The sequence below is a fragment of the Moschus berezovskii genome, chromosome 11 (assembly GCF_049115385.1).
Source record: "Moschus berezovskii isolate FMDL1 chromosome 11, NW_MosBer_1.0, whole genome shotgun sequence".
NCBI classification, from domain to species: domain Eukaryota; kingdom Metazoa; phylum Chordata; class Mammalia; order Artiodactyla; family Moschidae; genus Moschus; species Moschus berezovskii.
Window position 1 is genome coordinate 13,649,787 of NC_142470.1, and position 60,948 is coordinate 13,710,734.

The 60,948-nt window shown below is 49.9% G+C and overlaps 1 protein-coding gene and 1 pseudogene across 2 annotated transcripts; both read right to left on the bottom strand.

The window, feature by feature from the left end:
- The window catches only part of LOC129539884 (RNA-binding protein with multiple splicing 2-like), a 1,309-nt pseudogene extending 205 nt beyond the window's left edge, over window positions 1-1,104 (bottom strand).
- Window positions 1,105-14,390: 13,286 nt separating this feature from the next.
- PTGS1 (prostaglandin-endoperoxide synthase 1) lies at window positions 14,391-39,769 on the bottom strand. 2 transcript variants are annotated; one of them, XM_055400335.2, is made up of 11 exons: window positions 39,681-39,769; window positions 39,498-39,587; window positions 32,712-32,828; window positions 32,148-32,288; window positions 31,649-31,792; window positions 28,885-29,066; window positions 28,690-28,773; window positions 26,527-26,773; window positions 23,724-24,010; window positions 17,516-17,663; window positions 14,391-15,512 (listed from the first exon to the last, which is right to left on the bottom strand). In XM_055400335.2, exons 1-11 carry the CDS (start codon window positions 39,685-39,687, stop codon window positions 15,157-15,159), a joined length of 1,803 nt encoding a protein of 600 aa, XP_055256310.1. In that variant the 5' UTR covers window positions 39,688-39,769; the 3' UTR covers window positions 14,391-15,156. The 2 variants fall into 2 exon arrangements, with proteins under 2 accessions (XP_055256310.1, XP_088697289.1); XM_088841163.1 differs by lacking the exon at window positions 39,681-39,769 and having other exon boundaries at window positions 39,498-39,624.
- Between the last annotated feature and the right edge of the window lie 21,179 nt (window positions 39,770-60,948).

A 60,948-nucleotide genomic window follows, 5' to 3' on the forward strand; every position in this document is an offset into this window, starting at 1 on the left:
TGGCCACCTGATGCGAAGAACTGACTCACTGGGAAAAGACGCTGATGCTGGGAAAGATTGAAGGTGAGAGAAGGGGACGACAGAGGATGAGAGGGTTGGATGGCATCACCGACTCAATGGATGTGAGTTTGAGGAAGCTCTGGGAGTTGGGATGGACAGGGAGGCCTGGCGGTGCTGCAGTCCATGGGGTCGCAAAGAGTCGGAAGTGACTGAGCAACTGAACTGAGCTGAACTGAACCAGCGCATGCCGGGAGGCAGCAGCAGCAGTGGCGGCTAGGTAAGTGAACGGCAGTGTGTGAGATGGCTGGGGTCAGCTCCATAGTGTACAGAGGGTAGGGGACCCAGGCCTCTGGGGATGCGGGGATCAGAGCGGCCCCCATCGGGTTATAGGTGTCCCCTGGGATGAAGTGTGCTCCAAGGGTGGGGTGGGCATTGGTAGGATTTGGTGTAGCCATTCACTTGTTCTTCCCTTTAACTCATCGGCTTCCCCTGTGGTTCCGCTGATAAAGAATCCGCCTGCAATGCGGGAGACCTAGGTCCGATCCCTAGGTTGGGAAGATCCCCCGGTAAAGGGGACAGCTACCCACTCCAGTATTCTGGCCTGGGGAATTCCATGGACTGTATAGTCCATGGGGTCGCAAAGAGTCGGACACGACTGATCGACTTTCACTTTGCCTGTTCTTGGCCATCTTAGTGTTGGCTTTGGCAAACTCTAGCCTCAAAGACTGTGGGTTTTCAGCATCAAAGCAAATACCGTTCAATGCACTCTTGGTGGCTCCTGCTCCTGCCCGATAGTCAAAGACCACAAAACCAACAGGCTGTCTTGATGTGAGCATGATCAGGGACTCTTCATACCCCTTGAAAGGCCTGAAGAGCAGGTAGAGTTGTCTGGGTTTGATATCCACAGGGAACCCACTGACCCACAGCCATCCTAACCTCCTCCTCCTCCAGAGTGCCTCCGGAGCCCGTGCTGCACCAGTGCTGTGCTCGCCGTAGGGCTTCAGGTTTCTCATGGTGCTGCCTGAGGGCTAGCTTAGCGCGGCCAGGAGAGAAAATTTTAAAGACTGACAATCCAAGTCCTGAGAATCTGGAAATCTCATTCATTGCAAAATGCAACAGTTGCTTAAAATGATTTGACAGTTTCTTAAAAAGTTTAACGTACCTCTACCATGTAACCCAGAAATCCCACTCCTAGATACTTCAAAAGAAATGAAAATTGTGCTTACACAAAGAAATGTATGCCAGTGTTTTGTAGCATCTTTATTCATACTAGCCAAAATCTAAGACAGTCTAGGAACTGATGGATAGATCAACAAATAATGGTATATTTGCACAGGAAATGATACTGAACTAAAAAGGAAAGAACTATGATGATACAACAACTTGGATGAAACTCAAAAGCAATATACAAAGTGAAATAAGCTAAATAAACAAACTGAAAAAGCTACATACTGTGTGATCCTATTTATATGACATTTTTTCTGGAGGTGGGGGAGACAGGAAATCAGATCAGTGTTTGCCTGGAGCTGGGAGTGGGAGAAGAAAAATTACTAGCGGGGCAAGAGAAATGTCCAGGGTGCCGAAAATGTTCTCTGTCTTGATTGTAATTGCTACAAAACAGAAGACAATTGTCAAAACTCATCAACAAAATACTTAACATGGATAAATTTTATTGTATATAAATTGTACTGTATGTGTAATAAGACTTCATCTTAAAAATAAAACATTGTAGAAAATGAAGATAGTCGTATTTTAGGCCTTCAGTTCAGTTCAGTTCAGTCGCTCAGTTGTGACCAACCCTTTGCGACCCCATGACACAGCACGCCAGGCCTCCCTGTCCATCACCAACTCCCGGAGTTCACCCAAACTCATGTCCATCGAGTCGGTGATGCCATCCAGCCATCTCATTCTCTGTCGTCCCCTTCTCTTCCTGCCCCCAGTCCCTCCCAGCATCAGAGTCTTTTCCAGTGAGTCAACTCTTCGCATGAGGTGGCCAAAGTATTGGAGTTTCAGCTTTAGCATCAGACCATTTTAGGCCTTGGGCTAGAGAAATGTTTCTTACCTAAGATGAAAATGCATTGACAACAAAATACTGACAAGGTTGACGTAGCACTAAAGCCCGGATCTTACAATGGTCTATAAGGTCCTACATGAACGGGTTCTCTGATCAGGTTGGACTCATCTCCTGCCTCTTTCTGCTCATTCAGTCCAGTCCATTTGCCCTTTTATTATTCTCACACACCAGACACACTTCTGCCTCAGGGCTTTCACCAATCCTCTTATAATTGTAGTTCTCCTTTAACACAAAGTAAACTACAAGGGATGTCTATAGCCATGCCAGACCCATCCTCCAACCTGGGGCCTCAGTTCCAAGTGTAATTCCAGAGCAGACCCAGATAGGCCCAACTTATCTGATTCGGAAGTGAGACAGATAGATGAGCCTGAGAAAGGAACTCTGTCCCTGCGGTACTTTGTGTTGGTGGTGGCCAAAGACTATGTTTCCATGGAGAAACCCTGCTTAATTCCTAATCACCGCTCAGTTAGGAGAAGCCAAACTTTTAACTGTGGATGTTTCTTAATTAAACCACAAACTTCCCTGAGTGGCTAATTAGGACCAAAGCAGGGTAGCTAGGGAATTCTCAAACAGAATTTCTCCCGGGCCTTGTTAACAAGGTCCTAGACTAGACCGGCTGCACAGAGGCAGTTCCCAGAGCACTGAAACTTTTCTGATATTTCACATTCGAAACACAGAAATTTTTCTCTTTCCCCAAGAGATTATAATCACCAACTCCATTATCAAAAGAAATTTCTCAGCCTGGCTCCTGGCTAACTAACTCCCCAGCCTCAATTACTCTTTATGCCATCTCATTCTCTCATCCCCAGAACAACAAATATGTTTCGCCTCTTATGCCACTACCACTTAATTAGGAGTAGCTGCCTAGTAAGTTAATTTGAGAATGGTTCAAGGCCTCTGCTCAATCCCAGTGAGGAAAATGCTCTGTGAGATATCAGCTATGTCTGCCATGGATATGGAATGGGAGGAGATTGCAGCAAACTGGCTATGTATTCACCATCCATGTGTGTGTGTGCCAAGTTGCTTCAGTCATGTCTGACTCTTTGTGACCTCATGGACTGTACCCCTCCAGTCTCCTCTGTCCATGGGATTCTCCAGACAAGAATACTGAAGTGGGTTGCTATGCCCTCCTCCCGACCCAGGGATTGAATTCCTATCTCTTGCATCTCCTGCACTGGTGGGTGGGTTCTTTACCACTAGTACCACCTGGGAAGCCCAATTCACCATCAAAACCCTATATCAAATTCTGAACTATGCTGCATTCCCCTAACACTTCTCTTTACACACCTCCGTGTTTTCATATGGGATAATATCTTTGCCTCTTTTCCACTTAGTTTTGTGTGCTTAGTCACTCAGTCATGTCCGACTCTTTTTGACCTCATGGACTACAGCTTGCCAGGTACCTCTGTCGGTGGGGATTCTCCAGGGAAGAATACTGAAATAGGTTGCCATGCCCTCCTCCAGGAGATCTTCCCAACCCAGGGATCAAACCCAGGTCTCCCGCATTGCAGGTGGATTCTTTATCTTCTGAGCCACCAGGGAGGCCCTTTCTACTTAGTTAATGCCTAGTTACCATCCCGTGAGGGCTGACATCACCTCTATAGCTTTCTCTGCACATTCTTCTCATCCTTGGATCCAAATGGGATTAATAACTCTCTCCATTGTGCTTTTAGTACTGAATTATCGTTGCAAGTACCACACTGATCTGGGTAATTGGGATGCTGTGCAAGAATAAACTAGAGAGAAGTTCTCAGTGGATGGACTAAAAAGACAGACCAGAACAGAGACTGGTAGTGACACTCATGGGAAAAGGAAAACAAAAAAGAGTAGAGATGTTTGCGGTGGGGGGATAGGAGACAAAAAATAGAACCTATAGGAATTTGTTGTTGATGTCATTTAGTCGCTAAGTCACGTCTGATTCTTTGCCACCCCATGGGCTGTAGCCCACCAGGCTCCTCTGTCCTTAGAATTTTCCAGCAAGAATACTGGAGTGGGTTGCCATTTCTTTCTTCATGAGATCTTCCTGACCCAGGGATCAAATCCGAGTCTTCTGCGTCTCCTGCATTGGCAGGCAGATTCTTTACCACTGAGCCATCAAGGAAGCCCATATTATAATGCTACTTAAACATAAATAATAGTAGAGCTATGTATAAATAAATGTCTTAGGCTAACAGTACTTATACAATTATAAAATCAAAATAATAGACAGCAAAACTAATAAGCTAACAGCATTCATTTAATGTTATGCGTTATATCATTTTGCTGGAACTAAATTACATTTCATAACATGAAGTGACTCTTCAATGGCGTATTGAGCATAACATCTTATTGTATGCTGTGGGATGACTCATTTCTCCCACCACTTTATTCCAACTGCCAAGAAACTGTATTATGTCTAGCACACCTGGTACAGGACCAAATCACACAGTTTACAAAGTCTGACTTCATGTCATATCAACCTGAAACAACTCAAGCAGTACTATGTGATGTTGATGTGGTTGTAAACACACATACAAATGTGAACAGTCAAAACTTCAAGAGACTCTCCCATTTAAAGCCACTGACAGTGTAGCTACTGAGTATTCAGAAGACAGTGAGTAATTGGTGAAAAAGAAAAAGCATAATCTTATAGTACTAGAAGTCTCACAAAGGACACACTAAAGGGTGAAGGAAAATGACCCCAGAGGGGAGCACAAAATGCAGAAAGGAAAGAAGCACCGCATAGAAAATGCATGTAAATGAATATTAACGAATTAATAGTCATTAAAAGTGAATATTGCCTGCTTCACCAAAAGTAAGCGTGCCTTAATGAAGTTCGAAATACATTTTGAATTAAAATATATTACCACTATAGCACAAAAGGCAAGAAGAAGGGAAATGGAGTTCAAATATCCTAGAGTTCTTGAATTTACCAGGACATGGTAAAAAAATTATATATATGGGACTTTAATAAGTAAATGATATATACATTATAATGTCTAAGGTAAGCACTAAGAGAATAGTTTAAAATATATAACTAATAAGCTAATCTTAAAAAGGAAAACCAAGTTGGAGAATTGCAGTGAACAATTTCAAGACTTATACTGATGTGTGCACCCTGCCATGTGTAAATAGCTAGCTAGTGGAATCCTGCTGTATAGCACAGGGAGTTCAGTTCAGTGCTCTGTGGTGACCTAGATGGGTAGGATGGGAGGATAGAAGGGAGGTCAAAGAATAAGGGGATGTGTATACATATATATAGCTGATCCACTTCATTATTCGGTGGAAACTAATGCAACATCATAAAGTAATTATGCTTTGGTTCAGTCACTCAGTCACATCCCACTTTTTGCGATGCCATGGACTATAGTCTGCCAGTTTCCTCTGTCCATGGAATTTTTCAGGCAAGCATACTGGAGTGGGTTGCCACTTCCTCCTCCAGGGGATCTTCCCAACCCAGGGATGGAAACTGTCTCTTTTATCTCCTGCATTGGCAGGTGGATTCTTTACCACTGCACCACCTGGGAAGCCCATAAAGCAATTATATCAGACTGAAAAAAAAAACAAAACAACTTACTATAAAGCTAAAAGTCAGTGTGGTCTTGTCATAAGGATAAACAAATCAGTGAAATATAGCAGAGTCCAGAAATAGACCCACACACGTGGAGTGGCTTAATTATTTACAAACGTGCTGTGCACCATTGGGGTGGCAAAGAGTTGGACACAGCTTATCGACTCATTGTGAACAACAAGTGAACTAAAATCCACCTGAAAATACATATAGACTATACATATGGAAATTATGTTAGCTGTGGCATATGGATGCATTTTTAATCTGTTTGGTAGGATGTAGGCTGAAGTGTTCAGAAAGGATAAGCCTTAATAGCAAGGAGGTTTTCTATTAGCCTTAATAGCAACATTTTCCAAGAAAATGTTGACGACATATCGATTGTAACTTTTCTATTAAATCTCTGTGCAAAAGGAGATTGCAATTGCTTCTTCCATTTCTGGAACCACAAGGGAAGTCAGTCTACATGGTCTGGGAACCAGGAGCTCAATCTCTTAAAGAGAGATTCCAGATGACCAACACACAAGACCTAGGCATCTGGTACTTGTTAGAGTCTTCCCCTTCATGGGACCCCCCCTCAGCCTGGGGCAAATTTGTAGTCATTCTGCTGCCTTGCGTACAGTCCCAAGATTTGAAAAGGCGACCAACAGTGTCTTGGGTCACATTATCTGGGATCTTGCCATCAAGCTACTTCCCTCAAGCCAGCACCCCAGATCCTGGAAAATTCCAAAAGCCTAAATCATTTGAACATGTGCTAACTGCATTTTTTGTGTGACCACTGACCTTCAGAATGGAAAGAATATGGAGCTTAGGCGCCACTCAGACGTATGCCATGTTCATCACAAGAAAGGCCCCTTAGATCTGGATCATTAGTGAGCACAGTTTGCACACAGCACTTGGCAATGACTTCTTTTCCTGGTTCTGCCATTTACAGGCTTTATGACCTCATAGAAATATCTCTTTTCTGAGCCTCAGTCATCTAATCTGGAAATACAAGGAAGAACCCCAATTTCACAGAGCTGCTTTCGTGATAATTAGTAAGATATTGTGTATGATGAGATTAGCACAATGCAACACTGTCAAATGGAGCAGATGAACAGCTGGCGGGTAGAGGGAAGAGTAGGAAATGGAGAGGGACTATCCAGTGGGTGCAGGGTTTCCTTTTGGAATAATGAAAATGTTCCAGAACTAAATACTGCACCATAGTGAATGCACTAAATGCCACTCAATAGTATACTTTAAAATGGTTAACGTGGTCAACTTTATGTTAAAAAACAAGAAAAGCCCGGCTATACCTCCCACCTCTCTACCTCATAGGGTGAGTGGGGAGGAGATAGAAACCAGGATCTGTCCTGAGTCTCTCCTATAGAGACAAGAACTGAGAACTAAGACAAGAACAGGTGCTTGAGTATCCCTGTGGTGAGGGAGGGGGGACTCCGTATCAGAGTGTCACCCAAAGTGGCCAGAAGGGAGGCGGGGAAGGGAAGTTAGCAGCGGATGGGAGGTTTGTGGGGACAGTTTTTCAGTGAACATTATCACGGTGTGCAGAGTGCAAGTCACAGATCAGAAGGAAGATAGCAAGCCTGGAAAAAGTGAGTCACAAGGAGAGGAAAGAAAAAAACGTCAGTCATCTAAAGAGGAAATGAATGCCCGAGAGGCAGCCCAGGAGGGTGCACGGTCTCCCTCTGCAGCTCATTAACAGAATCATCTGGAAGTATATCACCATCACCAGTGCCCACCACATCACCGCACCCTCCACCCTTCATCGTCACCCCACGCCCATCCCTACTGAGTCTCTGATTCAGGAGGTCTTGAGCATTAGGGCATGTGGTGGAAACTGACCACACGTTGGAATTGCACTGCTGTCTCCCACGACTTTGTAGCTGTACCACTCTGGACGAGTAACCTGATTTTTCTGCATCTTAGTTTCACCTTTATGAAACAGGAAAATCTATTCATAGGCTATTGGTAAGAGTTAATGAAATTGACAGGTAAAATACGTGCCACAAAGTAGGCGCTTAATAAATATTTAATTTCCTTTCCCCTTCTCCAACGGTGCATGTCACACTTTGAATCCACTTGGTTTTTCCATCAGGTCACAAAGCAAAAGAAGGAATAGCAGGGGATTTTAAATAGAGAACAGGAACTTTTTCCCATAATAAATGTGTTTGAAAGGTGACTTTTTTATTTATTTTTGTGGAGTGTAATTGCTTTACAATATTGTGTTAGTTTCTGTTGTACAACAACATGAATCCGCTGTGTGTATACATACGTCCCCTCCCTCTTGAGCCTCCCTCCCACCCCCCTCCCACCCCTCTAGTTCATCACAGAGCACCAGGCTGAGCTCCCTGTGCTATGCAGCAGCTTCCCACTAGCTATTTATTTTACACCACGTTGTGTCTGTCTATCAGCCCAATTTGTCCCACCCTCCCCTTCACTCCTGTGGCCACATGTCCATTCTCTATGTCTGTGAAGAGATGACATTTTTATTTTAGCTTATTTTTCTTTGTTTTAAAAATGTCTTTCTTGTTTTTATTCTTTTAGTTTAAAAGATAACTTTTTAAAAGAGAGTCCTTGTTTAAGGGTTAAAATCTGCCCTAGAGGCAGCATTATTCACAACAGTTATAAAAAAAAAGAAACAACCAAAATGTCTATGGACAATTGACCAGAAAAGATTAAGTCAATTGTGGTATACGTTAAATATTTACATAGCAGTAAACAATATCAGACGGCTGGTCCACACAGCAACATGGATGTCAGCTGATATGCTAAGCAAAAAGGTCAGACACTAAAGGGCACATTCTTTATCACAGTAGTGTTCTGTATACTCTGTGCTAGATCTCTGATCTTCTGCACTTCCGTGATTTCACTTGATAAGTTCTTGGCTGGCAATAATGTTGAGCTGTTTTCAGGTCAACAGTTGTGATGTTCTTTGCAGTGTTCTCAGGGAAAACAGAACTTAAAAACTCAGATCCACCAAGGTGGACTATCTCTGCTTGCCAGCCCCTTTGAACACCCTCCCATGGATGGAGACTATCCCACTTTATGGGTCCCTCCTTCCCAATGTTCAAGCCAGAAAGCTCACTTTCCCACCTCCTCCTGGAGCCAGAGTGCAGGCTTGTGAGCTAGGCTCTACCAATCAGATGTGAAGTAAAAGTGACTTGAAGTAGAGAAAAGTGGGCAAGCAGGCACCATGCAGAATGAACGCATTTTCTGGCAAGGGTGTGTAGCAGCAGCCAGCTTTCAGGGGCAGCAGTGGCGGGGTTTGGCCAGCAGAGGTGCAGTCGGAGATGTCTGTGTCCTGTGGCTGCAGCAGAGGCGTCGTCACTGGGGCAGCAGCTGCTATTCCTGGGTGTGAAGCCTCTGAGCCTCATTCTCTGGTCCCACAGCTGTTTCCATGAGCTACACAATATCCTTTAATAAACTCCTTCCTGCTGAAATGGGCTAGAGGAACCCATTTGTTCTACTCTGGAGAATCCTGAATGCTACAGTGGGCGATCCACTCAGGGCTCTTAGCACAACAGGACATACATTTACATATGTATGTATGTATATATGTACATATGTGTGTATGTATATATGTAGGTATGTACATGGGGGAGACAGATATATAGAGATGATACAGATATAAATGTATATATGTTTGTGTGTGTGTATATGTGAGAGTTAGATATACAGAGATGATATAGACATAAATAGAGAGATACAAGTAGATACTAATGGCTTTATTTTGGGGTACTGGCTCCCACCATTGTCAGGGTTGGAAAGTCTAACATCCACAGCGCGCTCAATCACTCAGGCATGTCTGACTCTTTGGGACCTCATGGACTGTAGCCCATCAGGATCCTCTGTCCATGGAATTCTCCAGGCAAGAATACTGGAGTGTGTTGCCATTTCCTCCTCTAGGGTATCTTCCCCACCCAGGGATCAAACTCCTGTCGCCTGTGACCCCTGCATTGGCAGGCAGATTCTTTACCACTAAGTCACTTGGGAAGCCCAAAATCCAGAAGGGCAGAATAAAATCCATAGGGCAGGCCAGCAGGCAGGAAACTCAGATAGAAGTTGGTATTGTCTTGAAGCAAAATTTAGGAGTTTGGGATTAACCAATACACACTACTATACATAAAATAGGTAAACAACTTAGGACCTAATGTATAGCACAGGGAAATATATTCAATGTCTTGTATTAACCTATAATGGAAATGAATCTGGAAAAGAATATATACATACATACAAAGTGATTTAGTTACATATATATTACATATATGTTTTATAGAAAACATATATGTAATATATATGTAACTAAATCACTTTGTTGTATACCAGAAACTAATATAATATTTTAAATCCACTCTACTACTATTTTTATTTTTAGTAGAGTGGATTTAAAATGTTATATTAGTTTCAGGTATACAGCAAAATGATTCTGTTACATATATATTACATATATGCATTATACATACAATTCAGTTACATACATATATGTTCTCTTGGAAGCATCAGCTTTTGTTCTTAAGGCTTTTCAAACTAGATGAGGCCCAGCTACATTATCAAGAGTCATCTCCTTTCTTAAAATCAACTGATTGCAGTATTAAGTAGCCGGCAGTATTAAGTAGCCTGCAAAATACTTTGGCAGACACACCCAGATTAGTGTTTGATTAAATAATTGTAGCCCAGCCAAGTTGACACAGAAAATGAATCACCACACCCATCAAATCAAAATTCCAGGAATGAGCACTCAAATTATGAAAGATCCTTCATTCTTAGGAGGGCTTCCCTGGTGGCTCAACAGTAAGGAATCTGCCTGCAATGCAGGAGACGTGGGTTCAATTCCTGGATCAAGAGGATCCCCTGGAGGAGGAAAAGGCAACCCACTTCAGTATTCTTGCCTTGGAAATCCCATGGACAGAGAAGCCTGGAGCGCTACAGTCCATAGGATCGCAAAAGTTAGAAACAATTTAGCAACTAAACAACAACAACTCCTAGGAGAAATATCATATGACATCCCATATATATGGAATCTAAAATGAAATGATACAAATGAACTTATTTACAAAACAGAAGATTCACTTTTAGAGAGTGAACTTATGGTTGCCAGTGGGAAAGGAAAGGGGGAAAAGATAGTTAGAGAGATTCGGATGAACGTGTACACACTGTATTTAAAATGGATAACCAACAAGGACCTTTGGTATAGCACAAGGAACCCTGCTCAATGTTATGTGGCAGCCTGGATGGGAGCAGAGTTTGGGGGAGAATGGATACATGAATTTGCATGGCTGAGTCCCTTTAATGTCTACCTGAAACTATCACAAAATTATTAATTGGTTATACTCCAATATAAAAAAAAGTTTTTAAAATTTATTTATTTTAACTGGAGGCTAATTTCTTTACAATATTGTCATTGTTTTTGTCATACATTGACATGAATCAGCCATGGGTATACATTTAAAGATCCTTCATTTTTTTAAATTAATTTATTTATTTTAATTGTGGAAGCTAATTACTTTACAATACTGTGGCGGTTTTTGCCATACATCGACTTGAATCAGCCACAGGAACACATGTGTCCCCCAATCCTGAAACCCCCTCCCACCTCCCTCCCCACCCCATCCCTCTGGGTTATCTCAGAACATTAGCTTTGAGTGCCCTGCTTCATGCATCAAATTTGCACTGGTCATCTATTTTACATATGGTAATATATATGTTTCAGTGCTATTCTCTCAAATCATCCCACCCTCGCCTTCTCCCACAGAGTCCCAACAGTCTGTTCTTTACATCTGTGTCTCTTTTGCTTCCTTGTATATAGGGTCGTCGTTACCATCTTTCTAAATTCCATATATATGCATTAATATACTGCATTGGTGTTTCTCTTTCTGACTTACTTCACTCTATATAATAGGCTCCAGTTTCATCCACCTCATTAGAACTGACTCGAATGTGCTCTTTTTCATAGCTGAGTAATATTCCACTGTGTACATGTGCCACCGCTTCCTTACCCGTTCATCTGCTGGTGGACATCTAGGTTGCTTCCATGTCATAGTTATTGTAAACAGTGTTGCAAAGATCCTTCATTCTTAAGAAGTCTTCTTGGTACATTTGACAGAGTTTCTATTTACAAAAGTTCCACACACAGTTGTCCATACAAAACAAAGTCCCCCTAACCTAGGAACCCTTATTCAAAAAAAGACTATTTCTAGGATCTATCCCATCCTCCCATCCCCACAGCCCTTCACCTGGCACCCAGCTGCCATCCTGTCTCAGCTGGACCACAGTCACCACCTCATCACGTTCTGCCTCCCTGCGGTCCTTCCTGCTCTACTCTTCCATCCACCCTACCCGAGGCTGCTTTTCCTAAATCTCTAGACTGATTGTGTCTCTGCTGATTCAATTCCTTCCAGAGCCATCCTACTGCATCTGTCAGCAGCTATTAATGGTTGGTTACAAGCAACAGACTCCCAACTCTGACCAATTTAAGTGACAGAGGATTTCATGGACCAGCCCCCCCAGATGGAAGGAATAGCTAACGTTTTGAGAAGGTCAGAAATCCAGGCTTCCCTGGAGATGTTGAAAGCAAGAACAAATGTTTTCAGAGCCCAGATGTGAGGACTTCTGGGGGCAGTCCAGTGATTAAAACTCCATGCTCAATCCCTGGTCAGGGAACTAAGATCCCACATGATGCTCGGCACAGCCAAAAACAGAGAGATAGAGGAGAGAGAACCCAGCTGTGGGGGAAACAGTCTTCTCAGTCTCCATCCAACTCTACACAGGGGCCGATGTATAAAAAGAGAGTGTTTCATTGACCAGGATGGATTCACAGGCCCACCTCTTGGCCAGGAAAGGACCCTGGACGGAACCAGCAAGACTGAAATTAACACAGAGGGAAGGATTCTCAGCAAAGTCAAAGTATTAGCAGAAGAGAGGGAATAGGTTCAGGTCCAGCTAGGACAAGACACAGCTATGCCATGCCCACTTACAGCACCTAAGGGTCCTTCCACATCAGAGCAGCTGGGGGAGCAGGCAAGGATTGCATTCTCTTAATTCAACAGGACCAGGGAGAAACAATGGAAGCAGTCCCCAACTAAGGAGAGACAAAGTCTTTTTGGACCACAGGACAATAGACCCAGCCAGGGACCCTCAGCCTGGACCCCCATTCCCTGCATTGCTCTGTCACCATTCCTCATAAGGAACTCTCAACCCAAAATGGGAGCATGAAGAAGCTTTTCCAACCTCCACCTCACCCTCTGACCTCTCCTCCCTCGTTGCTTGCTATGGGGGTCTGTGTGGCTGGGCAGAGCCTGAGGGCTCCAAAGTTCAAGCAGGGTAAGAGAGTGTGAGTTAGAAGGGAGATCACGCTCACCTGAATTCTCTCCTTTCTTTGCTTTCCTCTTTATTGTCTGCTCTGCCCTCGCTGGAATGTGAGCTCCATGCAGGCTGAAGCCTGTCATTTCCTAAGACTTTGAACTTTATAGGAGATATTTTTTAATTATTATTTTATTATTGAGGTAGAGTTGATTTACTATATTATATTTCAGGTGTACAACATAGTGATTCAATATTTTCATAGATTATACTCCATTTAAAGTGAAAGGGAAGTCGCTCAGTCGTGTCCAACTTTTTGTGACCCCATGGACTGTAGCGTACCAGGATCCTCCATCCATGGGATTTTTCCAGGCAAGAGTACTGGAGTGGGTTGCCATTTCCCTCTCCAGGGGATCTTCCCAACCCAGGGATCGAACCCAGGTCTCCTGCATTTTAGGCAGACGCTTTACCGTCTGAGCCACCATACTCCATTTAAAGCCATTATAAAATAGTGGCTACATTCCATGTGCTGTGCAATGTATGCAATAAACTACAAGGACGTATTGCACAGCCTTATCTATTGATCACTCACTGCTGCAACCCCAAGTCTGAGACAGCAACTAGCATGCAATTAGGAATATAAGAATTTGTGACTGAACAAATACCCTGCAAGTAAGGTGGAGGATACACCCCACCTCTGCCCTTGACCCTGAGCCAGACAAGCAAGATCAGGCCTGGAAGTGAGTCAAACCAGGAAGCAAGAGGAAGCCGGATGGGGGAACAAGCACAGCTTCAGATTCAACCAGACCTGGGTTCCAATCTGACTCTGGCATGTTGGGGGCATGTCACTTAACCACCCTAAGTCTCCATCTCCTTTTTTGTTTTTTGCTTTTTTAAATGTTTTTGTTTTGTTTTCTGGCCACGTGGTATGTGAGATTTTAATTCTCCAACCAGGAATGGAACTCCTAGCTTTGCAGTGCAGAGTCTCAACCACTGTGTCACCAGGGAAGTCCCAGTTTCCTTGGTTTGGAAACAGGGATCATACCATCAACTTCACACTGTTAGGCTGAAAATAACCAAGAAATGAAATATGTGAAACTGGCACAGAGTAAATGCTCTCCTCCCCAAATGCCTTTCAGCTCTGTTGCATGCTCAGTAAGAGAGGAAGTTGCTCTAATCAGATGGTGGGAACTGAATGCCACATTTCCTGGGGCTGGGAAGTTGTGTATTTTGGGAGAGCAGCCTGGAAAAGGCAATGCCTAACCCATGTCAGGAGGGTGGGGGTGGGGTTGGGAGGGGCAGGATGAAACATCAGTGATGAAAGATCTAGACAGTGACAGGCCCCGGGGATCCCAGAGGAAAATCTCCTCCTGCAAACCTCCAGCACATGTAGCCTGTGGTCAGGAGAAAGGTCATTTCCGTATTACCCCTGCTTCTGCGGGTGGGATCAAAAGAGATACAGATAGCAGGCAATTTGGAAAAAGCATTTTATTAACTTCATGAAAAACAGCTGCCGTGAGTTGAGACCTGGATAAGGACAGAGCTCTGGTGGCTTCCAACCAATGGCCTCAAGAAAGCCACCTGTTCTCTCCATATCCAGGGTCTCATTTGGGGTCCCACTGAGAAGACGAACACCCCACTTCCTTGCCCCCTCCATGCAGGCACAGATCCAGGCAATGCGTTCTTGTTGGACATGAGATCCTCCTGCTCCGTGGCTGTCTCACTGAACAGGAAAATGAATTCTCAACACTCTAGACATTCAGATCAGGACTGATCTAGAACGCCAGCCACTGTTGTGGATCAGCAACTAGGAGCACAACATCCTGGATAACCAGCCAGAAAGTCAACATTCTGGAGGGCCACCCAGAATTCTAGGATGCAAAATAAGAACCCCCTCATGTTCTAGATGATTCCATCAGGAGTCCCATATTTCAGAATGCCTAAATTCCGGATCAACTAGAAATCTGACATTCTAGGTGGTCACCCAGTGTTCTGGCATGCTAAAGGGATAACCACTCCTAACATTCTCGATGGTACACCAGGAATTCAGCATTCTAGAATGACAAACAAGAACCACAGTATTCCAGACTATGGGGAGAGACCTAGAGTTCTAAATGTCCACACTGACGCTCTCGACACTAAATCAGAAACCCAACGTCAAAGACAATCCACCCCTCGGCATTCTGGAGCGACAAGCAGGAAGCTCTACCATCCGGAATGCTGCTGCCTGGCCCCCTCAGAGCTCTGTGGGTGGCCGCTCCACCCCAGGCCTGTCATCCTGGTGGGGGTCTGGCACGTGGAAGGAGACGTAGGGACAAGTCTTGGTGTTGAGGCAAACCAGCTTCTTCAGCGTGGCCGTCTTGACAAGGTTGAAGCCCACCTCACCACCAAATGTGCTTGCCTTCCAGTATTCTGGAGAACAGATGGGGTTCCCTAAAAGGCCCTTAAGGGAAAAAGGAGCCCCCATTTCTATCATACTCTCCCCGAAGATGGAGTTTGGATGGCACTTCTCAAGAAGCAGCCCCAGGTAGAATTCCAAAGCATCGATGTCTCCATACAGCTCCTCCAACTCAGCTGCCATCTCCTTCTCACCTGCAAGAGTGGGGAAGCCAGAGTTAGAATTGTGATGCCATCCATTAAGGTTCAGGAGGGAACATTCTAGGTCCACCCTATTCCAGGGAGAAGAAGGGACTTCAGAAGGTCAATTTGAGCAAATGTGCAGGTGACCTAAAATCTGGCCTGGCTGACTGACCCTGCTCCAGGGCTGCCTGGAGAGAAGGAATTTGCTATTGCAGGTGGAGTCAAGGGCCTGGATCTGCAACCAGGCAGTGTGTACCTTGAAACAACTCACTCCATATCTCTGTGCCCTGATTACCTGATCCTTACAACAGAGAGAAGCTTCCCATGTTGTTTCCTTCATGGGCAGGTTTCAAGGCCTTATCCTGGCCCAAGACCCTGCACTCCACTGGAGCTTCAAGTTCATACTTGTCCAGGTTCACACAAAGATTTAGCGACAGTGTTCTTTCTGTCTCTCTGGACTGTCACGGGAAACAGACGTGGAGCATTGCTACACGTTTCCTCAAGTCCACCCTCCATGGGGCACCAGTATACGTCAGGGGTCAGGTCACATCCTGGTCATAGCCTTTCAGTGGCCCCTCATCATGTGTGATAAGAGTTTCCGAACTTGGCTTCCCAACAACTGGGTATCTTGAGCAACAACAAATATTTATATATATATATATATATAATACATATGTTATATATGTGAGTGTTACATACATGTGTGTGTTTTATATATACGCACATATGTATATATGTATACATACTATTGTGTCTATATACGTATCCATATATACACACACACATATATATTCTTGGGCACCACCTGTGTGCTAAGTCTAGGCCTACTGAATCAGAATCTCTAGACGAGACATCTCAGATTTGGTATTTTTAATTAGTTTTCTAAGTGAGTTTTAGGAAGCTGGTCCATAAATGGGATTTAGGAACCACTAGTACTGCAAGGAGATCCACCCAGTCCATTCTAAAGGAGATCAATCCTGGGTGTTCATTGGAAGGACTGATGCTAAAGCTGAAACTCCAATACTTTGGCCACCTCATGCGATGAGTTGACTCACTGGAAAAGAGTCTGATGCTGGGAAAGGTTGGGGGCGGGAGGAGAAGGGGACGACAGAGAATGAGATGGCTGGATGGCATCACCGACTCTGTGGACATGAGTTTGAGTGAACTCCGGGAGTTGGTGATGGACAGGGAGGCCTGGAGTGCTGAGATTCATGGGGTCGCGGAGTCGGACACGACTGAGCGACTGAACGGAACTGAACTGAGACAGAATAAAGAAGGCATTGGAGAAGGCAATGGCACCCCACTCCAGTACTCTTGTCTGGAAACTCCCATGGACGGAGGAGCCTGGTAGGCTGCAGTCCATGGGGTCGCTAAGAGTCGGACACGACTGAGAGACTTCACTTTCACTTTTCACTTTCATGCATTGGAGCAGGAAATGGCAACCCACTCCAGTGTTCTTGCCTGGAGAATCCCAGGGACAGGAGAGCCTGGTGGGCTTTCGTCTATGGGGTCACACAGAGTCAGACACGACTGAAGCGACTTAGCAGCAGCAGTAGCAGACAGAATAAAACTCAAAATCTTACCATAGAATCCAAAATTCCACATGGTATGAGCCAGCCTCCTATCACCAACTCCACCCTCTTCCCTAACAAGCCTCTTGCTCCAGCCACACCTAGGACTGTTTTCCCGAATAGGCCAGGATCTTTTCAAGACTCATTCTTTTTAACCTCTGTGCTTTTATACTTTCTGTTCCTCCACCTAGAAAGTTCTTCCCTCTGTTCTTCACTGGCAAATCCCTTTTTATCCTTCAAACCCAGCTGAGAAGCCACCTTCTCTCCCCAGGCTGAGTCATCTGGCAACCCTCGCCATCCCTGGTACCATGCTCCCACTACCCTCAAATCTCACGGTCACAGGGCTGGTCACATGGATCACCCCGTTCTGTCTCCTCAAGGTCTCCCTCACTTCAGTGTGAGCCCCTGGAGGGCAGGAATTGTGGCCAGGAAGCAGCTGCTCACCTGTGAGCTCCTGGAAAGAGGTGTAGGGCTTCATGCCAAACCTCTTGCGGTACTCGTTGAAGGGCTGCAGCCGCAGCTCCCGCGATTCCTTGATGACGTCCACGGCCACATGAAGGATGTGGTGATCTATGTTCCTACCCCCACCGATCTGCCAAGAGATAAACACAGCGGTGGTCTGAGAGTCAAGCCAGATTGTCCTGGAGAAGAACTTCCGGTCAGGAGGCCTTCCTGAATAGAAAGCATGGCTCAGTCTAGCAAGCACCATGGAGAAGGCAATGGCAACCCACTCCAGTACTCTTGCCTGGAAAATCCTATGGGCATAGGAGCCTGGTGGGCTGCCATCTATGGGGTCGCACAGAGTCAGACACGACTGAAGCAACTTAGCAGCAGCAGCAGCAAAGCACCAAGCTGGGAACCCTACCTAGGTCTGCATGGCCACACTTCTCAGCTTCCTCATCTTATTTAGTTATTTATATTTTTGTATATTTGGCCACACGGAGTGGCAAGCAGGATGTTAATTCCCTGATTAGGGAGGGAACCCATGCACCTCTGCACTGGGAGCTTAGAGTCTTAACCACTGGACCACCAGGGAAGTCTCATCAGCTTCCTCATCTTTAGACTGCAGAGTGGGCCAGGAAGACGTCTCTAGTCACTCACTGGACATGTGGTTCCCCAGTCCTTTGGATTTAGGTGAGGACCTCCAACATCCTGTTAAGGAAAGTTCTGGAACGATCAGGTACAACTAGGACTCTGCAGAGGAAACGGCCAACAGGGCCACAGTCAAGAGCATTTGGCAACAGATCTGGCATTTCAGATCCAGAAATAAAAGGCAGAAAGGTTTCTGAGCTTTTAAGTGATGGAAACAGATGGATGAACAAACACTATTTTGAGGGGTCAAAAAATTATGGTTTTCCTGGGATATTTTTTAAACTCTACCTGGCAGAACTGACATGTGTCTGTCGTTCCCCAAATCAGTTCTTATCACAGAACAAAGATGTTTAGTCTTTTAAAGGATCTTGCTGAGGAACCGGGGGCTTCCCAGGTGGTGCCAGTGGTAAAGAATCTGCCTGCCAATGCAGGAGATATAAGAGAGACAGCTTCAATCCCTGGGTCAGGAAGATCCCCTGGAGGAGGGCATGGCAACCCATTCTGGTATTCTTGCCTGGAGAATTCCATGGGTAGAGGAGGCTGGTGGGCTATAGTCCATAGTGTCCAGCAGAGCTGGACACGACTGAAGTGACTCAGCACGGACACATCCTGAGCAAACGTTTTCTATTGTTTTCCACTCTCTGTAGCACAGAATTGAGATTAAACAAAATTTACTGAGTGTCTAGTATTAAAGAGTGAGCCCCTAATAACCGGCTGCCACTAGAAAAGAGAAACCAAGTTAGGAGGTAGAAACACAGAGCATCAAGTCACTTCATCCAAACCAGAAAACGTTGAACACAGGAATGCAGGTGACCCCATCTGCTTCTCCTTCTTTTTGCCAAGCCTCCTGGGAGAGAAACTGTTGTAAGTTAGCAGGGAAGGAGCTAAAATCTTGCCATGAAAAGTGTAATATATAAGCGCATTTAGTTTACGTAAACAGAGCTTTACTCTAAGACCAAGAGGCAACACCCTGTGAAGGGATGGAAATGGGGTTCAAAGCCCAGGTAATCTGATGAGATAAAGAAAGTGCTTCAGAGGGAATTCCCTGATGGTCCAGTGGTTAGCACTTTCACCTCCCAGGGTCCAGGTTCCATCCCTGGTCGAGGAACTAAGATTCCACAGCCAGGCATGCATACTAAGTCATTCAGTCCTGTATCTCTCTTTGGGACCACTTGGACTGTAACCCGCCAGGCTCCTCTGCCCATGGGATTCTTCAGGCAAGAATACTGGAGTGGGTTCCATGCCCTTCTCCACAGGATCTTCCTGATCCAGGGATCAAACCCACATATCTCATGTTTCCAGCATTGGCAGGTGGATTCTTTACCGCTAGTGCCACCTGGGAAGCCATGAAGCACAGCCCCCCCAAAAAAAGGACTCCAGAAAAATCTGATTCATAACTGTTAAGGAGCATAGGTCTAAAGAAAGTTCTATTGCTCAGGATGAATTGATAATAATGACCAAGAAAGAGTTCAGTTTGGATAAAACAAGGACAATTGGGTAAGAAAGAGGAAAAGCATACTTGGCTGTAAGTATACACCCTGAGAGAAAGCCAACAGAAGCTGGTGCCAATCTCAGCTGAACTGGGAGGCTATTGTGTGTTGACTTGGGTGTGTCCCCAAAGATACGTTGAAGTCCCAAGCCCTCTGCACCTGTGAATGTGACCTTATTTGGATATAGATGTGATCAAGGTCATACTTCATCAGGGTGGGCCCTAATCCAACAACTGGTGTCCTGATAAAAAGGGGAAACAGAGACACAGGAGGACTCCACATTGTAGTGATGCTTCTACAAGACAAGGAACCCCAAGTATTGTCCATCACCACCAGAAGCCCAGAGAGGGGCAAGGACCAATTCTCCCCTGGAGACTTCAGCAAGAGTATGACCCTGCCCACACCCTGATGGTGGGTTTCTAGCCTCCAGAACTAGAAAGATAAATTTATAATTGGTACTAATACCATTTGTGTTAACTCTAAGGGCTTTCTAGAGAAAAGTTTAAAGATGGATCTCTCAATGGCTTAGATATTAGCAATGTGTTTAATTAGCAATAAATGTTTAATGGATGCTTGGGTGGATCAATGAATAAAAGACATTAATTCTCAGGTGTCAGGTGGGAATATTTCTTTCCTTTTCTGGATGTTTCTAGCTCAGATGGTAAAGAATCTGCCTGCAATGTGGGAGACCCAGGTTTGATCCCTGGGTCAGGAAGATCCCCTAGAAAAGGGAATGGCAACCCACTCCAGTATTCTTGCCTGGAGAATTCCATGGACAGAGGAGCCTGGCAGGCTACAGTCCATGTGTGCATGCACGCATGCTCAGTCATGCTCACTCTTTGCAACCCCATGGACTATAGCCTGCCAGGCACCTCTATCCAAGGGACTCTGCAGGCAAGAGTACCAGAGTGGATTGCTGTGCCCTCCTCCTGGGGATCTTCCTGACCCTGGGATCGAACCGGGCCTCCTGCATTACAGGTGGATTCTTCACTGCTGAGCCACCAGGGAAGTCCAGTCCATGTGGTCTCAAAGAGCCAGACATGATTGAGCAACCAGTGATTTCACTTCACTACTTTATTTATGGAGGAAAGCCCAGTAGCCTAACAGTCTTAGCATCTTTTTCCAACCTCTCCCACTCACTGCTTATCAGAAGAGGAGTAACGTAGTATCTTACCAGAAGTGGAGTGACGTGGTGAGTTTTAGAGAAATAACTAGGTGTGCATCGTACAAGCAATCCTCACTGCTGCTCTTGAACTCAGTTGACACCAGGGAGTATGCTTCCTCTCAGACTCCTTGTTCTGGGGGACCAGGAGGAGGTTGGGAGATATTTTCCTTGTTTTGATGCCTCTAATATCTTGGTAGCCAAATTTGTCTAATCTGGGGATTTAGTATTAAAAAGCCTGCTTGTCAGCATAGATTATTTAAGTTTTCTAGAATCAGCTTTATCAGTAATAAAGGTGATATTTTAAGCCTCCATAAAAGAAAAATTAAAAAGGAAAAAGAATAAATGTCTGCAGCTTAAAGCCCCTTGGTTTGTGGTCCTTTTGTAGCCCTGGGCAACAAAAACAGGGACCATAGGCAAATTACTTATGCTAAGTCTCTGTTTCCTCCTATGCAAAAACGAGGACGGTGGGAGCATCTATCTGATATGGCTCTGGTGGAATCAACATAAAGAATACAAAGCAGCTATCACGGTGTTGGTCACAGTAACCCTGAAGTGCGTTATGGAAATTCTCAGGGGAAGCCCTGTTCTATCACTTCTCACACTCTCTTCGATATCCTGAGATATCCTGAGAACCTTTGATATGCTGGTCCTTCTGCCTGGTGTCAGGAAACAGCAGGAATCTTTACACACATCACCAGGGTCACTGCTTGAAACATCTTTGGAAAACCATACAGCCCCCAACACAAGTGACTGTCTCTACTCCTTTCTGTGCCCCTACAAAGAACAGAGACCTTAACCCCATTGGTGGCAGCCTATGCTAATTGCAGTCAAATTACCAGGAGGAAATCCAAACCCTCATGGTGCCACACCTTCATGGTAGGGCTTAGGGATAAGGAAGACAGCGCGGCAGGGTGGGTAGGAAGCTAGGATGGAGGAGAGGGGAGCTCCCAAACATGGGAAGGGAAGATTGAGGAGGGAGCTGGTTAAACATCCCAGAGGAAGGACTAATAGCTTACTTGGGCTGCCATAACAAAGTGCCACAGACTGGATGGCTTAAACAAATAGAAACAGAGACTTGCCTAGTGGTCCAATGGTTAGGACTTCATGCTTCCACTGTGGGGGACATGGGTTCTATCCCTGGTCAGGGAACTAGGATCCCACATGCCAGGCAGCACAGCCAGAAAAAACAGATAATAAATAAACAAAAACTTAACAAATAGGGCTTTCCTGGTGGGGGGCAGGTGGTCATCGCCGGGGACACAGGTTCGATCCCTGGTCTGGGAAGATCTCACATGCCTTAGAGCAACTAGGCCCGTGTGCTACAACTACTGAGCCTGTACCCTAGAGACCACAAGCCAAAACTACTGAGCCCTCAAGCTTCAACTACTGAAGCCCATGCACCTAGAGTCTGTGCTCCGCAACAAGAGAAGCCACCGCAGTGAGAAGCCTACACACATCAACTAGAGCAAGCCCACACAGCAACGAAAACCCAGCACAGCCAAGAATAAACAAATGAACAAAAAACCAGAAATATGTTTCCTCATAGTTCTGGAGGCCAGAAGTCCAAGACCAAGGCATCAGCAGGGTTGGTTTCATTCTCAGGCCTCTCTGTGGCTTAGAAATGGCCACCTTCTGCCTTTGATTCCCCTCTGTGCACACCTATATCCTAATCTCCTCTTCTTATAAGGACACCAGTCATAGCAGGACCCACCCAATGACCCCATTTACCCTAATCAGCTCTTTAAAGACCCTGCCTCCAGACACAGTCACATGCTGAGGTCTTGGAAGTTAAGACTTCAGCATGTGAATTTGGAGCAAGGGGAACTTCAGCCCAAAACAGAGGCCTACAAGTTAATAAAGACCTACTCTGTGTAGCCACTTTTGCATATATCACCATACCCCGAATGTCTTCTGGGTCCTCAAACTGCCATGCCCTCTGACTCCTGGACCTTTGTTATGCCACCCCCTCCATCCTAACACAATGACCCCAGGTCACAAATGCTACTTCTTGCCCTGGGAGACCCCTATGCATCCTTTGGATCCCTACTCAACTATCACTTCCTTATCCACAACCCCCAACTCTGGGCCTGAAGTCTGTCTCCAAGTTCCCAGCGCATTGTGGGCTTCTATAATGTGATTCTTAACCTGCTCTTAGAATTCTGAGAACATCGGGAAAGACATTGGCACAGCACCTAACCTGTAGTGAGTGCTCTAATGATGTTAGTCGTCACATGACTGCTGTTCATTTCTAGGGTATGCTGTTATTTACACGCTAACACTCTGCTGAGACTCCAGGGACTGTAGCCCACCAGGCTCCTCTGTCCATGGGATTTCCCAGGCAAGAATACTAGAGTGGGTTGCCATTTCTTCTCCAGGGGATATTCCTGACCTGGGGCTCAAACCCAAGTCTCCTGCATTGGCAGGTGGATTCTTTACCACTGAGCCACTGGAGAAGCCCTTTCTAGGGTAATGAGTGTGAGTGTTATTCACTCCATCGTGATTCCATGAACTATAGCCTGCCAGGCTCTTCTGTCCATGGGATTCTCCAGGCAAGGATACTGGAGTAGGTTGCCATTCCCTTTGCCAGAAGATCTTCCCAACCCAGGGATCGAACTCAGGTCTTCTGCATTGCAGGCAGATTTTTTTTTTTTTTACTGTTTGAGCCACTAGGGGTGGCATTGCCAAAAAACACAAGGACCCAAGAATCACATTGACCTTGTTCACCCCCGTATCTCCAGCGCCCGGAGTAACGCCTGGTATCATTGAATTAATGAAGAACAAGAGGATGAATGGAGGAATGATCCCACCACCACCCTGGAGGGGCGACACTCTCTGCCTTTTACAGAAAACTGGGGTTTGGATCCCAGAGCCCAGCTGCCCTCCCCAGCGCTCCCCTGAGGCTCACCCTCCCTGCAGGCTGGCGAGAAAAGGCGTCCACGAGGGCCTCGACCCCATAGTCCACCAGCATGGAGGTGTTGAACAGAAACTGCTCGTAGCTGTAGTCCTGGGGGCCCACCCGGAAGGAGTCGGGCATGAGCGGGTGCCAGTGGTAGAGCTGGTTGAACTCCATGGCGATGCGGTTGCGGTACTGGAATTGGGCCCCGAACAGCAGCTCTGGGTCGAACTTGAGCTGCAGGAAGTAGCCGCTCAGCTGCTGCACATACTCCTCTATCACAATCTTGATGGTCTCCCCTGGGGTGAAGGATGGGGCACAGGGTCAGCAGAGCGCAGGGAGTTAGCCATCGGGCTTGGGAAACGGGCTGGTTCATGCCAAGGGCCTGGTTTGACTTCTTTCTTATTGTTAAGGTTGTTTGACTTTGTTGGGCCACAAAGTCTTGTCTTTTTGTCACCGGTTGTGAAAATGGAAACTTCTGTCTTAGGCTGGACAAGACAGGAGCCTGTCCCAAGACAGGAGCCACCTGCTAGTCCCATGTTCCACGGGGAGGTCACAGGCCTGACTGAGCATGGCATGGAGAGGAAGTATCTGAGGATGGGTTTTGGGCCACCATCCCATTAAAAGAGGCTTAGTGAGGTCACAAAAGATGGGTACGTGGAGACTAACTTAGTGAGGGAATCTCAGCGGGCCTGAGAGGGGGAGGGTGATGGAAGCTCCCAAGAGACCATTCTCAGAGCTGCAGCAACAAGGGACACGGCAGACCTAAGTGAACTCATCCCGAATATAACCCCCATATCTTCCTATGTATCGAATTCTTACGAGTAATTTTCCTCTGCCCTCTCAGGAACCAGCTCAGAGCAAAGAGCCAGGGAAGACACAAAACGAATCTTCCATAGCAAAATGAAAACTGATGAACTGGCTATTAAAATAAACACATTTTGGCCAATGAGCCAATAGACAAATTGACTTTTAGCAAACTGAGCTGGAGCCATTGGAATTGCAAGCAGCAGACTTGGGTCTAAATCTTGACGTCACCACTTCCAGGCACCTGGGCTGGAGCTGTATGACTTACTCTAAATTCCTTATCTGTAGGCTCAGAGGTTAAAGCGTCTGCCTCCAAAGCGGGAGATCCGGGTTCGATCCCTGGGTCGGGAAGATCCCCTGGAGAAGGAGATGGTAACCCACTCCAGTATTCTTGCCTGGAGAATCCCATGGACAGAGAAGCCTGGTAGGCTACAGTCCACGGGGTCGCAAAGAGTCGGACACGACTGAGCGACGGAACGGAACGGAAAATGTGTATTATAATAACATCAGTATAGGGACTTCCTTGGCAGGCCAGTGGATTAAGACTCCATGCTTCCCCTGCAGGGGGAGCAAGTTTGATTGCTGGTGGGGTGGTAGAACACTGGGGGTAAAACTAAGATTCTCACATGCTGCATGATGCAGCCAAAAAATAAATAAATAAGAAAATAAGTAAAACATGTCCACAAAATTAAAAAAAAATAATGACATCAGTATAATAATATTCACAGGGTCGCTAAGAGGAGTAGACAATGAACACATCTATACTGCTTGGCACAGGGCCTGGCATAATAGGGAGGGTCCACACATGTAGAAGTAGAAATCCCCTCCCCAAACACACATGTCACAAAAGATCAGACTAAGGCTCGCAGCCCCTCCCCACACAGGAAAGCACTCCCTGCATGACATGGTCGGAGCAGCATGAAGTCTGGTGGCAACCAGATCTGGTTTAAGTCTCTGCTGAAAGGCCTTGGAGAATTCACCTACCCTCTCTGCGTCCTAACTTTCAGAGCAAGGATAATCACAGCTGAGTCATAAGGCTGTTGCGGAGGGTTGAATGAAGCACTGGAGGTGCCCTACCTTCGGAGTCCTGCCTTTGGCCACAACTTCATCACCAGTCGGTGTGCTGGGCAGCCCGCAGACACAGACTTGCCCTCTCTGGTCAAAGTCTCTGCAATCCTGGGACTTCTGAGCCAGCCCCTTCTTGTTCTTTAGGTCATTCCTATGCCTGACGCGTGGCTCTTCCAGGCTCCATTGACTCGGCTACTAAAATTGGGAACAGCCATGCCCAGAGAAGCCCAGAGGTGGGGGCAGGGGCTCACTGGTGACTCAGAATGAATACGGTCTGGACAGAAGTGTTGGGGGCCAAGCTCCCAGGCAGGAAACCATCTGACATTTTAAGCTACAGACTCGCCCCCATAGGGGACACAAAAATATCTTGTCCCTGAGTCACCAAGAAGCTACCAACCTTCAGGAAGGCAGATGCATGCAGGGCAGGAAACCCAAGGATTCTGAAGCCTAGGCAAGCTGCGGTTTGACCTGTACTTGCTGAGGATGCCCCCAAGTGCTTCTGGATGCAGTACAATGGGGAAACTGAGACTTAGGTTGACTGATCAGATTTGTTGCCAGCTGCCAGTCAGCTATCACAGCACCTCATTTTCTGAAGGCCTGTTATGTGCCTAGTACTTTCCCATTCATCATATCAACTAATCCTTAAAATCATTATCATTCCCAGGACCCTCCCAGCAGCTCAGTGGTTAAGACTCTGACTTCCAATGCAGAGGATGTGGGTTCAATCCCTGGTCTGGAAACTAAGATCCCATCTGCCACACCGCATGGCCAAAAAAAAAGAAAGCATCATTATTCCCACTGTACAGATTTGGAAAGTGAGGCTCACCTAGGGGAAGGGTCCTGCTCAGGATTCTAATCTCATTGTCCCCAAACCCTCCACTTCCCACTTCTCAGGACAGAGAGGGTGACTTTCCAGGGCAGGGCTGGTGGGAGGCCTCACCGATGAGGATGAGGCGGGCCGTCTGGAAGAGCTGCTCGTCGCCCCAGGTGGGGTGCTCAGCCTTCAGCAGGTCACACACGCGGTTGTGCTCACGCAGCCATATCGTGGCGTAGAGCATGAGCCCAGGAAGCAGCCCAAACACCTCCTGGCCCACGGCCATCTGGCTCTGGGGCGGGATGCCCCGGGGGTAGTGCATTAGCACGGGAGCCTCTTCCACCGATGGCGGGTACACCTCTCCATTGAGCATCTGCGGGATGGAGTCACCTGGTAACCTGGGGAGGGGGCAGGGCGCCAGCACCTGCACAGCTGACCTCCGCCCACTCCTACTGACAGCTGCCCATAACATGCAGGGCAGCTGTCCAGCCTTCCTAACCAAGGCCTGTGGATTCTATCTCCTAAAGCTCTCCTAACATGAGTCCCTTTCTCTCTCCCCACAGCCATCATGCTCTTCCAAGCCACCTTCATCTTCCACCCTGACTCCCCCTGTAAGTGACTCTATCCTCTAGACGTTCTCGGCTCTGCAGTCAGAGCAGTGCTTTAAAATAAGGGTCACCAGTCTCCACGATCTAATGCCTGATGAGCCGAGGTGGAGCTGATGTAGTAATAATAGAAATAAAGTGTAGAGTAAATATAAGGTGCTCAAATCATCCTGAAACCATCCCTTCTCCCACCGGTCCATGGCAAAATAGTCTTTCCTGAAACTGGTCCCTGGTACCAAAAAGGGAGGGGACACTTGCTTTAAAAGATCTAAATCTAGCATCACACCCTGGTTTAAAAAACCTTCCAAGTCTTCTCTCTGCTCTTAGCAGAAATCGGAAATCCTTAATATGACCCACACTCATCAGATGTCCAGCAGCATCTCCCTTGTTTTACTGCCTCAAAGTCACTCAAGCGACTGCCCCTCTCTAGCCTTAATATCTGAGAATCTGGACAGCCCTGGGCTTTTCTTGGCCCCCTTGACTCCTCCTTTTCCTTCATGCAACTCTTGGTTTATTCATAATTCCTAAGGAAGCCTTCCCCAGCCTCTGCACACTTTCCTGGCTTCGCCCTGTGACAGCTATTACAAGTGTAATTAATTATATGGCAGTTTCCTCACTCACTCAGTAAATAAACATCGAGGACCTACTATATGCCAGATACTGTTCTTAGCTTGAAAGATTCAGCAGTGAACCTCTCATCTTGGTTTTTGTTTGTTTCTATTTGCATGGTCCAGCGTGGAAGCCACTAGCCACATGCAGCTACTAAGGACTAGAAATGTGGCCAATGTGAATGAAGAGCTCGATTTTTAATTTCATTTACTTTAGATTTACATTTTTAAATCGAGACCCCAGCTATTGGAAAGTCTTTATGCTCAGAACAACTTGGACATGTGAATCTACTTTCTCAACTGCAAATTTTATGAAATCTAAATGCTGATCAGAATCGCCAATGAAAGTTTGGCACCCGAATTGAGATGTGCTGTAAGACATGGGTCAGAATGTGAAGACTTAGCACAAATAGTGAGATATTTCATTGAAAATTTTTGTGTTGATTACATGTTGAAATGAGGATATTCTGGATATATTGGGTTAAATTTAAAATATATTATTAAAATCAATATTGCTTATTGCTTTTTACATTTTTTAATGTGGCCACTAGAAAAATTTTAATAACTTGGATGTGGCTCACATCTATAAAAGAGGGCAAATGGTACCTAGTTTATGCAGTAGATCTGAGGAGTGCATGAGATCATCACCTATGTGGCTCTCACAGTACTGGACAGTGCAAGTTCAGACAAAAAGTCCTCATGGAACTAGCACCCTAGGGTTTGTGTCTGTGGACTTGAGGGCAGGGCTTACAACTATCACGGCCACTGCTTACCTGCCCAGCACACCACAGTGCCCAATTAATATTGTGGAATGATTAAACGAATAAATGCAGACTGTAACTGTCCATTTTCTGTGCAGCCCCAAAATCCACCTCCCAAGAGAACACGAGAGCCCACATCTGCTCCTTGTCTGCTTCTCTTGCCTGGCACCTTCTCCCAGGGTTTATTATCTCTTCTCCTCCCACGCACCTACAGCTTCTGCCATAGGACACCACCAAGGCCCCCCACCAACACCCTCTGCCAGGGGAGACCGTGGAAGGCCCTTCCCAACATCCCATCCCCAGGCCCAGTGCTACCTGGTACTTGAGTTTCCCATCCTTAAAGAGCCGCAGCTGATACTGACGTTCCAGATTGTCTCCATAAATGTGGCCGAGGTCTACCTAAAGACAGAGGCAGAGTCTACTCAGATCCCTGGGTCCTCCCTCACCAGCGACAACCGACCTGTGCCACATGTGGCCCAGAGAAGTCCGGAGCCCCTCCTAGGTGCTCACCCCGTGGCCTAACGCCTTGGTGAAGCCAGGACCCATCTTGCCGGAAGTTTTGAAGAACTGATGGGTGAAGTGTTGGGCAAAGAAGGCAAACATGAGGTTGGTGCCCTGAGGGTCGGGGATGAACTTCCTCCTGAGCAGGAACCGACGGCTCAGGAACTCGGCATCTGGCAACTGCTTCTTCCCTGATTGGGGAGGTAGGAAAGAGCAGTAGCTGCCTCCTGCCTGGATCTTCCTGCCCCAGAGCCTTCTGGGCTCGCCAGACCAAACTGATTCACACAGGAATCCCAGAGTGGACCCCACGGGACCACCTCCCTCCCACCAGACGGCCCCTTGCACCTTCTCTACCAAAACACCCTGCAAATATTCACAGGTGAAATGGAAGGATGTTTGGAATATGCTTTTAAAACTGAAATATATACATTCAGTTCAGTTCAGTCGCTCAGTCGTGCCTGACCCGTTGCGACCCCATGAATCACAGCACGCCAGGCCTCCCTGTCCATCACCAACTCCCGGAGTTCACTCAAACTCATGTCCACAGAGTCGGTGATGCCATCCAGCCATCTCATTCTCTGTCGTCCCCTTCTCCTCCCGCCCCCAATCCCTCCCAGCATCAGAGTCTTTTCCAGTGAATCAACTCGTCGCATGAGGCGGCCAAAGTATTGGAGTTTCAGCTTTAGCATCAGTCCTTCCAATGAACACCCAGGATTGATCTCCTTTAGAATGGACTGGTTGGATCTCCTTGCAGTCCAAGGGACTCTCATTACCATATGTAAAATAGATAGTTAATGGAAAGTTGCTATATAACACAGGGAGCTCAACCTGCTACTCTGTGACATCCTAGAGGGGTGGGATGGGGTTGGGGGGTAGGGAGGTTCAAGAGGGAGGAGACGTATGTATACTTATGGCTGATTTATGGTGTATGGCAGAAACCAACGCAACATTGTAAAGAAACTATCCTCCAATTAAAAAATAATAATAAGGTGAATGGGATAGATGAAGTAACATTGGCAAATTGTGGACAAATCTTGAAACCTGGAGATGGACACATAGGACTTCATTATCTTTTTCTCTCAACTTTTGTGTATGTTTGCTGCTTTGTACAAGCTAACCCTTCCCCACCTCCAAAAAGAAAATGGGAAAAAACAAAAACTTGGACTCCCCACCCTGAAACAAGTTTGCTGTGTTTGAAATCAGCATTTACTAAGTGTGTGAACATGGAGAAGTCATTCCATCTTTCTGGGCCTCAATTTCTTCATCTATAAAATAGGGCAAATGATATCTCTGTTAGGCAATGGATTTGAGGAGTGCCCGTGTAAGCATGACAGGAAACCAGTGAGATGGAACCTCTTAAATCAAAAGTCAGCAAGCTTCTCCATACACGTCCAGACAGTCAGTACTTGAGGCTTTGTTGACGTATGCCCTCTGTTCCAACTGCTCAGATTCACTGGTGCTGCAGGAAGGCAGATAACACCTAAGGAACATGACTGTGTCTCAGCTAGACTTTATTTGCAAAATAGGGGGTGTGGCGGATTTGGCCTTCGGGCTGGAGTTCACCAATCTCTGTCAATGTCAGATGACTTGGTACCCGAGACTGCCTTACAGAAAAGGCAATCTTTCACGATACATCTAGGAGGCCCAATGTCAATAGAATAACTCTTTAGATTGAAACTACTGACTGATTTCCTGTAACAGGAAAGGTCATCAAGTACCCGAAAGGGAACTCACCCAAAGGGAAGTTAGAGGGAGTAGTCTGCACACTGTAACCTGGATCTATCACTCAGATTACCACTGAGCATCATTGACTCAATGGACATGAGTTTGAGCAAACTCTGGGAGATAGCGAAGAACAGGAAGGCCTGGCGTGCTGCAGTCCCTGAAGTCACAACAGTCAGACATGACTGAGCAACTAAATAACAACAAAGGACTGGGGCCAGCGAAGTGTTGGCAGAGTCCAGGACCCAGCTTTCCTGGCAGAATGATCACCCTTTGGGAGTAGTAGCTACATGGGTGAGTGCAAACTATTGGAGTAGTGCCTTTGAGACCCAAATAAGGACACGATACATATGCAAGGTTCTGAACCTGCAAAAGCACACATCTACGGGGCTGCACGGGACCAGTGCTCAACAGCGCCACCATATGGTGGGAACTGAAGCAGCAGCAGTGGTGGATTAATGTCTCTTTCGCCCTTTGTGTACTTGAAGCTGAACGGATGGCTCTAAATTGAGTAAACCCCGAGGTCTGGGGACAATCAGGAGTGGATGAGGGAAGGTCCTGGGAGGAAGACTCTTGCTGATGAGACCACGTAGGTTCTTGAACAACTAAAGAAAAACTTTGATTTTATGTGTAAACTACACAGATGAAGCACGTAAGACTGTTCACATTAGTAATGAACCAAACTCAGAGTTGGCACCCAGTAAAAAGCTCACTATTCTTTCTTTCCTCCATTCCAACTTTTAAGTCACCCTCATCGCAGCAGGATCCCACCCACTTAGTAGACAATGTTTGGGTGAAGAGGCACCCTGGAAATACTGGAGCATTAGTTTGACTCTGCCACTGACCTCAGACAAGACCCTCCCACAACCTCTTTCTGTCCCCTTTCCCCAGTCCTGTCCTCATCCCTGGTTCTGGATATGCACGTCTTGCCTTGGTCCACTCATCTGTGAAATGTGTCAGTCATTGCTCTTTTGCTTGCTTTTTCCCAAAGGGAACGGAGCATCCCCTGTGACCCACCACAGGCTCAGCCCCCTCACCCCATCACCATTACCTTTGGTGCCCATGGGCGTGGGACAGTCTCGGGGCACGGAGGGTAGAATCCGAGTATAATAACTCACATTGGAGAAGGACTCCCAGCTGATGTAGTCATGTGCTATGTTGTAGGTGGGAGGGCTGGGGATAAGGTTGGAACGCACTGCAGAGGGTGAAAATGATGGTGACAAGGGATTCCTGCCTCCAGTTACACCCCTCTTCCCCACCTTCTTTTGGGTTGTTTTCTTGTTTGTTTTTGGCTACCCTGCACAGCAACTTGTGGAATCTTAGTTCCCTGACCAGGGATTGAACCAGCGCCCTCGACAGTCAAAGCACAGGGTCCTACTCTGGACTGTCAGGGAATTCCCTGGTTCTTTTTTTTTTTTTTAACTTGGCACCCAACCCCTCCCCTCATCCCCAACCACTGCCCTGATCAGATGCCGAGAATTGCAGCAAGTGGCAGGATTTCTTGCTCCCCTAGATTAGAGGGACTCTGTCCCCCCTCCCCCGCCACCCACCTGTGAGTACCAGACGCATGAGTGTGTCCCGGATGAAGGTGGCATTGACAAAATCCCACAGCCAGCGCCCGTGTGTCAGCAGAAAGTGGACGAAAGAGGGGCTGGGCCGCAAAGTCGTCCGGAGCCAGGTCCATATCTCAGCTGTGGGGGCAGGGGAAGCCACTCAGACAGGCCCTCCTAGCAAGATTGGAAGCAGCCAGAGGGGAAGGTGGGAGCTGGGGACAGGGTCCAGGATGGACAAGGGTGGAATTTAGGAGTCAGTAAAGCAAAGGACCTTGGGAGTGTTGACACGTGACAAAGCCAGAACCAGACGGGGGTCAGGAGACAGGACCGGGGTTGGAGGTCAGTAAGGTCGGAGCTGGGCAGTGAAGACTCACTACAGAGTCCATAAGCAGGGAGTGATGTGTCAAGAGTAAGGGCTTGAGCTGGAGCCAGGTCAGGGGCAGTGTCAGAGGTCAAAAGCAGGCAAGGAAAGAGGGCCGTGGCCAGAGACAAGGGTAGGAAGTGGGGGTCTTGGAGGATGAGCCCAGGGGAGAAGGTGTAGGGGCTGGAGGCCCTGCTCACGGATGGTGCAGTTGGGGCCAGAATAGCCCGTGCGGGTGCAGTCACACTGGTAGCGGTCAAGGCCGAAGCGAACACAGATCCCCTGGTGCTGGCATGGATAGTAACAGCAGGGGTTCACTGTGGGGGAGAAACAGAGATCAGGGACACCTCTCGTTGGGGCCAGAGGCATGGAGTCCAGTCACAGCTCTGTTCTAACTTACCCAACATCTGTGTTCCCCTCAGGGCCCACTCTGTCCCCACAGCCATGAACAGAAAGCCCCTGGCCCTTCCAGACCTCGCTCTGGGTTTTCAGTCACGTCAGGCCACCAAAGGAAGTCCTCCTTCCCTCCCAACTGCCACCAAAGTGGTGCAGATGCGTCCAGGCCTCGGGCTGGGCAACTGAAGGCAAGGCACACAGCTGGTAAGATGCCGCGGCCACAGGCTTCTAGAGCATTCACTCTCTGCCACGTCAGAGCCAAGGGCAGAATTTATGGGGTTCAGAAAAGGGACAAGGATTGGGGTTCTCGGGCCAGCCTCTAGCCTCTGGGCACCTGGATACTTAGAAGATGAGGTCACACACCATCCCTCTATTTTTGCAGAAGGGAAGGAACAGCAGGGGTCCCAACAGATGGGGAAATTGAGGCCAGACAAGGGGAAGCCCAGATGGGTCACCCAGCAAGCAGGACCAGACCACTTGCCCATCCCTTCCCTTCCACCCCCACCCTCACGGACTCAGCAACCAAGTCCAAGGAAAGACATTTCCCAGAACTCCATGGACAGGGAATGGGTTTGAGGGGAGTCGCAGCTCCCATTCCTGATAGACCCAGCCCTGGCCCACATCAGGGTGGGGTCTGGGCTCTAGAACCTTGAGGGAGATCAGGGACCATGGGAACAGGAGACATGTGGTCAGAACACTCTCCCCAGAGGGCGAGTGGAGCTCCGGCATCACCCCTCCCCCCAACCCCCCGGAGAATGGACCTCCGGGAAGTCCCAACTTGTGTCTAATCTGGGTCTCCCCAACCTGGAGAGATCACAGCTTGTGGTCAGGGAGACCACAGCTTCAGTGATCGTCCAATAGCCAGGTCAGAGACTCCTTGGAGCTCGCTCAGTGCTCATTCAGGGCTCAGCAAGGGACTCGGAGGCTTAGGGAGAGGTGGCAACTTGGCCAAGACCATGGAACAGAGTCAGGCCTCCTGCAGACCCAGGGCACCCAGCTCCTGGCAGCGCTCCTTCCCCGGCCTTACATAGCAAATGCCAGGTCCCTCCTGCAAACGTGCTTCCTTCTCTGGGCTCAGAGCCAACATGACAGGGAACTCCAATTCTTTGTGCATCTGATTATCAGGGGTCAAGAGGGCAGCAACGGGCTTGAGGAGCCCAAGAAGTCACCACAGGATTTTGGGATCAGAGAGCACGACCCTCTGGCTTAGGTCTCCTCACGTCACAGAATCATACAAATAGTTTTGCTTAAGCCCTGGAAACTCCCCACGGCCCCACAATAGCATCTCTGTCGCCCCTGCAGGGTGTAAAAAGGAAGGAACCAATCAGAAGAAGTCTGGACAAAGAGGCCTTATCAGACCAACACAGGCGGACAGGCAGGTGCAGGGGGGACCCAAGGCAGGGGCCTGGCAGGACCCGCCTCCTCTTCCCACAGCCACAGGCCCAGAAACGCCAAGGAGCTCTGGATCAGCCCTGCGGCAGGTTCGGAGATCCTCAACTTCTCTCTCCCTCTTGCTCAGAACAGTCTGCTGTTCTGCCGTCCCTCCACACTGCCCAGCTCTCAGCCCTGGTGTGCAGATCATCCCAGCCCTTTCTGGGTTGTTTCCCCATCCCTCTGCCAGTAGGGACCCCAAACCCAACTCAAGAAGTCCTTCCAGTTGATCCTGGGGCAGCCCATCTCGCAACCGCAAAGCCAAAAGCTCTGTTCCTCCCTGACCCAGGCCTCAGTTCCTCCCAAGTAAAGTCCCTCCTAATCTACTGGACCCGGCCCACTACGCATGCACCAGAAAGTCTCCCCAAACGTCCACACTCCACTCTCCCTGGCCCCAGGTCCTAACTCGACCTGCTCTGCTCCACCACAAACCTCCAAGAGAAAGGGCTTTCCTGGGCTTTCTCCTCTCTTCCAGAGGTCGTGCACACAGCTGAGACTCAACTCCAGGTCCTGGAGAGATCCAGCCATCCAGGAAATCTAGATGTGGTGGCCAGAGCTTAACAAGTGTTTGTTGAATTTAAAACGAAGCGAGGAGACCGGCCACTCCAAGCTTGGTCAGAGACTCTCTCATCTCCGCATCCGCTTCTCTCAACTCCCGCCCCCCTCCCCACACACACAGCTGGTTCTGAAGTCTTGCCTGAGAGCTTCCTGCTATGGGCCCAGCAGCAGCAGAGACGTGCCCCCCAGACTCAGAAGTTCCTGCCCAGGGCATCCCTCTCCTGCCAGGAGAGGCCCCTCCTCCTGGACCAGCTGCCCAACTTTCCCTCCCTCCTCCTCCTTCTCCTCCTCCTCCGGGATCTTTCCATAAACACCAGTGGCCCCAGGGCAGGAAAAGTCTCCCCTCAACAAGGGCTGCAGCTGTCTCTTGGGGCCCCAGGGTGTCAGGATGGGCAGAGAGGAGACGGGGTGTCACTTTCCGCCCTCTCCCAGGCTGACCACAGCTGGACTGTCATGACAGGCCAGCAGTCAGGGCTTTTGCTGACTCTCCAACCTTGTGTATCCACCTCACTTATCTGCTCCTGGGGATGGGTGAGACTTCCCCCCGACCCCCCGACACCACCACAGATGAGGGGGCTCGCCCAAGCCCCACTGCTTCAAAGTCACAAGAGGCAAGACTTGAACTTGTTCACTTCCCCTTCTTTCCTCCTCCTGGAGGTGCCCAGGCCAGGATGTGGGGAAGGGATGCGGGGAGGCCGAGTCCCTTTGCTTCATAGGCTGGGGATGACCCTAGGTGAGGCAGGTCTGTGACCTTTCCTTCAAGGTGGACCTGAAAATCTTGAATGAATGAAACCAGGACTCCAGAGGAATCACCGTGCCCTGCCACACTAGAGCTCTGGGAACTAGTCACAAAGGAAGGCCTGCCTGCAGTCTAACTTAAATCCCGCATGCTTTCGTGTGTCCAGTGGAGGACATGCTGTACAATAAACCATCAAGAAAGAGACCTGGGGGATGCAGACGCTGAGTGCAAAGTGTCTGGAGTCCCCTCCCCCCAGCACAGGGCTGGCCCCAGGCAGGGGCTGGATGAAGATTCCTGGAGAGCGCCTGCTCTTCACAGCGTGTCCTCGGGCAGATACCTTGTGTCCTGCGGGCCTCATTGTTCAGTGTTTTCCAGGAAGGAGAAGGGACAGACAGGCTCTAAGGAAACCTCCCTCTCTTTCTCTCTTCTTCTCAACTCTGGATAAAGCCAACTTATCTCCAAATGTCTCGATTCCTTGCATCAACAGGATCCCCGCCCCCCAATCAGCAGAGAACCGGGAAGCTTGCTCTGAGTCTTCAAGCCACCCCAGAGGTGGGGTTGATCAGCAAGCCCATAGCGCACACATTCCCACCGATGAGGACAGCCTGGGGCTGCCTGGCTCCAGAACTTTCTGAGGATGCAGCAAGGAAGCATCCCCTAGCCCAGGAGTCAGAGATCCAGGCAGAGTGAGGGAACACCAAGTTCTCAGGACACAGAGGCACCAGGCAGCAAGAGGGCCCATTAAAGAGGCCGGACTGAAATTCCGTAAGAATAATATTTAGAGAAGTTCCAGGGAATCGGCAGCCAAAGAGAAAAAAAGAGCTCCGAGCAGCCCAGACGTGGGCCCCAGCCCCTACACGCAGCAAGGGCAGCGGCCAGTGGCCAGGGACCACCACACCAGGCCCCGGCGGCCGGAAGAGCCCAACTGGAAAGGAAGCCCCCTCCCAATCCACAGCCCCAGCTGGTGCTGCAGATAGGAGGTGGCAGGCCACAGGAAGCCTACCCCACGTGCCAGGGTTAGCTGGCCTCAGGCCCCTCCGCCTGGCACAGAGCTCTGGTTAGGTCATGCCCCATCCCTAGCCAAGGATGGAGCACTCAGCCAAGTCCAGGAGCTGGAAGGGATGAACTTGAGCATTGAGGATACCCCAGCACAGCCCTATCCTCTGAGCTGGACTCCACCTCCCATCACAAGAGAGGCAGAAGCAGCATCCTCCCCGCCGCCTGCCCCCAGGTAAGCCCTCATGTCCTGGGGGATTGGCCTTTGCTGCCACTCTGGGGACTAGACACAGGCTTCGGCTTTTCAGGGCAGACACCTCTCCTAAGTGTCTGGGCACCTTGGACCTCAGTTCACCCAGAGACTTGGCGATGGGAAGGCATTGAAGCCTTCAGCCCACCCCCAACCTGTCCTCCGTCCTTTCCTCGACCCCTGCATCAGCCTCCTTCGTGGTCCTCCAGCCTCCAGTCTCACCTCCAAGTCATCCACCCCGTCTCACTCCCCTGCTCCCAGGGGGATATCCTGAGACCCAAGTCCCACTCCTCACTCTGCATCCAAAGGCCCTTGTCCGCCAACACCTGCCTCTGTCCTACGTCTTCCTATGCCTGTCCACTCCCATCACTCAGACCTTTAAGCTTCTGCTTGTACCCTTTCTTCTGCCTGGAAGAGCCCTTACAGAGTTTGAGAGTAAACCCTCACCATTTTACCTCCCACTCACCACGTCCTCCAGGGTCCAGGTCAAATGTCATCACCTCCAAGAAGCCTCCTGTGATTCCTCACACCTGAGACATAATTGTTACCCACCCCCGAGCCCCCCACACCCCTGAGCTTCCCTCAATCATGGCCAAGGCCCCCTTGGATGGCAATCTGTGGGCATTTCTGTCTCCCCCGTCGGCCGTCGAGCTCCTCCCAGCTCAGTTTCCGGGCTCCAGCCAAGGACTGGCATATAGCAATCCCCTGGGAATGTTTGTGGCGTGAAAAACACAATTCTGTTTAAACACTTACAATATAAAGATAAGCAGAAAAGACTAAAAGCAAAAGGGTACAACCATGGCTCATTACATGCTGGTGAACATACACGAGAGGACAGGAAGAGGCCCTGGGGGCCTGGATGGGGCTGAATGGGGCCTCAGGGGAAGTGCTGGGCTGGTCTAGGGGCTAACACAACAGGCACTGGGATGGTGTGGTCAGCCCCACCTCTGCTACTGGGCTCTCAGACCGATGTCAGCAGAGGCTCAAATGGCTCACCCCCTGGGCCTCAGAGTTCCCTTCTGTAGAATGGGACTAGCGTCTCCCTGGCAGGGCTGCTGTGAACACCAACAACAGAGGTGCCCAAAGCTAGGTTTTACAAACTGTAAAGTGCTGCCCACAGGAGTCTTCTTCCTCGTCTTCCGACAAACTAGACCTCTACACATGCCCAAACTCTTGCCTAGAGCACCCTTTCCTTGGCTTCCCCAAATGCCACGCGCTCAAACCCCCTCCTCCAGGAAGCCTGGTCTGATTCCCAGTCCACAGAGATGTCCTTCCCCTCTGCTCTGAGCACCAAATTCTTTCTCCTCTGAGCATCACAGCAGAAGGCTCAGATCACTCACCATCCTCTCCTGCCCCTGTTTTGCAGATGAGAAATGGAGACCTGGGGAGGTTTCACATAGTTTGGTGAAACTCTGTCCAGACCTTGCATGTGCGCACACACACCCGCACGCACACACACACACGCGCGAACACACACCTGCACACACACACGCGCGTGCACACACACGCACATACACATGCACCCGCACACACCCACGCGCACACACGCGCGCGCACACACACGCATGCACACACGCACACGCACGCACATCCGCACACACACACGCACATACACACGCACCCGCACACACCCACGCGCACACACGCACGCACACACGCACGCACATCCGCACACACACACGCACATACACACGCACCCGCACACACCCACGCGCGCGCACACACGCACACGCACACGCGCACACACACACACAGAAACTGCATGGGGAGGGAGGCGATGGGAAGGAGGAGCTGCATTCCTCCACATGGAATCTGGTACATGCATGGTGCCAGGCAGGGCAATTTTCCAGGATCTGACTTTCCCGGTCATCTCTGGGGTGAAGAAACGGGGGTCCATTGGCAGGGAGAGATGAGGGCAGGGAGGACTCTCCAAAAACACCCTGCAAAACGCCTAGAAAGTTCCAGCCCTGAGTCCACCGTGTTCTGGGTGAGTTTGAGGGCGCTATGGCCCCAACCTGAGCCTCCCTTAACTCATCTGGGCAGTGGGGACCTCCCCGTTGAAGATGCAGTCTCCAGAGGAAGCAACTCAGCCCTGTAAGTGTGTTTCCCCCTCCACTCTCTCCGGAATGGCGGGTGTACCCCGTTCCTCACCCAGGGAGATCGTCTCCACCGGGGCTGGGAATCCGGAAAGGTCCTGGAAAGTTAGAGGCTATAAGAAAACGCGCCAGCCTGCTTTCCCCTGGTGCCTGCGGCTTCCTCCGAAAGGGGCCCGCAGGGGAAACAGCGAGGATTGTTGGGGACCCAGTCGGCTGGGACCGCTGGGGTCCCAGAACAGGTGAGGGGGCCTGAAGAGACGCGGTTCCTTTTCCCAAAGCCGCCCCAGATCCCAGTCTGCCCTTTCCCCCGCAGAAAGAACCGCGTGGGGACCTAGCCCAGGCCACATCCCCGGGGGGCTGCAGAGAGCCCCCATCCCACCGACAGACAGCCCCCTCCCCGCTCCCAGGCCCCGCGAGCCGAAAGGGGAAGCAGGGCGGGCGGGAGGGGACAGGGGGTGAGGGGTGCCGGGCCGGGGACGCAGGACCGGGGGTCTTCGGGGGCAGGAAAGAGGCCGCCTACCTGGCGCGGGCGCCCCGCGGTCCTCTGGCAAGACGGGGGATGGCGACAGCAGCAGGAGAAGCAGCGGGAATCGGAGCGAGATACTCTGCACTGCAAAGGGACAGAGTTGAAGGGCTGAGCCTGGCATTCAAAGCCCCACGCGGAGGCCACAGGGGAAAACGGCGGCTCCGGGGCCGGACTTACGGCTCATGGTGCAGGGTGGCCGCTGCGTGCTGGATTCCAGACTCAGGCTCCTGGAGTGCGTCTCTAACTCTGCCCCGAGCTCCGGCCCCTCGGGCCCGCCCCCTCCCCGCCCATTCCCTGGCTCCACCTCTCCAGCCAGCTGTCACCTCGGCCTCCTCCCACTTACTTCCTCGGCTCTGCCTCCAGCCAAGACATTTTATTAATTATTCTGTGATGGACCAGGCCACTAAGGTGGGTTTTTCACCCGCGATCTTTGAGACACTTGAGATTTTAAAACCCAGTAGCCCCAGAATTGTGTCCATTTGGGAAGACAGGAAACTGAGGCCCAGAGGTGGTGTGCAGTGCTGAGACCACCTGGGTCTTCAGGGCAGAGCTGGGGGGTATTTCAAACTAGAATCTGCTGCTGAGAACCACATACCCTTCGCCTACCCCAACCCCAAGTAGAAGGAGGCTGGAGAAAGAGCAGTCCAGGCTGGTCTTCAGGTAACGTCCTGGATGAGAAACGCACTACCCTCAGATCCAGCAAGGAGACTGGCATCCCCCACGGGCTGAAACCCTGCCCCCCAAGGCCACCTGCCACTGCCTGAACCTCTACTGCCAGAAGGAAGAGCACAGGTTCCAAGTCCAGGAGACCTAATTCAAATTGAGACACTACAGCGTACTAGCTGAGCCACCTTGGACCGGGTACTTAATCTCTCTGGTCCTCAGTATTCTCGTCTCTAAGGCAAGGATGCTCTTACAATAAAACTCAACCCAGAGGACGGTTTTAAGTTTCCATGAGGTCACGCACACAAACTTCCTGATGCAGTACATGGCACAGAGAAGGTGACCCGTGACCAGGAAGCATTCTTTTCAAAGATCTCCTGACTCAGGCTCCAGGGTGGCCAGGGTGGACGCTCCACCAGTCTCACACCCACTTCCTACTTTACAGAGTCCCAGCATCCAGCTCCTCTTTTTTGTAGCTAGGGGAACCGATCTTAGAAGAGGGGGGTGCATCCTGGGCCCCACAGAGTCTCCTGGTCCCCACGTCCGCAGATTTTCTCCCTCAGTTTCCCCGCCACACCCAGTCATCCTGTGAGCCCTAGAGCCTGGAAGGCTAGGAGGGAGGGCTCCAAGTTCTGTATGCAGGCTCCCAGACATCTCTGGGTGCAGAGAGAGAAGCATGGGAGAAGTGAGGCCTGACACAGAGCCCCTCCTATGTCCCCACCCGAGCTGTTCCCTTGCTCCAGTGGGACAAAAGCCAACTGCCCCAGAGAGACAGAGCAAGCAAATGCCAGGGCAAATGCCAGAGGGAATGGAGCCGGTAGAGGGTCTAGGGACCTGGAGTGCTGGGGCGTCCGGATCCCCCACCCAGATCCAGAGCCCCCAATAACTACCCAGTCGGGGTGAGGAGACATGAAGCTTGGGCTATCAGCCAGAGGAATGGGATTGGGGTGAGATTCGGGGGTCCAGTTGCCCAAAGAAAAGGGGGGTTTCTGTGATGAAGAAAGATGAGCTTGGATGAAGCCCCATCTCCACTCCCGGTTCCTCCCTCCCTTCAGGCCCGAAGCACAGACAGTTCCCTGGCCTGTACCTCCTATTGACCCCTCACTCCCAAGCCACCCTCTAGAGCTCAGTGGAACAGCACTTGTGTGGCCCTGGCACTGAGAGAAAGAACCTGGGGGTCAGAGATCCGAGTTCAAGTTCTCTTCCCCCGGTTTGACTTCAGACAAGTGTCGGCACCTCTCCAGACCTCTGGTTCCCCATTTGAACAAAGTAAAGGGCAAATCAGATGGTTTCTGAGAAGAGGCGTGGAGGGATTCCGCCCTCACTGTGGCCAAGCTGTGTGACGGGAGCTGGAGGTCTTGCGAAGGATTCAGTGAAGGAGACACCATAGGCAGGATGGCAGATAGGGTGGCCAGGCAGCCCCCCAGGAACAGGACCACACTGAAAGGGTGTGTGGCGGGGAGGAAGACGAGAGAGAAGGCGGCGAGAGCATGGTGATTGATTGGCAGCGGAGCTTCAGGGAAAGAGAGATGTGAAGGAGAATGTCTAGGTTCCTGGCATGATGCTGGTGATAACACCCAGGGAGGGAACCACGGCCAGGGAGCAGGCTCTGGTAGGTGGCATTCAAATTCAAATCTGGACCCGCTGTGTTTGATGCATGTCTGTAGCAGAGCCTGCAGGCAGCTGGATACGGGGTGGGGGAAGGGGACGTCCCAGGCAGTCCTCACCCCAGCCCTGGAAAGGCCATAGCTCTTTTACTCCAAAGCCTGTAACCTCCACATCTAGGGGGTTTCCTTAACCCTCATGGTGGTGAACGTCTGTTTGCTGTGCAAGGACCGGCTCTGTGTCTCCAGGGAAGCGCCTTCTGACACACCTCCCCCTCTTTCTGTCCTCTGAGGACTCCCCAGGGCCGCCTCTGGTCACAGCAGGCAGCACGCTGGCTCGTGTGGTCCCTTTCTGTCCCTTATTAGGCTGCAGGCATCTTGGTCACACTCATATCCAAAGGGCTAAACACAAGATCTGGAACAGAAAAGGCATCCGTCAAAGCGGGTTTATGGAATAAAGAAATGAATGAGTGTCTGAGTGGTTGCATCTGTGAAAAAATATGGACCTTCTGTGAATGAGTAAGGGTCCATCGAGGTGACTTTCACCCCACCCATTTGCTGTGACAACTACCGGAAGTGTCAGTACTCTGCCTCAGTTTCTCTGACTTTCCCAGCTGAGTCCACGGTGGGCACCCTCAACAGCCTCACAGGCCCAGCTCCACCTCAGGCCCTGAGACCCTCCCAGCTCAGGTGGCAAAGACCTCTTTCCCTATTCCCCACCTCGGACATGGGGTGGGGTTTCCCTCTGCTTAGCCCCATCCCAGGCTCCACCCCAGTCACACACTTCCTGGAGACTCTCCTGGAATCCCTAGTGACAACCTGGATTTTAAAGCTCCTGGAGGGGTCTCACCCCAGATGGGTCCCACCCACTATTTGGGAATCCAGAGCTGACTCTTACCTGAATCACTCAGGGGCCCAGCCCCACCCAGCCCCACCTCCAGAGGCAGCTTCTCAGTCAGGTGGGAAAGCTCTGGAATCAACCCAACATCTCTTCAGATCCCCCTCCCCATTCCTCATGAGCTCTCAGTGTGACCTGAGGCAGCCAACTGCCCTTCTTGGGCCTCAGTTTCCCCATCTGTAAAATGGAGTTCATAATTCCATTCTTGTAAGAGTTATTGTACCTTACAAGGCTCTTGCTCCTTGGAAGGAAAAATAAACCTAGACAGCCTGGCCACATTAAAAAGCAAAGATGTCGCCTTGCCAACATAGGTATATATATATATATATAGTCAAAGCTATGGTTTTTCCAGTAGTCATGTATGGATGTGAGAGCTGGACCATAAAGAAGGCTGACCGCCAAAGAATTGATGCTTTTGAATTGTGGTGCTGGAAGACTCTTGAGAGCCCCTTGGACTGCAAGGAGATCAAACCAGTCAGTCCTAAAGAAAGGAAGGACTGATGCTGAAGCTCCAATACTTTGGCTACCTGATGCAAAGAGCCAACTCATTGGAAAAGACCCTGACGCTGGGAAAGATTGAAGGCAGGAGGAAAAGAGGGCGACAGAGTATGAGATGGTTAAAGAGCATCGCCGACTCAATGGACATGAATTTGAGTAAACTGTAGGAGATGGTGAAGGACAGGAAAGCCCGGCGTGCTGTAGTCAATGAGGTCACAGAGTCAGATACAATTCAGTAACTGAACAACAAAGAGTTATTGTGAAGACAAAACACGATGATGTGTGATTTGAGCAATATTATAGGTGTGGCCAGCCTCCAGCAGGACCCTTCATTGCCTGCAGGAATTCATTACCTGCTCTCCCTAACGTTCCCTACCTGAGCAGGAGGCTTTCATGCAAAACTCTCTGCTTCCTCTTTACCTGCTCACTGCCAGCCTGGGGCTGGGCATCGGTGGTAATAATAAAGATTGTTACTGTTTCAAGTCCCTCCTGCGGGCCAGGCAGAGTACCGCATATTTCACATGTGCTATCAACAGCCCTACAAAAAAATGATGACCTTAGTTTTACAGGGAAAGAAACCGAGGCCCAAAAGCTGACATGGCTTACCCAAGGTTGCACAACTAGTAAGGGTTAGGTTTCAAGACCCAATCCAGCCAGTGTTTGGAGTCAGTTAAAAAGAGACGGAAATTGGATGACAGAGACAGGGGAGGCGAGGCGGACCAATTTAAGCAGCTGAGTCCAGCTGAAAAGCTAAGAACTGAGAATCACAAAATGTTTTTACATTCCTCTCATCCAAATTCTCACAGCCGCTCCGAGAGGAAAATAGCATTATCCCCATGATGCAAAAGAGGAAACCGAGATGCAAAGATTTCCCTCGATTGTGCGGTGAGGCAGGCATGCTAAGGGGTTTTCGTGTAACGTCTCCTTCGTAATTACAACATCTCCCTAAGATTGATTCTCTACTTGTCCCCACGTTCATAAACAGGAAAACTGACCGCTAAAGGCCATGGACTAGTAGGTGGCAGAGCTGGAATCGAAGCCTCCCTGGTCTGTTTGCTGTCAAGCTGACAAGGTAACTCCCTGCTGCACCCCATCCCTGGCTCTCTTGGATCCCAAGTCCTGAATCTTTCAAACAAACATCCCCATCCAGGCAGAAGCAGGGCCAAGAAGGCAGATAAACAAGCAGGAGGTTGGTGAGTGGAGAATCCTCAGGCTCATCTGGGGAGTTTCCACTGCAGTGCCCCCTGGCCTACGGACCTCACTAGCAGGCAGCTGGCGCCATCTGATGAGCAATCTTCAAGGATCAGATGTCAGCTCCTGGGATCTGGGGGCCCAACCACCTGGGATGGAAGAGCTGGAGGGGCTGGGAAAGAGCCGTTGTCTTGTGAAGGTACAATAAATGCTCCAGAGGTTGCTGGGCTGCAAAGCGTCAGTCTCTGCATCCCCCTCCTTCTCCATCAGAACTGAAGAAGGAGGAGCAGTTTCCATGATCCTGCTGTGGTAGCGAAATGCCCTCCTAACTGCTCAGCACCTTCAGTAGCTCTCACTGCCCCAGCCCTCGACCTGGCCGTCAAGTCTCAGCTGAGCAGCAGGATATCATAGAAACAGCCCTGGAATGGAGGCCCAGCAGGTGCGTTCCCCGGGCAAGTCACTCCTCTCCCTCCTGGACCTCAGTTTCCCAACACACTAGAGAACCTTCCCTGGTGGTCCAGTGGTTGAGACTTCACCTTCCAATGCAGGGGGTGCATGTTCAAACCCGGGTTGGGGACCTGGGACCACACATACTTCGCCACCAAAAAGCCAAAGCATAAAACAGAAGCCATATTGGAGCAAATTCAATAGAGACTTTTTAAAAATGGTCCACATTTGAACCACAATGGTTCAAGAAAATATTTTAAACATAAATAACTAAGCCTGTTGAATTAGATGTGCTGAAGGAGGGAAATGGGGTCTCAGAGTCAGGCGGCACTGGATATGGAATCTGGCTTCCATATCCAACATTGCAGCCAGTCATGTGTCACTTCTGGGGCTCGGTTTCCTCATCTGGAAATAAGAGCTGTCAGTTCAGTTCAGTCGCTCAGTCGTGTCCGACTCTTTGTGACCCCATGAATCACAGCATGCCAGGCCTCCCTGTCCATCACCAACTCCTGGAGTTCACTGAAACTCATGTCCATCGAGTCAGTGATGCCATCCAGCCATCTCATTCTCTGTTGTCCCGTCTCCTCCCACCCCCAATCACTCCCATCACCAGAGTCTTTTCCAATGAGTCAACTCGTCGCATGAGGTGGACAAAGTATTGGAGTTTCAGCTTTAGCATCAGTCCTTCCAATGAACACCCAGGACTGATCTCCTCTAGAATGGACTGGTTGGATCTCCTTGCAGTCCAAGGGACTCTCAAGAGTCTTCTCCAACACCACAGTTCAAAAGCATCAATTCTTCGGCGATCAGCTTTCTTCACAGTCCAACTCTCACATCCATACATGACCAATGGAAAAACCATAGCCTTGACTAGATGGACCTTTGTTGGCAAAGTAATGTCTCTGCTTTTTAATATGCTATCATTTCCTGGGAGCACTGCGAAGATAAGACTGCTCAGCTCAATCCCTGGCACTTGAGAGATACTTGGTAAATGATCGTTACTGGTTGACTTATTATTGTTGTTGTCATTCGTTGAATTATTCATTGAATTATTATTGTTGTTGTCACTCGTTACTGTTCGGTCGCTCAGTCGTGTGTGACTCTGCGATCCCATGGACTGCTGCAGACCAGACTGTCCTTCACCATCTCCTAGTGTTTGCTCAAACTCATGTCCACTGAGTCGGTGATGCCCTCCAACCGTCTCATCCTCTGTCATCCCTTTCTCCTCCTGCCCTCACTCTTTCACAGCATCAGGGTCTTTTCCAGTGAGTCAGCTCTTTGCATCAGGTGGCCAAAGTATTGGAGCTTCAGCAATATTAGTATTGGTATGAAATAATTAATATTAATTAATAATTAACGATAATTAATTTGAATCAATCAGTGTGGTCCTGCATGTGAAGAAAGCTTGTTCTGGACAACAGAAAGAATTTAAGAAAGAATGGTTGCAGGCAGGTGCTCACCTAGGGTACTAGGAATGCATTTGGCTACTTACAGCAAAGCCCCAAACATGGAAGCTCAAACAAACAAATACCAAACAAACAAAAAGAGGAATCTTCTGGTATAGAGGTGAAGTCGCCCAGGCCCCGTGGCTGCTGGAGAATGCCATCAGAAGGCCAGGCTCTTTCCATCTTTCTGTTCCGTCACTCTCAGAATGTGTCGTGTCCTCTAGCCTGAGTTCCAGCTGAGTTCCGCCAGTACCTCCTTCCCCAGAACTGTGCCACATGACCTCACTTTCCGGCAAAGGAGATGGGGAACTTGAGTCTGGGGGATTAGGCAGGAAGGGACCCTGAGTTGGAAACGGAGATTGGGCCCACTGTGTCCGCCAGACTCAGAGGAGTCTCTTTCCGGTGTGGGTTGTGGTTTCTGATGTGTGACTTCTCCGGAGAACCCAGGAACAACTGTGTGCTGCCGACTCCAGAGGCGAGAAGACCTTGCTTGTCTCAGGAGAGGGTCAGAGAACTGCAGAACCACAGCTGGTCAAAGCCCGGAGCTGCCTGAGAGAAGGTCCAACCTGGCCCAGCTCAGTGTCAGACTCGGAGGCTCAGAGCAAGGCAAGGGCTTGCCCAAACAGACCAGGTCTCTTTCCTCTGTGTCTTAGGGCCTCGCGTAAAATGACCAACCTGGGAACAAGTCAATCTATGAGAGTAGTGCCCCAGTGCAAAGACACCTCTTCCTCCAAAGGTCTGCCTCCAAAAAGCTGAAAACGCAGGGAGCAAGAATTCACACTTCCAAACAACTCTTCAGGACTGTCATCACTGGTGTGGAACGTGTGTTCTTGCCTTAGCACCTCGGTTAATAAATTACGGTCGTTCAGCCACATGCAGTTTAGAAAAACATTTGCAGTTGCATCAGCCTCTCTTTTGATCCACACTTAAACCTTTTGACATAGATGGTTTAGCCCCTGAATAAATCAGGATTATTTTTAATACAAGTGACCCACACTCAACTCCAACTGATTTTGGCAAAAGAAAAAGTGTTGGTTCCCAAGCTGAAAAACTGGGGACAGGTATGGCTGCATCCAGGTGTCAAGTTTCTCCTCTCTCTCTGTATTTCCCTGCCTCCATCGCTCTCTCTTTCTAATCCTTTTCTCCCCCCGCCCCTCTAGTTGACTTCACTCTCAGGCAGATGCTCCCCAAGCTCTGGGGCAGCTCCAGGCTTACACGGTCTTAGTGACCCAATCCCACATGAAAAGAGGATGTCTCTTTCCTGGATACTTCTGGTTGCTCCAGCTTAGCTCACATGCCATCCCTGAACCAAATGCTGTGGGCAGGAGGATGGAATGTCCTGATTCTTTCCGGCCAGTCCTAGAGCAGGTGCCCATGTGAACTGAGAAGGAGAGAGGGCCGCTCCCCAGAAGAAAACTGAGTACAAAAGAGGCAAGGGACGCAGGACAGGCAGAGGCAGCTGATACCCCCAGCATTGCGCTTCCCATCTGCCAAACGAGGGAGCCAAGGCTCAGAGCAGGAAGTGGCTCTCATCTGAAACCTCAGAGCCGGTAGGAAGAGAGGCCCTCTTGCCTTTGGCCATGAGCCTGGTGGCGAGAAGAAGGGAAGGTTATGGGAATGAAAAGTCCCCTGCCTGTCCGGAGCCTGGCAGGCTTCAGAGCCGTCCAGAGCAGGAGGGAAAGGGTATGGATGGGATGCTGGAATCCAAAGCTGCTTCTGCTCGGTACTTCCTGGTGTGTTCTTGAGCAGGAAAGGATGTTTGTGTTTGCTGAACAACCAGAGCATGCCAGATACATCTGGGCCCTTCTCAGACCATGTTTGCCAGAGTTGAGGCTCACAGAGATGAAGCAACTTCGGTCGAAGTTACAAAGTCTTGGAATCACAGCGCTGGGACTCAATCCAGGTCAGGAAGGACTCCAAAGCCAGTACTGTTTTCTTGAGTGGTTTCTCAATGGGGCGCTATTGACATTTTGTGTAGGATTTTTCCCCCACACAGGGCAGGAAGTTTAGCTGGCTAATAGTAAGCTCAGTCACGGCAACAACCAAAAACTGCTCAATGAATTTCTAACCTCCCCTCTCCCTCCAGGGGGTTACATCTGCCTCTGGCTGAGAACCATAACACCACACCAACCAAGCCTGGGGCTTTTCTGGCACCTCAGGAACAGACACAGAGAAAGTACTTAGTAAACGTCTGATGAATGAATGAATGTTCTGGAGTCAAACCGGAGGAGGTGTGAAAGCCAGCTCTGCCACTTCCTAGCCATGTGGTGTTCAGCCAGTTACTTAACCCTTCTGTGCCTCAGTTTCTTCACGTGTAAGATGGGGTGAGCGCCAGCACCATCTTTACAGGGTCGTTATGAGGATTCAGTGAGTTAATTCTTGTAAAATGGTTAGGTCATTGCCTGACATTGAAGTTCTGTAATCAGTGTTTCTTAACTAAATGAACCCAATAAATGTAGCAACCAATGAATGGCTGTTGCTTATACAGCACACACACAATCAGAGTACACAGTGTGCAAACACTTGCATATTTGTTATCTCATTTGATTGTCTCCCTTACCCCATAAAGGAAGGTTATGCACATTTTACAGATGAAAAACCTCACTCAAGAGTTGAGGTGATTCGGCTAAGGTCTCCCAGTTGTTAACCGCAGCTCCAGAATTTCAAACTCTGGCTTCTCTGACTTTTCCATCCCCTGCAAATACGTGGCATCATTATGTCACAAATGATGCGTGAGGGCTCTTCCAGGGGCCTGGACAGGGAGGGGCCATCCTGATTCCCAGGCTATAAAGAACCAATTCCTCATCCATCCTCCCCAGGGCTCTCTCACAGGGCTGCCCTTGCTCTGTGGGCCGTGTACGTGTGTGTGAGCGCACGCATGTGTGCACGTGTATGTGAGTCACCAGGGGGTTGGGGATTGAGGAGGCCCAGCCACGCGGCCAGGACCACGGGACCACAAGAAAGAGCTGAGCGGTGAGTGGGGACAGGCCAGTCGCCTGCCCGCAGGACCCCACTCTCTGAGGAGAGAAGCACTGGCTCTGGAGACACCTCAGAGCCCCCAAACCTAAGCCCTTAGGACAAGAATTGGGTGTCTCCCGGGGCACCTGGCACCCAGCACACAGGACTAGACTCCCTGCTCTGTGATTCCTTTCAGTTGCGCTGCATCCATCCTACAAACCCTCATGAGATGGCATCTTGGCAAACATCCAGACAGTCTGCTGGAGACTTCCACTTTTAGGGAGCTCTCAGACGATGGGTGAGCCTCAGAGGAGTAGAAGACAGAGGCTGCGGTATTCCTGGACACACACACACACTTGGGCACACACATTCATGCAATGAGAGTCCCTTCTTCCCAGGCCAAGATTTAAGTCACAACTGTAGGAGCCTCCACAACACTGGAGTGTAGAGCCGTAGAAAGACAGAGGAGCACGGAGATGGCCCACAGCTCAGCGCCCCCCTCAGCAGGCCCCTCCCTGCTGGCATCCCAGTCCACCTCCTGTCCCTGGCAGCATAACTTAGATTATGCTGGATCTAGACTCCTCCTCATTCCTGTCCACTTGGACTCTTCAACTTTCTTATCCAGACCAACCCAACCTACTTCAGCTCAACCCACCTCGGTTCTCCTAAATTCAACTCGACCATTCAACTCAACTTCTTTCCACCCAACCCATCCAAATCCGGCCCTGCCAAATGCAACCAAACTCCACTCCACTCAGCCCCAAGCAACCCATCTCCATACAACCCAGGTAGGCTTAACTCGACTAAATTCCATTCCAGGAACATCGGCTCAACTCAGGGCCACTCAGCCAAATTGGGCTCCATTCAATCCAACCAAACTAAATTTCGTTCAACCAACCCACACCAGCATGACGTAACACAACTCTATTCCACCCAAACCAAACTCAATACACTCAACCCAATTCAATTCAGCTCAACTAAACCCATCCCTACCCAGCTCTGCACTTCTTGTTTTGCTTTTCCTCCTTCTGCCAGACACTAAATACTCGCTTCCCAATTCTGCCCCTTTGGCAGATTCCCTATCCTTCCCCAAATAGCGAGACACCGAGTCAATACCTGACCTGAAAAGAAGATGGGGAACGTTTCCTTTGGCTTTTCCACCTCCTTTCTTTCCTCCCAACACTAATCATGTCCCTTCACTGATAACAAGCTTCATTCATCTCTGACTTCCCACCACTTGCCCTTACCCTTTCACGAAAGCCCAAGGCCACGAAGCCTCAGAGACCTCAGCCTATGGGGTCTTTCATCTCTGCACACACTACCCCCAAGGAGGCAGGGTCCGGGGGACATTTAGATTGGACAGCCGGGAGGGTCCCAGCCCCAGAGGAAATTTGATGGGCAGAAGTAGGACCACCAGACCTGAGCACCTTGCGGGCAAAAGGATCTGGCTTTTGCAGAGCCCCAGGGAACAGAAGTCTCTGTGACTGGCGTCGCTGCCGCATCCCCCCGGCCTTCTTTCTGCTCCTGGAAGGCCCTGCCTTCCCTCCCCGCCTTATCGCTCAGTCCCTGCTCATCTCTGCACCTCTTCCCCTCTCTTGGCCCTTCTCTCTGTGCGCGAGCGGCCTTGTCGCCTCTCTGTCTCGGACACTCTCTTCCTCTTTTACTCTCTCGTGTGGTTAATCTTCTTCTTGCTGACCCTCCTCCCATCTCTGTCTCTATTTCTGGTACAATCAGCTTCTTGTCTGATGCCCTGGCTGGGGAGTTAACGTCTCCCTTCATCCCCTCTGCCTCTTTCTGATGGAGAAACCCCATCAGAAAGATGGGGCGCCCTGGGGCTGCCTGGGAACCTCTCCCCGGGGCTGCCTGGGAACCTCTCTGGCTGCTGAGTCAGGCCTGAGGCCACCTGCGCCTGCGCTGAATCTGCTTCCCTCAGAAGGAAGGAAAGCACAACTCTACACCCTAGAACCTAGAAGAGGGTTTCGGCCCATCTTCCCATTTTATGGATGGGGAAACTGAGCCCCGGAGGCTACAGGGGCAAAGCCTAAGATCATTCAGAGGTAACAGAGTGAGAACAAGGCCCTCCTGAGCTGGAGGCCCCAGACTCTGAACCTACAGGAAGAAGGCAGGGAGGCCAGACTGGCTGAGAGGTGGGTGGGAGAACAGTTGCCTCCACCCTGGAAGCTGTCTCCAGGACCGAGAGAATTCTGTCCCTTCCCAAAGCGTCTCAGGGCGGTGCCTCCCTGTCTGTCTAACTCTTCGCAAAGTGTATTCCCTGAGTGGGGTCGGGAAGAAAGGAGACAAGAGGCAACCCGGGTGCCCCTCTGGTGAGAGTCACTTACTGCTGACCTGACCCATCCTACCTCTTGAGGTCAGGACCCAGCCTGGCCCAAAAGCACAATTCTGAAAACACGACAGGGAAGGCATCACAGGCCCAGGGGAGAGGAAGAAGCCAGGCTTTGGGCTCCAGCAACAGAGCCGCAGCCTGTGCGGGTCAGTGCGGAGGTTTCAGCCAGACCAAATCTAGAATCCAGCCACTGGGCCCGTGCCCAGGCACAGCTCCCCCAAACCACCCTGGTCCCGGGGAAGGGTGAGCATGCAGGCCCAGCGCCAGGAGGGTATTCCTCCCTGCCCCCACCCTCCTACCCACTCCAGCCTCCTGGTCAGCCCAGGCTCCAGCAGGAACCAAGCCAGGCCCAGCCAGCGAGAGGGCCCTGCCCCAGCCCAGAAGGCAGGCCCCAGCTCTCTCCTCCTTGGCTGGGACCAGCTGCACCTCTAACCACTCTGAGATGCTCTCTCAGCACCTCTGAGTTCCTGGGGAGGCGCCAGCCCACCTTCCTCGGAACTCTAGGCTGCCTGAAAATAGCAAGAAGAGAGGACTGTGGTCTGCATGGTGGGCAGAGAGAAGCCGGGTAGGGCGGGATGGGGGCGGGGTGAGATTCTGGGCACAGGGACAGACGCCACCAGAACTGGTGCTGACCTGATCTCAAGTACCCTCCACCCCCTCCCATAAGCCCCGGCTTCCTGCTTTCTGTAGAAAGGGCCCAGCCCTTTCCACTGAACAGATCCGGAGACCCAGAGGGGGAAGGAGGGGGCCCCAAAGACACAGAGCAGAAGCTGGGGCTCCTGGCCCTCAGACCCTTGCTCTGTCATCAGCAAGCTCTTGGCGTGGAGTTCAGGTTGGGCTCCTAGCTGCCTCATCTGCACAAGAGGCCCAGTTCAGGCGGTTCTCTCCCCGCCTGAACAGTCGTAGCCCCAGGAGAGCCCCAGTCCTCAGAACCTACAGCAGAGCCTGTCTAGCTCCCTCCCAGAGGCCCTGGGAAGGCAGGTCCCCTCCCTCCCTCCGCCTTTGCCTCAGCTGGCTCTTCCTTCCTCTTTTCCCCAGCACCCCTCTCCCCAACCCCACCCTGGGCCCCACAGAGCTGGGGGTGGAAAACAGAGGGCGAATCTGAGGCCCTGCTGAACCTCAGGGCAGGCCAGGTCTCCAGGGGCGAGCTCACCGAGCTGACCTCATGCACTCCCACCCACCAGGCAGTCTGTATCTTGGAAGCTCCTGGGACAGTGTGACACTGAAGTCAGCTTCCCCAGCTCCCCACTGGCCCTGCCATCTCGGGATCTTGTGACACAAGTTGCTTCCTCTGCCCGATGGGCCTCTTGCAGGTGGACCAGCTGCCACCACCTCCCCTGGCAGTAAGTTTGTTTCAAGAGGCTACAAGGGCCAGTTCCACAAAGAAGCATGAGTCTCGCCTCTGTTCTTACTGGTTGTGGTTGCCCTGCGTGTCTCTTCCTTTGGTTGATCTTTGTCGGTTTCCTTTCTCTGTAAGAAACCACAACCGTGGTATCAGAGCTTTCAGTGAGTTGTGTGAGTCTTTGCAGTGAATGACCAGACCTGAGGGCACCTCCCGAACTCGCTGTTGGTATCAGAAGTGAGGCGGCCTCGTGTGCAGACTGTGCCCTCTGACCTTGTAATTGGCCCCAGCTTACTGCAGCTTCACCCTCTGACTCCTCACCGCAGCTCTCTAACGGAGGTCCTGTCACCACGCAGGCTGTTTTACAGACTGGGAAACTAAGTCACCTGACCGAGGGTGCACAGTTGGCAAATGAGTAGCAGGTGACATTTGAGAGCCAGCAGCCAAGCCCTGGTGGCTCAGTCAGTAAAGAATTTGTCTGCAGTGCAGGAGACCAGGGTTCAATCCCTGGATCGGGAAGATACCCTGGAGAGGGGAATGGAAACCCACTCCAGTATTCTTGCCTGGAGAATTTCATGGACAGAGAAGCCTGGTGAGCTACAGTCCATGTGGTCGAAAGAGTCAGACACAACTGAGCCACTAATACACACACACAGTCAAGCCCTGGTGGCTCAGTCAGTAAAGAATCTGCCTGCAATGTAGGAGACCAGGGTTTGATCCCTGGATGGGGAAGATCCCCTGGAAAAGGAAATGGCAACCTGCTCCAGTGTTCTTTCTTGCCTGGGAAGTCCCATGGACAGAGAAGCCTGGAGGGCTATACAGTCCATAGAGTCACAAAGAATCGGACACGGCTTAGAGACTAAACAACAATGACAAATTCCAGCATTAATTTATCCTGGAATCACAAAGAGGTTAATGCCCAGAACAGGGCTGACCCTGCCGCATGACACAGGGTCCCTTATCTAGACCAGGACTGCTGCTAGATCCAGAGCCAAGGTGGCTCCCGCCCCTACCTCAGAGTTGCCACCAGGTGGCAGCAGAGGCCGTCTTTTTCCAGGAAGTCTGTCTAGCAGAGGAAGAGGGGAACCTCTTTTCTAGGAACGATGACCCACTGGGGAGACCTGGGGAAACAGGCTATGAACCTGAATTCCTGCAGGTACAGAGTCAAACAGCCCTGATCTAGGAGGCAGGAATCCTGGGTTCTAATACTGCCTGTGACCCTCACCTGCTCCTCTCTGAGACTCAGGTCTATAGAGTCCAAGCCCTTCAAGAGAGCCAGAAGCTGGCAGAGGTACTTCTAACCTCCTCTCTGGCTTTCTACCCCTAATAGATGAGGCTCTCAAATATATCTGCAGAGGCAACATCTCTCTTTTTTTTTTTAACAAACTCCTAAGTGCTCTTCACCCATCCCATGTACAGAGGACAGCTTTATACTGACCTGCTCTAGTTAGGGTGGAGGTTGGGGACCCTTACCGAATCACACAGAAGACCATCCAGGCCCCTCACCCTGGCAATCGAGGCCCTTTGCTCCCTCCCCCTCTGGTTTCTTTCACTACTCTGCCCTTTCCCCACTACTCTGTGGGACCCTACTGTGTGAAGGATCAAGACTGGCTACATAATTTGCAGGGGCCAATGCAAAATGAAACAGTGGGCCGCTCGTTCAAAAATTGTTTAAAACTTCACAACAGTGACAGAAGAGCATTAAACCAAGCACAGGTCACACATCCATGGAGCCACTCATGAAGTCTGAGCACAGTGCAAGGTGTCTGAAATCCAGCCAGCCGGAGCCCAAATGGGGGCTTTGTCTGCCAAGGAGACAGTCACCTTGTTCTTCACTCAAGGGTACTTTCTGCTATCAGGCTGGAGTCCAGCAAGGCCGCATCCTCCCAGAAGGGAGCACCTTTTCCCAAGTCACACAAAGGTACCGTATTAGCCGGTACCATATTACCATATTAGCAGATTAATGTTTGATGGATGAATGGATGAATGACCCAGTGAGCGCTGAAGACCAGACACACATCTGAGTAACAGCACTGCAGAGTTATGAAGCTAAAAGAGACTGAGAAATCATCACATCTCAGGGTTTCAAACTATAGGGTTCTTCAAAGGTGTGAGTGAGTCAGAGCCGCTCAGTCGTGTCCGACTCTTTGTGACCCCATGGACTGTAGCCTGTCAGGCTCCTCTGTCCATGGGATTCTCCAGGCAAGAATACTGGAGTGGGTTGCCATTCCCTCCTCCAGGGGATCTTCCCGTCCCAGGGATTGAACCTGGGTCTCCCACATTGCAGGCAGATTCTTTACCATCTGAGCCACCAGGGAAGCCCTTCAAAGATGCAGGGGATTGCAGAGCTGTGCTGGGGACAACAGAAGGGCAGATGGCAAAAGCCAGGCACTCAGGGGTCAGGCCCCCTTCCCACCTTCCACCCTGTTAGGTCTCACATTCTGGGCTCCTATGAAAGCTGTTGTTTGAAGAATTCTGCCAGCTCAGGAAAAGGCAAGAGACCTACCTATTGTCAACAGAGGCTGAAGAGAGGAGGGCAGAGAAGCAAGGTCAGAGATGGGAGGTCAGAGGTCACCCAGGAGCACCCAGATGAGAGGATAAGACAATCAGTGCAGGCAAGCACGGGAACTGCAGGAAATGGGGCTTTGCTAGGATGGACCACATCTTGGGTCACAAATCAAGTTTCAGTTAATAAGAAAATTGAAATCATATCAAGTATCTTTTCTGACCACAACGCTATAAGACTAGATGTCAGTTACAGGGGAAAAAAAAAAACCTGTAAAAAACACAAACACATGGAGATTAAACAATACATTTCTATATAACGAACAGGCTACTGAAAAACTTTAAAAGGAAATAAAAACATTCCTAGAAACAAATGACAATGAAATCATGATGAGTCAAAACCTATGGAATGCAGCAAAAGCAGTTCTAAGAGGGAAGTTTATAGCAATACAATCCTACCTCGAGAAACAAGAAAATCACTGAATAGACAACCTAACTTTACACCTAAAACAACTTGAAAAAAGAACAGAAAAACCCCAAAGTTAGTAAAAGGAAAGAAATCATAAAGATGACAGCAGAAATACATGAAAAAGAAATGAAGGAAACAACAGTAAAGATTAGAATAACTAAAAGCTGTTTCTTTGAGAAGACAAAAAAATTGACAAACCATTAGAAACTGGAGTTTTGTACCCAAAAAGTGAGATTAAACCCAGACACACCAGTTCAGAGCAGAAACTCAAGGATGAGTACCAAGTTCAGAGGCCAAAGGGAAGGGTTCAATTCATTGTTTTTATTTACTGAGCAGCTACTATGTCCCAGGCAGTGTTCCTGGCCCCAGAACACCACAGTCAACAAGACAAAGTCCCTTGCCTCAACAGGGATCACATTTGGGATTGGGGGTTGGGAAGTGGAGAAGAAATAAACATTATTATAAGAAAACATAGAAACCCACCAGGTAGAGAGAGATACGTGATGTGAAGAAAATTCGACAGAGTGACGGAGACTGCCTGTAAGTGAGCTAGTTCTTATAGGGTGGTCAGGGAGGGCCTCCCTGAGGAGGTGACATTTGAGCTGAGCTCTGAATGAGCCGGGCCTGCTTGGGGTGAGGGGGTGGAGTTGCGGAGTCGCCAGCCTAGAGAGCCTGCAGATCCACGCTTGGAAGTGGAGCGGGCTCGGCAGGAAGTCTGGCCCCCTGTAACCATATCCCCAGGAAGGAGGAAGCCAGGAAGGCGCTTTCAGCAGTCGTATTCATCAAGGCCGGCTGCACTAACCCCCAGGCAGCACCAGGGGCTCCTCAGGGCCCCTATCCACCTTTAGCCGCCTGGGGAGGAGGCAGCAAGGAGGGGTGGGGAGGGAGGGCAGCCTACAGTGGGCCCTGGATTCTCTTCCAGACAATAAATGCTTCCAGGTTCCTGGGGAGCATTCCATGGGTCACAGCCGCATCTGATCTCAATTACCCCCGGTATAGGGTTCCCAGGCTGGGCGGGGGTGGGAGTGGAGTGAGGGCTGCTTCTCCATAATCAGAATCTCCTGGCCCAGGGGGTGAAGGCACCCCATGACAGGTCCCTCAAATTCCAGCACTCAGGGACCGGTTTCTCCTCTGGCTGATAGGTGAAAGGTCTCTGCATCCTAGGCATTTTGCTGTGTGACCTGGTGCAAGTCACTTATCCTCGCTGGGCTCTTTTGTGAAATAGTGAGGACGCCACCTTTTCCTTCAAAGGCTAGAGTGCAGTCCTGGCCTGGAGGGCAAACCTCAGTGCTGTGGGCTGGGGTGGGCTGAGCTAGAATGGGGTGGGGTTACTGCTGTTGTTCAGTTGCTCAGTCATGTCCAGTTCTTTGCGACCCCCATGGACTGCAGCACACCAGGCTTCCCTGTCCTTCACCATCTCCTGGAGTTTGCTCAAATTCATGTCCATGGAGTCGAGGATGCCATCCAACCACCTCATCCTCTCTCACCCCTTCTCCTTCTGCCTTCAATCTTTCCCAGCGTCAGGGTCTTTTCTGCCTTGATTAAATCTTAACCCTTCTGCAAATACAGCCCCACCCAAGAATATGGTGCCAGAGTCACAGGGATTAATATGTCTTAAAGGCTGAATGGTAAAGAACCTGCCTGAATGCAGGAGACACAGGATCGAGATCGATCTCTGGGTCGGGAGGATCCCCTGGAGAAGAGACCAACAACCCACTCCAGTATTCTTGCCACGGAAATCCCACGGACAGAGGAGCCTGGCAGGCTACAGTCCATGGGGTGGCAAAGAGTCGGACAGGACTGAGAACGCAAAACAGACCAGGGACAAGCCCCTCTCCTGCTCCCTCAACCTGCTTGTGCAAGACACTTCACCTCTTCACCCCGCAGGTCACTTCAGCCCACCTCCGAGGGGACGTGAAGATCAAATGAGAAACAGTGGAAAGCTGGTTTGAAAAGAGCCACACCAGTAACCGTGTTCGTTTGATCGATTTTAAGATGGACAAGAACCACAAAAACTACTGCCCTTGCAAGCGCCAGAAAAAAAGACCCTTTATTTGCATAAAGGCTGTTGGATACTGTTTCTGTGATGACCTTGAGCTAGTCTCCTCCCGACCCCGCCAGGCCTCAGTTTCCCCATCTACAACAGAGCCTGGAGACCAAGTTCCATCCTGAAGAGGGTCTTTGGGGGCGTTTGTCATGCGCAGCGCCATTTGCACAAAGGAGTGTCGCTCAAGCTACACTGGTGGGTGATCTTTAGTAAATAAAACATTCCCCCTGCAGCCGGGATTTCACCGCCTCCCTTCGGTTGCCGAGGGACTGCGGCGCAGGGCTAGGTTTTCAGTGGGACGAGCAGACAGAGGGGAGGGGCGGGACGCAGGGAGCTCCTGGGTTGCTACGGAGGTGGGCTTCCAGGGGCTTTATTTTCTTTTACACGCGAGGAAACGCAAGCTCGGGAGGCGGCGAGCCGGGATTCGAACCCGCGGACGGCGGGCCGCAGGGGCGGGGCGCATCCCCTGCAGCGGATGCCGGGGTCAGCGGAGCGCGCGGCCGCGCTTCCTCCGGCCGCCTGGGCCGCTGGCCGGCCGGCCGCTCGGCAGGCGCTGCTTTGTCCTTTTATGTTCGCGCGGGGCCGGGAACTCCCTGCCCCGGGCCGCGGCCCGCGAACAATGCGCCGTTTCCTGCCGCCCGGCCCGCCGCGGCCCCGCGCCCGCTCCCCGCCCCGCGGCCGCCGGGAAGTGAGCCGGAACCCCGCCGGCCGCGCCGGTACAGCGGGTCGCGCCCCGGGAGACGGCGGGGCGGAGGCGGCAGCCGGTGGGCGTCCGTCCCTTCCCGGCGCACGGAGCACGCAGCTGGCTCAGGTGGGTCGGGTCCCCGCGTGCTCAGAGGCCCGGGCGCGGGGGCACCCAGGGACCCTCTCAATCCCGCACAGGCCGCCACCGAGCTGCCCGCACGTCTCCAACGCCCCCGGCCTGCGCTGGGCGCTGCGATTCAGCAGGGAGCAAAACCAGAGACGCCCCGGGCTCCTGCAGCTAGCGGTGCAGCCAGGGGGAAAGCACTGAGCATCACACATCATTGATTAGTATATTGTGTATTTAAAAGTGACATACGGACACTGCTATGTATAAAATAGATAATCATTGAGTGCCCACTGTATAGCACAGGGAACTCTATTCAGTGCTCTGTGATGAGCTAAATGGGAAGGAAATCCAAAAAAGAGGGGATGTGTATATACCTATAGCTCATTCACTTTGCTATAAACAGAAAACGAACACAATATTGTAAAGCAATTATCAGTTCAGTTCAGTCGCTCAGTCGTGTCCGACCTGTTGCGACCCCATGAATCGCAGCACACTAGGTCTCCCTGTCCATCACCAACTCCCAGAGCTCACTCAAACTCATGTCCATCGAGTCGGTGATACTATCTCATGCTCTGTCGTCCCCTTCTCCTCCTGCCCCCAATCCCTCCCAGCATCAGAGTCTTTTCCAGTGATTCAGCTCTTCACATGAGGTGGCCAAAGTATTGGAGTTTCAGCTTTAGCATCAGTCCTTCCAATGAACACCCAGGATTGATCTTCTTTAGAATGGACTGGTTGGATCTCCCTGCGGTACAAGGGACTCTCAAGAGTCTTCTCCAGCACCATAGTTCAAAAGCATCAATTCTTCGGCGATCAGCTTTCTTCACAGTCCAACTCTCACATCCATACATGACCACGGGAAAAACCATTGCCTTGACTACACGGACCTTTGTTGGCAAAGTAATGTCTCTGCTTTTTAATATACTATCAAGGTTGTTCATAACTTTCCTTCCAAGGAGTAAGCATCTTTTAATTTCATGGCTGTAATCAGCATCCGCAGTGATTTTGGAGCCCCAAAAAATAAAGTCTGACACTGTTTCCACTGTTTCCCCATCTAGTTCCCATGAAGTGATGGGAACAGATGCCGTGATCTTTGTTTTCTGAATGTTGAGCTTCAAGCCAACCTTTTCACTCTCCTCTTTCACTTTCATCAAGAGGCAACTATACTCTGATTAAAAAAAAAAAAATTTTAAGTGATACTTTTTTGGGAGAAAATAGAGACTGGCATGGAAAAATGGGTCTCTTTTAAATGGGTGGTTATAGATGTTTCTGCAGTAGGAAATGGCAACCCACTCCAGTATTCTTGCCTGTAAAGTCCTATGGACAGAGGAGCCTGGAGGGCTACAGTCCATGGGGTCACAAAAGAGTTAGACACGACTAAGCAACTAAACAGAAAAAACATAGATGTTTGGACTTCCTGGTACTTCAGCTGGTAAAGAATCTGCCTGCAGTGCAAGAGACCCCTGTTCGATTCCTGGCTTGAAAAGATCCCCTGGAGAAGGGATAGTCTACCCCCTCCAGTATTCTTGGGCTTCCCTGGTGGTTGGGAAAATCCCCTGGAGGAAGGCATGGCAACCCACTCCAGGATACCTGCCTGGAGAACCCCATGGACAGAGGAGCCTGGCGGGCTACAGTCCATTGGGTCACAGAGAGTGGGACATGACTGAGCGACTAAGCACAGCATAGATGTTTAGCTGAGAAGGTGACATTTGTGCACACGTACGCTGAACATGAGTCATAAACAGACACATACATCTCAAAAGAATATGCAATCTGTCCCATCTGTGCATCACACACACACGCAGTGTTTACACTGATGAGCCTATGTACACCCCATGCATAATGCATAATATTATGGGCACACAATACTCTACATACATGTGCGCCTATGAGGCCACATATGATGCAGTGTATCTGTGCGGTGTGAGTGTCCTCTGCACCATATTTGTATCTATATGCATCACCTCTCTGCACACACGTTCGTCTCCATGCCTCAACCCAGATATCCTCCCGTAATTACAGATATTCTTCAGCTCCCGGTACAAGGTCTGGTGTACAAATACAGGCTCATACATACCACATACCTCAAATATGTGATTTTTCTAATTTCATAAGCCACTTGTCAATATAGTGCATCATAACACATCAGAGCCAACTCATTGGAAAAGACCCTGATGCTGGGAAAGGTTGAGGGCAGGAAGAGAAAGGTGCAACAGAGGATGAGAT

Bases quoted from the DNA above. Each gene is read 5' to 3' on its own strand.
- PTGS1 (XM_088841163.1), bottom strand. From the start codon at position 39,624: ATGCCAGGCTCAGCCCTTCAACTCTGTCCCTTTGCAGTGCAGAGTATC. The intron at 29,067-31,648 runs GTAATGGTGATG...CTCCCCAATCAG, and splicing joins CACGCCCATGGGCACCAAAG to GGAAGAAGCAGTTGCCAGAT. The intron at 17,664-23,723 runs GTGAGCCTCAGG...ATCTCTTGGCAG, and splicing joins CTCGCCAGCCTGCAGGGAGG to ATCGGTGGGGGTAGGAACAT.